This window comes from Heterocephalus glaber, unplaced genomic scaffold (genome assembly GCF_053883595.1).
Source record: "Heterocephalus glaber isolate CG9 unplaced genomic scaffold, H.glaber_assembly_v1.0 deba00001497, whole genome shotgun sequence".
Taxonomy (NCBI): Eukaryota; Metazoa; Chordata; class Mammalia; order Rodentia; family Bathyergidae; genus Heterocephalus; species Heterocephalus glaber.
Genome location: NW_028258320.1, coordinates 51,433,987 through 51,502,117, shown reverse-complemented (window position 1 = coordinate 51,502,117; position 68,131 = coordinate 51,433,987). Strand labels below are relative to the sequence as shown.

Genomic DNA, 68,131 nt, shown 5'->3' with positions numbered 1-68,131 from the left:
GCTCATATGGCCAAGAATCTTGGCCCTGGATGGGCATTGTGAACACATGCACATGCATGCATATGCACACATATACACACACACACCACATGCATACACATGTATGCTCATAATCCACACACACACACACACACACACACACACACACGGTTAGCTGTACCATTTCCTGTCTACCTGGGTTGACATCAGAACTCAACACAGCTCCAGCCCCGGGACTCCAGCCCAGCATGATCGCTACCATCCACTCCTGGGAGCTGGGAGTCTGTTTGCCACTGGAAAGGGGCTGAGCTCACCCAGGGTAGGGAGGGACCTGCCACCTTCAGCCCTCCTCTAGGCCCTGTTCCTGGCTTCCTTGGGTCCCTGGCCAGCTGGACACACAGGCCCTGCCCAGTTCAGATCTGCCTTCTTATCCCTGTCCAGGCCTGTGGGGCCCTGATTCCAGTCCCCCCATTTGCTGAGGAAGAAACAGGCCCAGAGAAGCAGGGAGTGAACCTCTATCACAAGGACAAGGGCTGGCCACAGTCAGCACCAGTGTCCACCAGCTCCAGATGAGGGCCTTCTCAGTAGACCCCTACCTACTTCCTGGCCACTGGAGATGCTGCCCAGCCTGGTTGGGCTGGAGGTTCTGGTGGTTGTGGGACCCCTCTCGGGGCTGAGGGTGCTGTTTCCCCGGGGAGCCCTCAACTGTGCTGCTCATGGAACTCACCACTCCTGAGCCTCCATGGAGTTGAGAAGTGGGGTGGTGTAAGGGTTGACCTTGTCCTGGCCACCGGTGGGCCAGGGCAGCTGAGGACCTCAAGAGAGTTCTCCTGACCTTCTGCTCCAGGCTGGCCCCAGCTCCAGGGTCACAAAGAAGAGAAATGAGCAAGGCTGTTGCTCCCTGTCTAGGGTCAGAGAGAACCAGGGTTGACTTGAGACATGTGGGGCTATACTGTGTGCAGATGTGCGCCTATCTGAGGGGTGTCTTTAAGTGGGGGGCTCAGACTTGGGTGTGGGACAACAGTCCCAGAGGTGGTGGACCTCAGGCTGGGTGGGGGTGAGGATGAAGGGTGTACCAGGGCCCCTGCTACCCACCCCCTAAGCCTGAGCCCCAGGTGAGGGGGACAGTAGAATGGTGTCAAAACATATCTAAGCTCAGAACATAGTGGAGAGGATTTGGCTGAGGCAAGGGATGGTTGGAAGAGCTGTCCAGGGGGCAAGCGGTAAGGGAGGATCAGTAGTTTGGGGGCAGGGCTCTGGGGGGGGCAGAGCATGGGGAGTCTGGCCTGAGCTGGCCCTTGGCATGGGAGGCAGGAGGCACAGGTGGCCACAGCCTATTCTCAGGGTGCTCCTCTAGTTGCCCACAGAGGGCAAGGGTGACTGGATGCCTGCGTTGGCTGCACTTGGGCTATAGGGTACCCACCCAAAGCCAGGGTTCTGAGAGCAGATGGGACATCCAGGCCAGCACTGTGGGAACCAGGGTGCAAAGCCTGGCTGTCCTCCCCCTGCCCGCCATCCTTGACCCTTCAGTCTCCCCTCTGCTGGGCTGGCTAGAGAGATAGACTGGGGGTAAAGGGTGGGAGTGGGAAAAACCCTCTGAGAAAGAGGGGCACCCTGCCAGGGCACTCTAGATTTAGCCCCTATCTCCTGGCCATGTGGCTCTGTTTTTCATGGTGAGGGTGTTATTAAAGCCTGAGGTGGAAAGCTGGATGTGATGGCGCACACCTATAATCCCAGCACTCAGGAGGCTGAGGCAGGAGGATTGCTACAAGCTCAAGGCCAGTCTGAACTACATAGGGAGACCCTGTCTCGGAAAACAAAAAACAAAACAAAACAAAACAAAAAAGGCGTGAGGTGAAGACTCAAGGCTGTGAGGTGAGGTTGCCATCCACTTGACCTGGCCACATTGGTGGTTCTTCTTCTTCTTCTTCTTTTTTTTTTCTTGAGACAGGGTCTTGCTATGTAGTTCAGGCTGGCCTTGAGCTCACTATGTAGTCCAGGCTGGCCTCAAACTCACGGCAATCCTCCTGCTTCTTCCTCCCAAATGCTGGGATTACAGGCATGCACCACCATGCCCAGCAACATTGATGGTTCTTTGACTGAATTTCCATCTTTTCTTTTTTAAACACATGTGTTCTTTTCAGAGTTTATGAACACGGATTTCAGAAACACATGGGAACAGCAATAGCAGATATCTCTCTCTCTCTCCTCTCTCTCCTCTCTCTCTCTCTCTCTCAGATGTGCTTTAATGAAACTTTCTTTTCATTTTTTCCTAATTATAAAATGATACATTGCTAAGGAGAATCATGAAAACTGTACTGAAAAGAAGTAGCTTTGTCCCAAAGGCAATCACTGTTCATTTTCTGCCCAGCCTTGGTAGCGGGCATCATTTCCCTGATTTTCTTTTTTTTTTGGTAGTGGGGATTGAACTCGGGTCCTTGCACTTGAGAGGCAGGTGCTGGAACCACTGAGCTAAATCCCCGGCCCAGTAAATTACATGATAATCTTTTTTTTTTTTTTTTTGGTACTGGGGATCGAACTTGGGACCTTGCGCTTGCGAGGCAGGCAGGCAGTGGCCTGATTTTCTATATACATGATGCACTTCCACGTTTCCATAGCAGCACCACTGCTTTCCCAGGGGTGGGTTGTCCTGGTGGGTGAAAAGTCTGCAGGTCACTGCTCAGCTTCACAAAGAGAGCTGATGCCCCAGGCAAGCAAGCAGGCGTTGCTGGAAGGCCAGGACCAGGAGCAGCCCCAGTACTCAGAATTGGGGGTACATTCACTTACTCTGAAAGTGCATGCCCACTGTTCAAGGAGTCTTCCCTACTTGCCCCTCTCAGATTTCTGCCCATCCTGCTGGTTCACTATCACTGTCAGGCTAGACCTAAATCAGTCCTGTTCAAGTGAAATTATCATTTATTGTTGTTGTTATTATTATTATTATTAGTAGTAGTAGTAGTAATAGTAGTGATAGTATTACTGGGGATTGAACCCAGAGCCTTCACACTGAGCTATACCCCCTCCTCTTTATTATTTTTAGTTTTTGAGACAGGGCCTAAGTTGCCCAGAATGAGCTTGAACTTGTGTTCCTTCTGCCTCAGCCTCCAGAGTGCTAGGATTAAAAGCATGTGCTACCATTCCCAGCTGTGAGTTTTTAATGTTCTAAATGATTTTTCTTTTTTATTGCAGTACTAGGGATGGAACCAGGCCTCACACTTAGTAAGTTACACCCTGGTCTCTTTCTTTTTTTTTAAACAGAGTATTGCTAAGGTGCCCAGGCTGGGCTTGAACTTGATTCTCTCCTGCCTCAGACTCCCTAGCAGCTGAGATTACAAATATATGCCACCATGCCTGGCTTCTAAGGGAATTTTTCAAGTAAATTTCAAGACAGCAGTTTTAGCAACAAATGTGTCATCATCAGTTCACATTTCCACAACTTCTGTATATCTTGGGGTGTTTAAGATTGTTACAAAGTGTTTAACCAGGGCCAGGGATTTAGCTCAGTGGTTTTGCCGCCAGCTGCGCAAGCTCAAGGGCCGGAGTTCGATCCCCGGTACCAAAAAAACACAAAACAACAACAACAAAGTGTTTAACCCATGCAGTGCCATACACCCAGCTTTGTTTTTTGATTTGGAGTTTTACTGGGGGGTGGGCAGAGTTTGAGACAGGGTCTTGCTATGCAGTTCAGGCTGGCCTTGAACTATGTAGCTCAGACTGGCCTTGAACACACAGCGATTCTCCTGCCTCACCCTCCCAGTGCTGGGCATATGCCCAGTTATTAAAGAGAACCCTTTCCTGACTCCCAGCTGAGAATGTCCACTGTCTGGATGCCAGCATGTCCTGACTGCACCCTCAAGACAGACTTGACTCTGGGGTCCCCCATCACACTTTCTGGAGTTCTAGTATGTGTCCCAGCTGTAGTGTCAAGAGCATTCCCTTCATCCACACCTGCTTGCCCACCCTTCCCTCTGGCTTCCATTCTCCCACCACCTGGTGTCATGGGTGGCCCTGGCACAGGGGCTTTGCAACTGCTGCTTCTCTGTCAGTCATTGGTCATTGTCTTCTGTCTTCACTCAGAAGTCATTCGGGTGAAGTCCTCCTCCCTGGCCAAACACCATATCCATCTTGGTTGTCACTCTCCCTCCCTGAGGGCATGAGCCATATGAGGAGACTGGCACCACAGTGGGCTGAAAGTAGCCCTTCAATGCTTGTCTTGAGTCCTTGAGAGCATGAGGACTGGCCCATCACTGCTCTGCTTAAAAGGACTTTTCCGTCATTGCAAAGCATCAGTAGCCTATGTAGTCCTCTGAGAATCGGGTCACCAGCCTCAGCGAGGTGTCTACAAAGCAGGCCAAGGGCTACTAAGGGGTGAAGTAGGGACCAACACTCATTTTCCCTTGTGCCTACCCACACTGGAGAGGCTCTGAGTTCCAGGTGCCTTCCCCAGGGTCCTTGCAAATTTCTGGCTGATGTCAGCATTTGCATGAGCCTCCTCAGTCCTTTCTACTGAGAAGGGGAGGAAATAAAAAGCAGCAAAATGAGGAAAACAAGGCATGCTCACTGGTAAAACCTAGAGCTGCTCTGTTTGCCAACTAGTGTCAACAAACTCAACAGAATGAAGGTAGATGACCATACTGGCCACATGGGGTCGCCCTGTGCCCGTGGGCACGCTGCTCAACACAGGCTGGAAGGGCAGCTGGCCACCTCAGGGAGTATTGTGTTGGGGCTGGACCCACAGGAGTCACCCACACCTTGTGTGCACCAGCATTGCCCCATTTTTCAAATAAGGAAGCGACTCAGGTTTCTGCAGATATGCCTGAGGCGCAAGGAGTTCCTATGCAGTTCAGTTCACACCTTTGTGCATCTCAAAATTCCTCCTGAAAAGGATTTTGAGTGATTAGGATACATTTAGCAAGGACAGAAAATCTACCTTTTAGGTGGGGAGCAAAGCACCTTTCCTTTTTGTTTTTAATCTAAGGCGATCCTTCCTTGCTGGCCTGGGCCTGGGGTCAGGGTCTGGAGTTCATCCAGAGCCTGTTGGAATAGTTTGTCTCAAGAAAGGCCTTGATATGCTGGAAATAGCATGTTGGTCAATGATGAACAAGGACCTGGGGCCTATGGCTTGGGAACTTACCTCCCTACTGGTACTGCCTTCCTTTCCAGGATTTCTTCCGTTATGACTCCTTTTTGGCAGAAACTTAATTCATTCTAGATTTTCCATATTATTTACATCACAGAGCAGGAATAACTCAATAAATTAGAAAAATGAAAAAGCAAAGCAGCAGGAAATGGAAACATCAGGACAGATGGACCATCAGGGTGCAGGGGTTGAACAGGCAAGAGGCAGACTGAGGTGTCACTCCTCCTCAGCCACATTGCTGCCCCACTGAACCCTGTTCAGTCCTGTGCCTCCACCCAGCATGTTGCTCTGCCCTACTTTGTACCAGCCTGGCTCCTAATTATATATGTTCTGAATTAATGTGAGGAACTTCTACCGAGTGAGAAATGACACCTGCTGGGTCCTGCTGGTTGAAGCCTGGGTTCTTCCTCACCCCAATATTACTGGGGTTTCTCTGAATTACAGCTGAAACCGGATACAGTATTTGCATAAGCAGCCACAGAGATGTGGTAAAGCTAGCACTTCACTCTTCACTTCCTGGGGGGTTTGGAGACCAGGCCAAGTACCAGACTCCTAGCAACCTCCTTGAATCTGATCTCTGCCAAGGAAGCAGGTGCCTCTGCTCTAGGTGTGGGAGATGGTGGGTCTTCAGCCACCCTTTGAAGGCCCCTTAATCTGGGCCCAGATGCCCTGGAACATCAAATATTCTTGAGGTCCCTGAAGCACTGGCCTCAAGAGCCCAAGATCAGGTAGTCTTGGCCTGGTTTTAGGGGAAGAGGCATGTGCCCTGGTGCGGGGGTGGGGGTGGGAGGGACTACAGTGAGGAATGGGCTCTGCTGAGGCCCACCCTCCCCAAAGAAGGATCCAGGAACCTCTGAAACCATGCCAGGCCTTACAGTGAGCTTGCTGTGAATGTTTAAGGAAATGGGGTGGTGATAACTCATGGTTCACTTGTCCTCAGATCTGAAAAGTCCCAGGAGGACCCAAGCTATGCAGCCACACCAACCACTTGCTCCCATATGGGCAGCCCCAGCCATCCTGCCATCCTCCAGATGGCCCCTCCCCCACCAGCCTCACAGACTGTGGGTGTCTTCTAGCCAGAGCCAGTGCTTTAGGTAGCAGGTGCTCAAAGAGAGGCAGGCAACCTGCCTTCCCTATGTGGCTCCAATCCCTCAATCCTGGAGTCCTATGTGGAAGCCCCCCAGACACAGAGTTGCTGCTTCTCCAGAGGAAACACAGGATACCACCTCAGAAAGGGAAGTCAAGTGATGTCATGGCCACCCAGGGACAAGAACAGAGGAACCCTACACCTGTGAGCCCGAGTTGAGTTCTCAGTCCTGGAGTCTATGCTGGCTGAAGGCAAGGCTTGGCAGTAGGGAGAAGCAGTCCCCCAGCACACAGCCAGAGTCAGGGAGGGGCTCACTGTGTACAGTCTGACACCTTGTGAGGGGTTGAATATAAGCAGATGCTGCTGTGGGGCTGGCTGTGATGTCCTGGTTCCTCCTCTGGCATGGCCAAGTGGCTTCCCTCAGGTCACTGCAGGGGAAGGTGTCCTGGCTCCATGTGCCCCGTGGATTCCAGCCCCTGAATCAGGGCCCTGCATAGCAGAATATAGCCCCACCTTGGCTGCTCCACACTTCCTAGGGCAGTGATGGCTGACCTTTTAAAGATTTCAATGATACAAAGAGCCCTCTGCAGCACACATGCCATAGGTTTGCCACCACTGCCCTAGGGCCTTGGTCAGCCCCTGGGACCAGGCTCCAGCTGCAGAGGCACTCCCAGGACTTGGTTTTAGGTGGGCAAGCCAGGGCCTGCATTTAGGGGTGCCTAGGGCATGAACACCTTGCTCCTGGGCATCAGGGACCTACGTTCATTGTTTGACTGTCCTTGGCATGGCACATGCACCAGTAGGAGGTAAGTCATTACCAGAACAGTGTTATCACTGGGCTTTGTTTTTTATTTTCCAAGGTACATTTGTCTCTCTATTTCAAAGCCCAGCAGCTAGCCCAGGCCCAACCCACAGGGCCTAGCAAGCAGAAGCTGGACAAGTGAGAAGTATATCCTTCCTGCACTAAGGGCCATGACCCATCAGCCTACCTGGCCCTGCCTCTGCCTCTACTATCCCTTGAGACCACCACACAGCCACCTCCACTGGCCAGTACACATGCATCCACACCCATGTACAATATCATGTGCACAGTCACCTATCTGCAGTCACCCATACACAGTGTCACACAGCATCACACATGTATAGCCATGTAGTATCACACACACATACACACAGTGCCACATGTAAACACAAACACATACGTGCACAAAACAGCCTCTTCCTTCTAAGCCTACTTCTTATAGGGTGCCAGTTCTTCTGCCTCTATAAGGAGCCAACCAGCTCTCATGTGCATGAATTTATGTATGACACATACATGAGTTTGTGCATGCACGTGAATATGTGTGGGCATGCCTGGAGTACCTGAAGCAGAACAGCTGGCCTTTTGCTATCACTGCCCTAGGGAGCAGGGAGGGGGCCAGAACATCCATAGCTCCCAGGGTCACCCTGGGGAGGGCAACCAAGGCTAGATCTGAATCTTTGTAGGCCTGTGCTGATTTGGCTTTCTTGCCCAGGCCCTTCCCAAGAGATTTCCTGACTGACAGCTTCAAGTCTGACAGTGTAGAGGCCCCCAATTTGAAGGGATCTCTCCAGTGTTTTAGGAAAAGATTCCCGTTCCTGACACTGGCTCCAGGTGCACAGAGCTGTCCCTCTGCCTGGCCCACCTTGCCTGGGACTCAGGAAGGCTCCAAACAAGGCTCCAGGCACCAGGCTGCCCCAGCCAGCTGACCAGAGGGGACAGAGCCAGTTATTGGGAAGCCATCTTCCTGACTACTATGGTGACTCATGATCAGGGTGGGTGACAGCGACTGCGAAACATGCCTTCTCACTTGTGCCTTCTGACTCAGGGAGGAAGTGGGCTACTTAAGACTCTGGAGGCAGCTCTGAAATCCTGATGAAAGCCTGTGGCTTCTGATGCTAGCTGAGATGCTGCAAGGGCTCAGCCCAGGAGCGCAGAGGAAAGCTGAACCCATGCGGAAGGGCAGTTGTGATGATGCAGGTTGTGGGGGGCTTCAGTTCATCCTACCAGGCTCTGCCCCAGTGGCATTTGTGGATGTATGAGCAACGTGACTGGGTTCAGAAGCCAGCAGGATGCAACCCTGCAAGCCCCCTCAGGGTTGGGAGCTTCTTGGACACATCAACGCTCTTGAGCCTTGGCGGGCGGGGGGTCATCTTGGAGGCAAGAAGGCAGCAGCCAGGGTCTGGGCCCAAGGAGAAATCCAGCCTACAGTAGCCAGCCAGGCCAGGTCTCAGCTACACCTAATTTTGCCCCAAAATCTCCAGGGCAAATCTGGAGGCACTTTCCTGGGTCCTCCTCTGTCCTCATGTCCTTTCAGTAGAATGGCTCAGCAAGCACAGGCAGACACAACTTGCCTGGGCCCCTGTCAGGGGAATTTTCTTCAGACTCCAGGGTGGTTGTTATTCCAGAGCCACATGGCTGACCACAGTGGTCCCCACCCACTCTGGGTAGTGTGACCCCAAGCCCCAGATACTGCACACAGTGAGGCTTCATGTGCTCACAAATGAAGCAATGAGGAGCCATCACAGGGCTGGAGGGAACATTCGATCTCTGTCTATACCAGTGATGCTCAGCAAAAACCCCTGGGACAAGTAGCCCCAGTAGTCCCAGAGCCCACATCTGTGCCCACTCTGAACCTCTGGACAGGGTAGTGCAGGACTGTGTGGAAGAAGCCCTGGCTGGCAGAGGCTCCAGGTGGATTCAGGGCAGGGTCACTCCCTAGGTCCAGGTCTCATCAGCTCCTCAATCCGCTGGTCCTTCAGTTGTACCAGGTGCTCCAACCTCACCACCTTCATCTGCAAAATCTTAAAAAAAAACCACACAGGCTTGAAGAATATCAGCAATACCCAAAGAAGCGCCATTATCTGCCAGAACCGAGCCACACATAGTTTCAGCCCCTGAGGATGTGAGTCTAGCCAGCCCTCCTGGAAGGTCACAGTGCTGGAGGCAGGACCAAAGACTGTCTCATGTGGTCACTAGAAGAGATAGACATTAAGCCCCATGGGAAAGGTCCCATAGAGAGGGACCTGGAATGGGGAAGAGGGGTTGGAGAGGCTGGTTTTCTTCCTCCCAATCCCTTCTTGCTTACTCTGGGAGCCTTCCTGGCATCTCAGCCTGGTACCCTGCACCAGCTGAAAGGACAGGATGTAGAACCAGACAGGATTGAGCCCCTCACTACTGTGAGACCAGTGCCCAAGGCCTGGCAGATGCTCAAGGCATATCTGCTGAATTAACAATCAACTGAATGAATGCATTGCAGTTGGCAAGTCTGTTCAATGTTTGCTTCTGCAAGTCGGCAATTGAAAAAAAAAAAACCTTGAATGAAGAATAAAGGTGCAGAAAGAGCTGCTTGAGAAGCCCTGGCCTCCCCAAGCTGTTCTATCTCAGATACTGTGGCCACAGTAGGGCTTAACTGGGTTGTCTGCGGCCTTCCATGCCTGATTCAAGAATGACCATGTCCCAAGCCTTCCCCCACTGGAAGCACAAACCATATCACACTTCTCAGTAAGGAGTCAGAAGAGCTAGACTAGAAAAGGCTGATCTGCCTCACATGTAGTATGTCCACAAGGTGGTCAGCACTCTGACAAGAGGACAGGCTGAATGTGATGGTGAGGTGGGGAGTCAGGCTCTCAGAAGACCAAGCAAGAAGTTCCTCCTTGAGCCTGCAGGCAGTGTGTCACTGCATCCATAGCCAGCACACATGCCCGTATCCTGACCACATTCCTGCTGTCCCTCACTCAGTGACAAATAAGAAAGGGCAGGGTGGCTGAGGCTGCAGTGTGATGCTCTCTCCCCTGCATGACCAGACCATATGTTCCAGCTTGCTGCCCACCACCATGTAATTCCCCTAGGAATCCTCTTTGCCCTCAAGGTGTGTATCTCACTAACAATTAGGCAAATGGCACTCAATGGTTTCAATCCTTAAACGGCAGGTTGAGCTTTTCCTTTCCAGGTCTTATGAAATAGCTATGATTCACTTGGAACATGGGGGCCAGACCCACAGGTGGGACAGCAAGGGGCCATGGATGACCTGTGGAGCCAAGCAGCTTCATTTCTTCTTACAGCTTCCTCTTTGCTGACATGTGGCAAATCCAAAGCCACACAATGATATCACTTTCCTGTATTCTCAAGAAGACAACTCATCAACATTTGAATACCACCTCAGCAATTTCTGACAGCCCCTTTGACCCTGAAGTCCATCCAACGTACACTGGCCACTAACTTACACTGTCTTGGGTCCTATGCTGCCAAGGCAGGGGAGAAGCAAGAGGTCATAAGGGGCTTCCTGCATGCAAGAACCCTCAGTGCCCCTGGTGAAAGAGCAGAGTGGAGGTGTCTGTCAGTAGAACCAGGTGTAGCTCACAAAAGCCAGGTGTATAACACAGGACCAGGTGATCCCCATGTATGAGTGCTCCCAAAGACCTCCAGGCTGAGTGGTGCTTCCCAGGACCCAGGACTGTGGCTGAGCAACCTCCCCACAATGCCTGATGAGATGGGGAGGAGGAGGCTCAGGCTGGAGTAAGGGGCAGGCAGGAAGCTCTCCAGCCAGTAACCCCACCCCATTCACTTCCCAGGTGCTTGCCCAGCAAGAGAGTACCTTCTGTTCCTGGACCCAGGCCCCAGCCCACACTGCTACCCAGCATTCATGGTTGTGCTCATGCCTTGTCTGTAGCCCTGGCATGTGGACCTAAGATTGATCAGCCAGTTAGGCAGTGGGTATGTGGTGGAGGACAACATACTTTTTTTTTTGCTTCTGGATATGATTGAAATATTCCACAGACTATTTTCTAGATAATCAAACTATATGTGGGTCCTGGTCAGGGCCCTGTCTGCTACCTACCACCAAACCCCACACCAAGTTGGAGCCAGCACCATAGGAACTCAGGTGAGGACTGGACTGTGGGTGCTGAAAAAGGGCTGGAGAAAGCAAAAGAAGAGTTTTTCTGTGTCCCCAGTTCTGTAGCTCACAGAATATCCAAGCAGAAAGAGTACCAGGTGGGCCATACCTGGACTATCTGTTGCAGAATGGCTAGCGCCTGCTCCTTGTCTTCCAGCAGCTGCTGGACCCTGGCTAGGTGCTCCCAGGCCCCTTTGGCTGGGTCTCCACTGAAAGACAAACACCAGCCTTTAGTCTACCAGGTGGGGGATGTGACTATGGGTAAGGGGGAGTTGAGAGACAGCCCACCATAGACAAGCACAGCAGTCCATCTTCTTCAAAGCTCTCTGGTTGTGAAGAGTCTTCACACTGGAAGGATCTGGGGAATCTGGCAGGCCTGTGTGACAAATGGACACCATAAGCTCAGACCAGAGCACTAATCTGGTGGCAGCACATGTGGGTTGGGCGTGGGAGTTGGCCTGCATAGGTTGAGTGGATTCAGATGTCACATACACCTGTTTGTTCCCAGGCAGGTATCAGGGCCCCTTAGCACAGCCCTGGATACTCTGAACAGTGTCTCTATGTGGAGACATAAAGATCCAGTGAGACACTGCTATCTGAGTACTGGTACAGCCAGGGAGCCCATCTACCTTCCTCAGAGGCTGGCTAGGCCACTGGGTCTTGTATGCACGAGAGCACATCTGCTCTCCTTTGCAGGTGTGTGAACCCACCAGCATCACATGTCCAGTCATGTTTAGGCCTCACAGATGGCCTAAAGGGGCTCTGACAGGCTGAATTTGTCTATACCATGGGTTTGGATCCTACCAGTATATGTGTGGGTGGGCACCTCCACCAAAGGTTGGTCAGCATCCACACTGGAGAGTCCTGGATCCTGCAGATTTTAAAGGTTGGGAAGTGAGATGTAATGAGAGTAAACATGTCTGCCTGTAGTTCCCTCTCATTGTGTGTGTGTGTGGGGGGAGTGGTCAGCAAGCAAACTGAAGAAGGCAGGGCAGGGCCTAGGTTAATACAATTGGGGCTGCAGACTAAGAAGGAGCAAATCCAAAGAGTTTTCATTGCTTGAGGCAGGCAGGTCAGCCTAGGAAGGGGGAAGAGCCTGAGGAGGCCTGGCCAGCAGTACAGTCAGGGATTCAAGCATGGACATTTATGCAGTCTGGACTACAAGGCTATGGGGAGCAGGGGGTTTATTGCCATTGATTTCTTGTTTTATTTTCTCATAGGCAGATGATTTGACTGTGTACAAAGGGCACTGATGCAGCAGGTTCTCAAGCCATACTAATTTGCACAGACACATACAGCTGTACCAGGTGAGACTGCATGAACAGTGCCGGCCTCCACCTTCTCTCTCAGTGCACAAAGGATGGGCTCAATGGCTCCGGGCACGCTGGCCACCACCTTTCGGATATCTGCCTCTGAGACACAGAAGTGCAGCTTGTGAAAGACTTTCCTGCAAAGGAAGCAGGGATAGACCCTCAGAGCAGTGCCCCTAATGGTGAGGCCCTGGGCCACGTCTTTGGGCCATAGGACAGTGCTCACTTTCCTCAGATTAAGACCATTTCTTGCCCTGTACCCGAGAGGCCTTCTCATTTCAGTGTCCCATCAGAGGATCACAGAAAGATCAGTGCCCCATGCCATCAAGCGCAGGGTCTCAGGGACTCTGCAGCAGTTCTCGTCTGTCAGACAGCTGCCCCTTGCTCTGTGAGAAGTCCTGCTGGTCCATGTCTAAAGCACCTAGTCTAACCTCTTCTAACTACCATCAAGGCCAACACCTGACTGTAGTTGTGCCCTCTCAACCCTGCCTCCACCTTCCTCCACGACCCTTTCCACTCCCAGCCCTCTGAAATTCGAGCCCCACCAGCTTTGCCCAGGCCTCAGTCCTGCAGTGCTTCTAAGCCCACCTAGGCTGGAAGGCCTGTCCTCAGTGTGGCCTCCAGGATCCTTGGGCCCACAGAGGGCTCTGGGGCTCCCCCTGTAACTCCCCAGCATTCAGTTCACTCTCCCCATCTCTACATCACTCTCCTGACTCCTCAGGGCCCTCTCTGGTTCCCCTATGTCTGACATGTCTGCACTACCCTGGCTGGTTGCTCTTCATATCACTTATCAGACCCGACATGGTTTATATTTTGTTATTTGTCTTCTCACCACAGAGACTCACTCCAAAAAGGCAGGAACCTATTTACTGTGAGTCTTCTGTGTTGGAATAAAGCCTGGCTCCCTCTGTTAAATAAGAGGCTCGGGGAGCAGGCCTACACTGACAGAGCCCCAGCCTTGCCTGTTGAGAAGGCTCCAGTTGCTGAGCTTCTGGTCCGTGTTGCTGGCAGGGATGTAGTTGTGCAGGTCCACAAGGCGTGGATGGAAGTGCTTCACAATCTCAGCTACCAGCACTGCAGGAGAGGAGGGTGAGCCTGGCCTGTCCAGCTAAGGCTCTCTGATGCCCGCTGTCGCCCCTGGTCTCTGCGGTGCACGTGAGGGAGGTACCGCTTGGCTCCTGGGATGCATTGCTCCCTCTGCACTTATACCACGGGAGGGGCTAAGTCCTATACTCTCCCCAGTAGTGGGGCTGGACCTAAGAGGGCCCCTTACTCCCTGAGCCCTTGTCGCCCAGCGCCCTGCTGCTTCCCGCTCCACTCACGCAGCCACCCCTCCCAGTGTGCCCTCCCCCGGAGCTGGCCCCACTCGCACCGCCGTCGCTGAAGTCCCGAGCCAGGTGCCGCTTGGGGCGGCTGAGCGGGAACCTGTCCAGCCAGCCGCAGAGGCCGAGCAGCAGTGGCTGTGAGGGAGTAGTGGGCCTGAGCCCAGAGGCGCCCGGCATGGCAGAAGGCTTGGGGCCGTTGCGAGGAGAGGGGCCGGAAGGGGCGGTGCGCGGTACGTGACCATTGGGAGATGGGACTGTAGGGGCGGGGCAAGGATTGCAAAGCGCCGGTCAGGCTGCTTTTTGGGTGTGATTGGCCCTCCTGCTTGTCAGTGGAAGGACCTGTTTAATTAAAGAGGGGAAATGCTTGCTAAAATCCACGAAGAAAGGAAGGTAAAAGTTTGACTGCTATAATAAAAATCTCCTGCTCTTTAAAACGTGGTCCATACTTTAATGATATAATACAAGCTTTATTATTAATGGATTTCATCCCCTGAGGTTTCGAAACCAGATAGCCATCTGCTCTGCCCCTCAAATGACAGTGATTCCTAAAAAGTAGACATTCCTTCTTAAATCGTGGGTTTAGTTGGAGTCAATGCAGATACAATCCACTTATTGACACCCTCCTTACAGGAAACCACGAGAGCTGTCCTGACCTTGGAGGGGTCTCGGGCTGCTAAGCCCGAGAGCAGGTGCAGTGGTGGCTGGGAGGGAAGCTCCGGGCCTTCTGAGCACACGGGGGCAGTAGCTGTCTGGACAGCAGTCTTCATACACACTCCAGGTGACCTCCTATCTCAACCTCGCCACTGCAGACAAAGCAGGCTAAGCATGGCCAACACAGGTGAGAAGGGATTGGTCTTAGCCCAGCTGGACAGCAAGAGCATCTGTCTGATGCAGTCCTGAGGTCAGAGGAGCAGCTCAGTCCAGCCCTGAGTCCTGAGCTGAGAGGCTCTGGTGGTGACCCTGGGATGCTGAGGAGCACTCTCTCCTGCTGGGACTCCTCCAAACTTCCCTGGGCTCACAGATGCACCTGTGGTGCTCTGCCCGATCATCTTCTCTGGACTGGAGGCTTCAGGGGAACCTTTGTACCATCAAGTCCCTTGGAGGAGGAAAAGAGAATTGATGTTAAACATCATCTACTGCAAAGGGCACAACTGAATATTCTCAATTACAATTCTTAAAATTTAGATTCTTAGTTTACCTAATAATAAGATGGCCCTATTCCTATAATGATTATGGCTGTGATGGTCACAATATTAATAGCTAGCACTATATAGATTTTATTATTTATCTAGTAGGGAAAAAAGGTAAAATTGATAGTTAGTGGAAGGAGCAATCATTGAAAAGTCCTATGACAGATTGTAAAGGAGACATTAAAATAAACCTATGACTGATAAGTTTTCCTTGTTTTTCATCAGATACCCACCTAAGTTTATCAGCCAATAATCTAAAGAAATCATCTCACACACACTCCAGGGCAGTGCTACAGGCATCCCAATGGGGTAGCCCCTGTATAGGTAGATAGACCCCACCCAGCGTGTAGGAGAGGGGCTCACCTGAGTCCTTCCGGGTGTGATTACTTCAGCCCAAGGCTTGACTGGTGGCATCGGGGGTACAGAGGTTGGCTTGATAGCCTGGGAGGGAGCATATGTGGCTAAAGTAGAGCACTACTTAGGTGGGCCAGGCCCTGTCCAGGGCTTTGACTCCCCAAGGCTCTTTGCACTGCTCCAGCCCGACTGCAGGCTTCTGCCTTCACTGAGCTCTCTACAGAAAAACCCTCCAGGACTGCCCCAACTTGATGGACAAACCAGATATGGTGGTGCACACCTGTGATCCCAGCACTCAGGAGGCTGAGGCAGGAGGATCACTGTGAGTTCGAGGCCAGCCTGAACTATATAATAAGACCCTGTTTCAAAAAACAAACAAAAAACCATTATCTTGAATTTTTTTTTATAATACAAATTGAACCCATCACCGTCATACTGAGCTACATCCTCACCCCTTTTAAAATTTTTGAGAAAGGGTCAAACTAAGTCACTAAATTGCCTAGGCTGGGCTTGAAATTAGATCCTTTGCCTCAGGCTCCCAGAATGCTGGGATTATAGGTGAAAGATGCTTAACATGCCAGAATGTGGGTCTTTCTTAGAAATTCAAAAGCCAAGACTCAACTAAATATGGATTTTTTTTTCACTTCATCTTTCCCAGGCTGGGCTCCCAGGCTGCATGTGATCCCTGGGTGGACTGAGCATTGGGGGGGGGGGGGGGGCGCGGTTCCAGCAACTCAGGGATGCATTTCACTCCCACAGTCAAGCCAGTCTGGCTGCAGACTCTGCCCAAATATTCCTTCTGGCCTGGTTTGTTTGAGTCCTTGGCTAGAAATCTGTCTACCCAGCCTCTATTCTGCCTGTCAAGGCCCCTTGTAGGGCTGTTTTTGCAACTCTTATATAGGTTTTAAATTAGTTCAAAATAAAACATTAAAAAGGGAAAGAGAAAAATAGAATATCACTATTAACCAAACAACACGCAGTAACAATTGTTTGAGGCCAAAATCAGTGGATGTTAATGCAAGCAGGTTAAATTTTTAAAGAGAGCTAGGACCTCAAGAGTCTCCATGTACTCCCCTAAAGTGTTCACTAGCCAAAAAGACACCACCACAAGCAAGCTGTGTGTCACATCCCTATGACAAGACATGAGGTACCACAACCTCAAGGCCACATCCTTGGAGGAACACTTCCCACACTATTCCTGCCAAAAATCCATTGCTTCCATCCACTCATGGTGAGAAGCAAACTTGAATTTGTGGGACATTGCACAAAGCTGTGAACCAGCACTTCCCTTCCAAAGTACAAGATGACTGAGAGCCATTCAGGGCCCAGGAGAGGTGGGAAGGCCTGACCTGCTGCAGGTTCGTTAACAGGCAGATGTGGCTGAGGCTGCCATGTGCTAACACACAGGAGTCTGAGTGAGGGGCTGCAGGGACTCTGCTACTTTGGCTTTTCTATAAATCTAAAATTTATTCAATGTTAAAATTAGCATCAATAAGCACCTCTCTGCTTAAAGCAGGGAAAGAGATGGATGTTCACTCTTCAGGTACCATAAAAGCCACTTCGGAGAAACTTCCCCAAGCTACATCACTTTGTGGCCTTCCGCCTCCCCCCGAGTCAATCACCACAGAAGTAGACAAAGGTGGGCCAGGAATTTAGCTCAGTGGTTCCACTGCCTGCCTCGCAAGCACAAGGACCCGAGTTCGATCCCCGGTACCAAAAAAAAAAAAAAAGAAGTAGACAAAGGTCTGCCCAGGAGGACGCCCAGCAACACAGCTGACCTGTAGAGCTTGGGGCTTGGGGCATATGTTAGACTCTAAAGCCAAGGCCTATCCTGCTGCCTGGAGTTTGCCCAGCCATGAGTGGGAGTATGCACGCCTTTCTCTACCAATCCAGCCATGGCCACCCTTTCCCATGGGCTCCCAAAAGAGGGAGAAAATCTGGGGTTGAGATACAGGAATCTGGGAGTGGGGAGCCAAGGGTCTGGGGAGTTCACGCTGAGGGAAGGACCCCAATACTGAAAAGGAAGAGAGAGAGGCCTGGGAATTAACCTTGGCTTGCAAGGCTCCAGTGAATCACACTGAGAGACCTTTTCAGACCTCCAAAGACCGATCCCAAAGGGAAGCATCACCATCACGAGACTGGGAGGGGTGGTGGCTGTCCCTGTGTAGGCCTGTAGGCCTGCAGGAGGGGGGTACCCTCAGGGCTGAGTTTCCTTACCTGCTTGGGCTTCAGCTGTGGGAGAGGCTTGGTGGGAGGAGCAGGTCTGAGCTGATGGAGAAGGACAAAGCATCAGGACCCTATAAACCAGCCTTGCTTTACCCCAATTCTGAAGAACCCACTGTGCCTTTACCCTCCCAGAGCCTTGCTGAATCTACAGTTCAGACCAGTGTCCTAGAGAGGTCAAGCCAACCCATCTTCCCTATGAAGTGGCAGCTTCCCTGGCCCCTGGCCCACAGAATTTAGCCTTCAGGCCCCTGATTCCAGAACATCTGGCCATTCCACCAAAGGCTGCTCACCTGGTCTGATGCCTGCTGGGTGTAGACAGGAAGTGGGAGGGGTGGATTAGACATGGTGGCTGGAGGCTGCAGGGGAAAAGGCTCTCAGTCTGGGCCCATGAAACTGGGCTAAGGCTCCCATGGCCCTGCCCCATCCTACCCAAACTCAACCAACCCCAGTGCAGGTCCTAAGGTTTGTGCACCACCCACACCAAAGGGGAAAATGAAACCCTTCTGACTGGGGACTTGGTAAGGCTCAAGCCTAGACACATGACCACTGCTTTCCCTCAGCCATGTGGGCACATATCCCAGAGCTGGGAGGATGGCAAGGGTGTCTTCCTCTCACAGCCACAGGCTGAGAACCCTCAGAGCCTCAAGTCAAATTCATACTCCAAATGCAGGTTCCCAGAAGGCAGCTCTTAACTCTCAGTACCCACCATGGGGTGCCCACAGCAGCTGTCCTAGGACCCAGGCCACTGCAGGGCACATAGGTTAATTTACACAAAAGTGTTTGGGCCACATCCTGGGGAAGGGGAATAGGGGCCCTAAGGACCCTATCATTTTAGCCCCATGAACCTGTCAGGGGACAATGCTTACAGCTGGGGGTGGCCTCTTCGGGGCCATCACTGTTGGCTTGGGAAACTGGCTAGCTTGAGTGGTTGAAATCAGCTCTGGGGGACCTGGAGTCTTGCCCTTGGCTGGAAAACTGTTACCACCCTCATGGAACAATGGGTTGGAGAGCCCCATGGTGGTCTTGGGTGTTGAGCTCCTGAAGAAAAGAGGTGATGGTGTAGTCAGCGTCTGGGCCATGGACTCTGGGGTTCCTGTTTTAGCCTCTGTGACTGGAGACCAGTGGATCCCAGGAAACTCCTGAGCCTCTAGCCCTGGCCCACCAATACCTGGGGAGCCCAAGTCACTTAGTCTCTCTGCCTGAGCTGGATGCATGAAGCAGCGGGTTTTCTTCCTCAAACAGTTGCAGAGACCATTTCTTAACAGCACAGGAAAGTGTGCATCCCATACCCAGAGGTGTCACAACCAATATGTCCTCACCTTATTTGAACATGGTGCCACATCTTGCGGTGGATAATGACACCTGCCACAATGATCACCCCAGCTGCCAGGAGCACCAGGACCACCAACACGCTACTTGGGAGGCTCCCAGATTCTGTGGGACACATGGCCACACATCAGCTGGGGCTGGGTGCTAGCTGAGTGGGGAGATGAGGTTGGCCTTTCAGAGATGAAACTTTCTTGCCTCCCTGGGCCATCCCCTTTGTCCCTAGGGACTCCTACACATGGCCAAAGGCCTGAGGAACCCCCAGAGAAGGACCCAGTACATTACACCAGTGCTCCCTGCTCTTCAGAAATGAGTTGGAAGGCATGATGGAGAGGGGCCTCTGACTCACAGGGTCATGGATATAGCCAAGCCAGACCCTCAAAGCCATAGTGCTGCGGACAGCCACATGGTCGGGGGCCACTGGGGAGGAAGACGGTGTGGGAGTTGGTGATCCTGGGTTCCTGGGCCATAAAGGGACTAGAGGACGTGGGCCAAAGACCACCAATCTCACTCTAGCTGGGCACTCTCCTCAATCATCTGTAGGACGTAGGGACGTGGGCTGCTTCCTGGCCGTCCTTGGGTTGGATGACCAGGGCTGCAAACTATCCCCCGAACACCAGCTCTCATTGGGTGCCAGGCATGGGCTCTCAACTTGGACCTGGACCCATCATGGCTCTGCACACTTAGGCACTGTAGAGGCCCAGGATGGCTAGGGCTACCTACCTTTGTACATATCTACCAGCAGCTTTGCACAGTGAGGAGGGGCCCAGCCTGCAGGGCAGTGACACTCACTCTTGTGGTTGCATACCTGGAGGGATGGGCAGACCTCAGGGACAAGCACCCGGGAGATAATGGGCTACACTAGGCCAGTCCAGCATGTAGAGGGCCCCCTCCCTGCTCATTCTTGAGTGGCAGCCCTGGGCTTTCTCCAGTGACCATATTACCCAGTAATCACAGACGTCATCTCCAGAGGACATCCACCCCAGCCTCTGGCCCAAGGGGGCTCTATAGAGACCCCCACTGACGTGGCATACTAGGCTGGTGTGAGCCTCTGCTTCTACATCCAGAGCTATCATTGCCAGAGGCTTCCATCAGACATAAAAGCGGTAGTGGTAGCCTCAGCTCTGGGGTCACAAGGCAGGGGCACACCATCCCTTGAGGCCATACTTACCCCATGGTTGTGGCACTTGGCAGAGCAGTTCTTGGATCTGTACACCTGGAGGTCCTGGCACTGACCCTTCCAACAAACCTGGAGGGCAGAGGGGATCTCGTAAGACAGCTGGTCTGGACCTTCTATCCCCATCCCACTGCCCTCAAAACCCAATGGCCAAGCTCAGGGTAGGGCAACATCCAGGATAACCATGCCCTTGACCATCTGCTAGCAGGCCTTGGCCGTGAGGGCAGAGCTGGGCTGACTGACCCAGCCCCTCTGGGGGTCCTAAAGGGTGCCTTAGTACAGTGGTATCCAAATTATTAACTGGGAATAGATGTCCTTTTTTTTGTTTTGTTTTTTTGGTACTGGGGATTGAACTCGGGACCTTGCGCTTGCAAGGCAGGCAGTGGAACCACTGAGCTAAATCCCCAGCCCTGGGAATAGACGTCTTGACTTTCCATGTCCACTCTCTGAAGTTTAACTAAAAGTGTACAAAGGACTTCATCTATACACCTCTGGCAGGACACTAGGTTGGGGCACTTCCTGAAGACCTGGCTGCCCAGCTTAGCTTACCTTCCCTTCGTCGCACTTGGTGCCCTCAAGCACCAGCTCGTAGGTAGCAGTGTTGGTGTCCACACGGAGAGCTTGGCAACGGCCCTGGTGGGAGTTAAAGTTGCAGGAGGAACGCTCCCTGGGCTTCTGTCCCCCTTCGCAGTACAGGACACCACATCTATTTGGCCTATAGATAGAAGAGGGCTATGGTCCCAGCTGTACTGGGCATATGTTCAGGGGGCCTGGCCACTGTAGGAGATGGGCTCAGGACCTTCCTTCCCTCCCTCCCATAAGGAGGACATGCTCAAGCCGGGGTCCTGGAGGGCAGAATAGACCACCAGAGAGCCACAGGGTCGTAATCCTGTGGGGAGGGCCCTCTGGACTAGTGCTACCGCTGGGGATAACTTATGTCCTGAATCCAGGGCAGTCTGGTCTTGGACACTCACCTGTGCCTGTCAAAGGAGATACTGCCACTGCAACCTGGTGAGAGGCTGGCTTTGAAGCAGGTATCTGTGGCAGGCCATGCACCTGTGGGCCCAGAGGATATTAGCTAGGCTGAGGCCCATGGCCACCCCCACCAGCTGGCCCCGTGTCTCATCTTATGCTCGCCTCACCCAGTCCCCACAATTCCTTGCACCGATGGGCCATGGTGGGGCAGTTCCCATCAAAGCAGTAGCCCCCTGGGCAGGGTATCCCATTCTCCTGGAAGGCATCCTCAGGGCACATCGGCTGCTGGCCATCACAAAACTCCTCCAGGTCACATCCATCCTTTGCGTGGCGGCATAGCTCACCAGCTGGCTTCACCTGGCCCCACACAGAAAGTCACCATGGGATAGGCCCAGGCAATGCTCTCCATGGCCCATCTCATTGCCTAGGACTCTCCTGGGCAGGCCTGGCTTACCTTGCACTCATGGCAGCAGTCACCATGCGCACACTCAGCCTCTTCAGCCAGCTGGCAGGTAGTGGCATTGCAGCAGCGGTTCTGACAGTCCTGTGGGATAACAGCCTGAGCAGCTGCACTTGGGGCCAGTGCCAGCTCCAGGAGGATGACCCGCTACTAACCACCGGGAGGCCCAGCAGCCCCTCTTTCTCTTCCTTTACAGGTCAAAGGAGAACAGGAGGGACTTATTATGTCCAAGGGCCATTGTGCTATGGTGCATGGTGTGCCTGGCCTGGGAGGTCACCCTAAACTGCAGAGACGGAGGTTATAGCCCCCACACAGATGCAGAAGAGAGAGGGGTGAAGTGGGGCACACCTGGGGGGTACCGCAGTCACACTGTTCCCCACGCTCCACAAACAGGTTCCCGCACACAGGGCCTCCCACGAGCCGGTCTAGGTCAGGGGCATTAGCCAAGCAGTCCACCTCAGGCCTCTCCAAAAATGTCTCCAGGTCATCCCGGCTGCACCTGCTGAACATCCTGGGGAACTTGGAGCTGAGGCAGGGGTATTGTGGTTAGGGACAGTAGGCAGCACTGCCCCTTTCTGCCCGCTATGGCCCACAAAGTCTTACCCGAGGCTGCCTGCCATGATACAGCCACCACCTTCCTGTGGCACAGGGCAGTAGCAGCCCTGGATGGCTTCATCATGGCTCATGCCCAGGTTGTGGCCTAGCTCATGGGCCATGGTGGAGGCCACACCGATGGGGTTCTGAGTGTGGTCCTGTGGGAGGGCTGTGCTCAGTAGGAATGCCCCTCAGCCTGTCTATCCATGCCCACTGTCCTGGCCTCAGCACCCAGAGGCTTGGCGCTGCTTCCTACCAACATCTTAAAACAAAAAATCAGATATCAACACCGTCTCAGAGGAAGCAGCCCATCAGCTGTGTTTCAGGAAGGATGGATGAAGCCCCAGTGCGTCTAGCTCAGGCTCTAAGTCCAGCTGCCCACCCGCTAGCTATGGCAAATCCAGGGGTTTCCTTCACCTGGTTCACAGCCCCTGAATGCCAGGAGCACAGGCCAGACACCTTAGCCAGTCCTACAGTGGTCCCAGCGAAGTCAATGCCCCTAGAAACAAGCACGACATGAACATGTGGACTCAATTCCCCAGCCCCTCCTCATCCCTGTAATTGTTTGCCTGGGCACTCTGCTCTGTAGGGCAGGACAGACAGAGGCTGTGTGACCAGCTGGGGCTCAGCTCTGTCCACTGCAGTGGGTATGGTAGGTGCATCTTCTCACGTGATGAGCTGCACATTGTCGTGGGTGAGCCGTCCCGTTAGGGCCCGTGCCCTCCAAGACAGGAAGTTGTCCAGTGTGACATTGGCGTGGTGGCTTATGTAGAACTTGTCCGTGCTCCAGATCTCTAGGCCCACCAGAACCACACGGAAATTGAGTTCCTGATAAAGCTACAGACAAGGATTCCCTGGGTTAGGCCAGGACATAGAAGATTGGCTAGTGTAGGGTGGGTGGGCAGGGGAGGTCATATCCCATCTGCTGCTCCAGGTCCTGGGCAAGTCCTGAGCTCAGCCCAGAGGTCTAAAGCAGACTCTGTCCTATCCCCTCCCAGGCCACATGGCCATGCCTCTTTTCTAGGTGCCCATGTGCCCTGGCAGCCTCGGTACTGCCTGTCTCCAAATGTACCCCTGCTGCTGAGGGGCCCCGGAAGCCTCTGCAGGGAGGACCCTGGCAACTCTTGAGGGGACCCCTCTGGGTGAACGTAGTCCTACCTTGTCGACATGGTTCACCACTTCTAGCACCCGCCTGTGCACAGCTTCTCTGCTACCCAAGAGCTGGAGCTGGGGACACAATACCCTAAGGTTGGGACCTCGCACCCCAGGCCTGGCCCACCTGACCCACTCTACCCCTGTGCCCTCCACCCACCTCTTTGCTGTCGGTGACCACATATAGCTCCACATAGTGGGTCTTTTGGGGCAGCGGTGAGTTCTGTAAAAGAGACCAGTCAACCTTCCTAGCCATAGCCTGTCCTGGGCCCTGCCCCACCCCCCACAGTGTTGGAAGGAACCATCATTCCAGCACAGATAGGGCCATCTTTGCAGCTGCAGCACTAAGCCAGGCCCACCCACCTGGGTACAGTATGGGTATGGCTTTGGAGCTGCAGTGACACCCAGAATCAACCTATGGAGGGACTGACCACACAGGGGCATGAAGCTGCTCACCCGGAGGTAAGGCCAGAAAGCTGCCAAGGCTCGAGGCCCCAGGATGTTCTCTACATCAGTGTCACTGACGCCACAGGTCCCCGCCTTCTGCTGTAGATGCTCAGCCTGGTATACAGCGTGTTGCCCCTCCTCACCACTCCCATCCAGAGGCTCGATCAGATGGATGGCAGAGCCCACTTGGAAGAAGCCCCTGAGGGGGAGCCAGGTGAGCAGCAAGTTGTACTTGCTCATCATCACTTGCTTATCTGGGAGGATAGGAGCTCCAATCTGGTGCCCACAGGCCCCTCTACATTGCATTCAGTGACCCCCTTGCACCCACCCAGGTGACACACAGGTCCAGGGTACAGGAAGCAGGAGGGCATGTAGGAGTGGGCCTACACCTTGGGTTTGGCACTGGTAACTTCTAACAGGAGCTCTGAGTAAATGCCTTTGCACATTCTGACCCACAAGTAGAAGAAAGGCATTTCTCCAAGTCTAGTTCCAAAGCCCTTTCTTCTCTCTTCAGGTTCACCTTTCTGTAAAGTGGGACATTCTGCCAAGGTCTGTAGCACACACCTGAGACCGCTGCAGGTGCTAAGGCTGGCGGCAGAGCCCTGGTGCCCCTCCACATGGCCCTGGTAGAGGCAGTGGTCCTGCAGAAGAAACATGAACAGTCACTGGCCCTGCTCCTATGTGCCCCGAACCCAAGGGCTGCCCTGGCCTTGGTCCCATACCTGCTCATGCAGCTGCTCTGTGACCTCGGAGCCATTGTCAGCTGAGTAGGTCACTGTGTAGCCAGAGCCCAGCAGGTCCCTGGAAAAGAACTGCTGGAGCTCTCTGGGGTCACTTCACCCAGGCCTCCCACCTGGGGAAGTTGGGCCAGGAGCAGGCTGCCCAAGATATAGGTACTAGAGCCTGCAGGGCTGGCTCAGCCAGGGACCAACCTACGGGGCTAGCCTTGTGCTCACCTGTTCTTCCGCAGGTGCAGAGTGAAAGTGTGCTTTCCAGTCTCAAGGATGTAGCTCACATTCTCTGGGTATAGGCCCTGGATGAGGCATCCTGGGTAAGTAGCTGCCAGCCGCAGGCCAGACTAAGACCTCCCTGGGACTCCTCCCTAGGGGACCCTTGGGGCCCATCAGCCTCAGACTGGCCAAAAGGTGGCTGAGGCCAGACGTGGTTGTTCTGGAGGGGGTAGGAGGTGCCCCTCTTCTGGGTGGGCCAGACAGACAGGGCTCCTTCATCATCCAGGTCTCAATATTTTTCCATCTGTCCACATAAAGGTAACAATGTTCTTGGAGGAAGCAGTATAGGTATGGCAGCCCTTGCAGCCAAGGCAGCAAATGAGGCAGGGAGAAGAATGTAGTGCACAGACCCCTCCAGCACTGTCTGTCCTGCCCCAGCTGGCCATGGAGTCCATCCTCTATAGCTTTGGGACAGATGCTCTCAGAGCCACTTCCCTGTAACTCCATGACCCTGTCCCCATGGTCACGGCCTTAGTCCCCACACACAATATGCTCCAGTAATGTGTGTGTGCCCACTGGGTGGGCTGAGAGCAGGGCAGCAGACAGGTCTGGGGGCCCCAAGGCAGATTCCCTGGACACCAGGGCAAGGGTAGAGCCAAGATGGGACCCCTCCCTAGAAATACACACCCATGTGTACCTCACACTCACGCCACACAGATATGCAGAGTGTAGACACACACCCACCCACTGGGTTTTCAGGAATCTTCCTGGGCAGCCCACAGGATTGTTCTCAATTCTCAAACCAGGGGAATCCCAGCACAGCTCAGAGACCCAGGAAGGTGTGTCATTGCATACGTAACATCCTACAGTGAACCATCCCGCTACTCAAGAGGAATTTGGTTCATCAGCTCTGCCAAGTGAAACTGGGGAGTGGCCTGGTCCAGCACAAACTGCCAGGGATTTTTTTTTTTGGTACCGGAGATCGAACTTGGGACCTTCTGCTCGCAAGGCAGGTGGCAGAACCACTGAGCTAAATTCCTGGCCATAGGGATTTCTTGAGACTGGGTTGGATGGGCTCCTGAGGGAAGTGGGCAGTAAGTCCCAGTGCCCACACTGGAGGCCCCAGGCTCTGCCCAGGGCAGGAGGAAATGAGAAGGTGAGCATAGGAGGGAGGGACCTGCAGTCAAGCCAGGAAGACTCACAGGCCCAAGTGAGCTACAAGCCCCTCAGGGTCCACCTATAAACCCCGAGGCTATGTAGGCAGCCCCCCGGACACCCACCCAGCCATGTCCACAGAAACAGGTTCTGAGGGGCCAGTCTCATGGGTGGACAGTAGAGACTTACCCATTGGGAGGGCAGGGCTCGACGGGCACGGTGTCCAGGCAGGCGCTGGGGCCACACTATCTCATACTGCTGCACATGGGGTAGAGGGTTGCTGAGGGCAACCACTACAGAAGAGAGGAGGTGAGTGGGTACAGGAGGCCACTTGGGCAACTTTCCAAGCCTGGTGTGGGACTCCCTACAGGGATCGCCAGATGGCTCAGGATCTAGCATGGGAAAGATATGACCCCTAGGGCTAAGGGACGGCTCTGTGCCTAAAAAATCTGTGAGGGTGGAAGAGGTGCACCAGACTGAGCTCAGCACATTGGGCAAAGTGCCCAGAGACCCTGTTCCATCCGGCCCCTCTGGAAGTCCACCTGAATGTCCCCTATCCAGAGAGGATGCACACAGGCCTTGGGCTGGGGGTTGGAGGTGGGGATAGCTCTGCCTGCCCAGAGCTTAAGAGTTGACACCTTTTCATCTCTAGTTCCAGGATCACATCTAATTGGGGAACAAAACAGCCACTGCCTGCCCCCTCAGTTCACATCCCAAGAACTGAAAACTTCCTGGTGTCCAGTAACTGACCAGGCCCTCGGGAGTAGGTCCAGTTTCGGAGACCACTTATCCCAGATAACTTTATTCCTTTTAAAGAAGAGTGTGTCTCCCTGACCACTATCTGGTAAATCCCCCGGAGTGAGGGGTAACAGGGAACACTGCCCCAGCCCCTGGTGGACACCACACCACCACAACCCAAAAGGCTCCTAAAAGGCAGCAGCCCACCCGGTTCCGCCTGGCTGGAGACAGGTCCTCAGATGGCTAGGGAACCCCGTCCTCTGGCCCAGCCCAGGTAACTGAACTTCCTTCCTTGCCTATTGGTGAACCCAGGGGGAGGGCCCTGCGGTCTTTTTTTTTGGTACCCGCGATCGAAATCAGGACCTTGTGCTTGCGAGGCAGGCGCACGCTGCGGTCTTTATCCCTGCTGGGTATCAACCGACCTGGGAAGCTCGGGGAAACGCCCTAGGCAACTTCTCTTACAGTTCACCCCCATCCCCGCTTAGTTCAAGGGAGGAACGTGACACAGCCGGCGCCCAGGCTGCTTGGAGCTCCACCCCAGGGGCCCCAGGAGCCAGGTGCACACCACTCACCGTGTGGCCACAACGCGACGAGTAGCCAGAACCTAATGCCTTGCATGGTCTGGTCTCTGGTCGGTGGTCAGAGAAGGCTCTGCTCAGTCTGGGTCCCCGAGGAGGCTCCTGGCGAACTCCATTCTGGCCCCGCCCAGGAGAGAGCGCAGCCAATCAGGCCGAGGGGCAGGGCGTACCTGGGGAGGGCCACTCCGCCCGCCTGCCCACCCCTCCTCCGCAACCCGGGCCTCCAGCAAATCCTGGCCGGACCGCGTCCCCGCCCCCGTGACGACCCAGTATCCCTGTCTCTTCCTGGACCCCATAATTGTGCACCAAATTAATGGGGTTAAGGGTGAGTTTAAATAACCAACTTGGACATATCCCCCCAACTCTGCCTCCTTCTCGTACACATGGGGAGCCCAAGGCCCTGCCGTTCCCAGTCAAGAGTTCTGGAGCCCTTGGTGTTCGGTTGGAGTAAGGTAGCTCTTGCAGGGGAAGTAACTTGTGGGTGGGGACCCTCCGACTTCCTGAGGAACAGAAAGCCACACGTAGTAACGAGAAACGGCTGTATGGGCACAGGACCAGCCCCTATGGGAGGTGACACCAAAACCCTATGCCCTGCTTCTGCAACTTCACTGAGGGGCAAGCCAGAGGAGGAGCCAGACAGGTGGGGTTCTCATCCCAGGGGCTGCCTGAGCTGCTCCTAGAGGCAAGTCTGTAGTCCTGCTGTGGGAGTCCCAATGGGCCAAGCTCCCCATATAAGCCTTGCTTTCTGCCTTTCCTGGCCTGCAGGGTGAGGCTGCTACAGAATCAGAGCCTGCAGAACCCCCGCTGTGGCATGGCTCCCAGCTTCTCCAGGTGGGTCCCTGTCACCTGGGAACCCAGAATTCCTGGGGTTGTGACCAAGCCTGTTCGTCCTTTGTAACAATGTCCCCCACTGTGGCCCAGGCTTGTAGGTGCAAGTGTGGGCAACCCTACAGCCTCCCCAGACCCACTCCCACCAGGGAGGATCGAAGGAGAAGGGGGATGGGCAGCTCAATCTTCTTCCAGGTTTGAGAAGGGAGGGTATGGCAGATCAGGGGCTAGACATGGAGACAGGCAGGACTGGGGCCTTTGGACTATCTGGGGACAGCGCTGAAGGGATACCGGCACACTGTTGCTGCAACGTGAATGACACAAAAGTCAGAAATGGAGCAGGCAGAGCACAGATGTTAAGGTGTCTCAGGGGAAGTGACCAGCTACTCAAGGCATCAGCCTGTGGTGCTCAGTACTCGGGGAGCCCCCAGGCTGTGAATGGGGCTCCTGGGTTGAGCTGGCTTCGGCCTGAGGTCACACATGCCTTTAGCAGTTTGACTTCTCTTCCCTGTCCCTCGGTTGCAATTATTCAACAGCAAAAAGTTCAAGGCAAGACAACACTAATAATCATGTTAGAGTCAAAAACCAAAGATACTGTCAGTATGTATCATTGTTTGATAAGTAAACCAAACTACTCATAACTAAGCTGATGTAGGTGAAGCTAAATGAAAAGGGACTTATACCCAAAAGCCAGCACCAACAGAACCCTCCAGAGACAACCGATGCCTACCCATGGCACAGGACAGTCACAACTCATGTCTACCACCTTGACCCAGCAGGCTGTGGGAGAGCTGGGAGCCAGGATGCCACTGCCTCAAAGCTTTCCCTCCACCACCCTGAACACTTATAAGCTCTGGAGATACAGAAGGAAGGGCCCAGGACATGGGATTTCTGGTCCTTTGCTGGAGGCCAAGGAGCTTCTCAGCTCAGTCTGGCATTTAATGTGGCAACTGGGTTGACAGATGATGTGTTTACTCAGTCAAGTCTGCACAAGCTGCAGATTAGAGCAGCAGTATGTGGCTGGAGAATCAGGCACCCCCAGCAGAGCAACTGCCCTCTGCAAGGCAGCCATAGTACGGGCTGCCCACCCCAAGGGCCCCTTGGGAGCGCTTGTCTGTGTGAGGCCACACTCCCCAGGAGCATGCCTTCAGTTTCCACTCCTTCTGATCTCTCTGGCCCTTCCTACTGGCTAGACCCACCTAAGGCAGGTATTTAGAACTGGATTTTGAGATGGAGACACATAAAATTCACCAGGAAGGGGCAGCTTGGCCAGGGGTATAACCAGATCAGGCCACCCAGGGCCGGCTGTTCTGTCCATTGCTGGATTAGGGCAGATGGCCACTGAGGGGCTACTGAGCACATGTTAGCCAGTCTGCTGGGTAATTTTCATACAGCAAGACCAAGCCCTAATGGAAGAAGGAACCCAGAGTTCAGCCCTGTGTGATGGGGGCAGGATCAGGGCATCTCACCTTGCAACAAGCCTGTCCCTCTGGCCACTCCTCAGTGGGTGCATTTCAGGGAAGTGGGCTAAGAAGAAAATAGTGCACTCAGCTGCCCAGGGTGCTGGAGGCAGCAAGTCTTTACAGCTTGGCATGATGCTGCCCCCTAGTGCCTAGGGCAAAAGGAATGCCCAGACCTTCAGGGTTCTGGGATCTCAGGGAGCCCAGCCCTAGTTCCCAGGCAGTATCTCACCCAGTAAGCATCACCTTGTAATTATCTTGCTTAATGCTCAAATGCCATGTCTGTTGTTGTGTTTTTTAAATCTTGTCTTTGAGGCCCAAAGTATTAAAAACAAAGCAAACAGATAAGTCCAGGAAGGTATCACAATTCTATAAAACAAAACTTAACACCTTAAAAAAAGAAATGCAGCGAGCCAAGACTGTAATTCAGACCTAATATTTAAACAATAACAGCACAAACAACACATGTGTTCCAGGAACATATGATTTAAAAATTCTGAGATCACTGCATCATAGTGCTGACTGGCCCCAGGGTTCACTGTGCAGTGACTGCCACCCTTGGTGCTGGTGCTGGTATAGGGGGCCCCCGTGGGGCAGGCACTTGGGGGGCTGCTTTCTGGCTCCTTTCTGCAGACAGGCGCTCCAGTCGCTCTGTGTAGAAGCCATTGAAGTCAAGCCTGTGGGAGAGGGAAAACAGAGCTGGGGATCCTCTTGGAGAGGGTGAGGCACAGCTTCCATGCTAAGGAAATGCATGGGTGTAGACATGCCTGTCACAGATGGCCATGGTGGCAGCCCCATTTCTCCCATATAGATAAGAATCAGCAATAGAGATAACTCAAGACCTCCTCCAGGCTGCGGGCGAGGGATGTATGCTCCACTGGCCAACACACATATATACATGCACAGGTCTTGGCTTACACAGCCTTCACTGCTTTAAGCAATACAGAGATCAAGCCTTGAAAACACACATGAAAACTAAAAGCTAAGCAGCAGAGCTCCTAACAAGCATTTCAGTAGAATTATATCCAGGAGGGCACAGCCACTGGCACAGCTGCAGACTTCTCAGTCCCCAGACGTTGGGACTCCCATCTTCCCAGCATCATCTGGCAATAGGGGGAAGGGCCCTGAGGGTGCCCCAGACATGAGAAACTTCACAGCAGTTCTGTACTAGGAGAGCTCAGAAGCCTCTATTCAGGAAACCAGGATGTCAGCAGGTGGCATAGAGCACCAGGTGCTCTCAATGTATAAACAAGCACCTTCTCAAGGGCAGTGCAGGGACAGCACCTCTTCCTGGCTAAAGCTGGGACCCCTTTCCTCACCACACCCTAACAATGAGCAAGCTACTGTCTTCCCTGAGGAGCCCCCTGCCAACCCCTCTTCCTTCCACTCTCTTCAGCCAGCACAGGGAACCTGACTGCCAGGGGCTGCAGGCCACAAAGGCCATGGTAAACAGAAGTGTGCAGGCCTGCGCCTTACAGTTGGGAAGGGAGTAAGGCTGGCCATGGAGGTGCCAATGCATACCTGGAGATGACGCTGGCCATGCCATGCTCGCAGTCACTGGTGCTATAGACGCTCAGTCGGGCTAGCAGGTCAAGCAGATGAGCAGAAAAGTTCTTGTCAAAGTTATTGATGGTGGCTTCAAAGCCAGAGGCCATCTGAGGGGTGTCCACAGGCTCTGTCAGGTGCTAGAAACAAAGTTCAGGGCAGTGAGCAGTGTCAGCTCTCTGAGTGGGCATCTGAGCTTCTGTGCTAAGCCCACATCCATTTGCTTCTTTTTCTTTCTCTCCATTTAAATCAAAGAAATGGGTCCTGACACATTTTGTGTGATAAAGGGTAGGAAGTTATGATGTCAAAAAATTCCTGAGAACACAGCACATGGAGAAACACTTCACGTAACTAGTGCCCCTATGCTGGGGAGATAAAGACTTCAATAGTGCCACCCCATGGGTTTTCTCTCTTTAGATCAGATTTTCAAGCTGATGTCATTTTCTCCTGGCTACTTAGCAATGGGAATGAACTGTGTCTCCTACTGTCCCTAGCTTTGGGCCCCTACTACTCCCTGTCCTGTCTTTTCTTTGCCACATCAGCATGAGGCCTCTGTTCTTTGGCCCTTGCGCCAAAAGACATAGATCATTTGCACCTGCTGAGCCACTTGTCTGTTCTTATCAGAGACAGGCACAAATCAGTAATATTGCCCCAGGCTTGGCCCATACAACACTGTTCCACAGATGACGACTGTGGCCACACCAGAGCCCAATGAGCTAAGGTGGGGAGCAGACCAGTGAGAAGTCTTCACACTGTGTTTAGAACCAACTTCAAGAGTTTTCTTTTCATCAAAAGAGTGACAGCAATGAAAGGGTGTTAGAAGGTCTCCCTGAGTGCTGTGATGCTAATGCTGTACCGCGGATAATTAAGTCTTTCAGGATGAACTCCAAGGGCTCCCTCCACCTTCCTGGAGGACTCCTTCTAGGGTTGCTCCTTGGCCTACTTGGCTTCTGTGGGCAGCCCCAGAATGGTGCCTTGCTCCACTGCTAGCCGGACCAGCTGTGTCCAATCTCATGCTGTGTAAATTTCTAGGGGCAGGGTTATAAGCAAGTGCTGTTACTTCTAACCACAAGGCTCTATGAAATGCCAAGTCCCTGCAAGTGCAGCTTACCCCATGAGGCAGGCCTGGACTGACTGCAGACTCAGAGACTCACAAATGTCCCAGCAGAGGGCTGCAGATATGAGGGTGTCAGCTGTGCCCACAGAATTCCCAGGTCTACCTTTCATAGAAATAGTGAATAGATTTCTCTAAAAACAGCTTTTTCATGGTGTTTCCCTATTTGGGAACCTAAAATGGGCTCCTAAGCATCTAGGCAATGGGTTCCACATTACCTGTGCCCTCCATAATCTACTACCATGTACATCTTCTACCTCTTGTGTCTTGACCCTTCCCCAAGATGCTGTCTGCAGAAGGTGCTCCTCAGGCCCCAAACAGCCCCGAGCCCAGCACTCCTCAGGCTGAAATCTCTGCCACCTGACACTCACTTTCTACAACCACTCATCTTTGGGCAACTACTTGTAACAAGTGTCCAAAGAGTACTTCACTGAACTGAATAACTCAAGGTCTGACAAGATAACAAAGACATTTAAAAAGAGGCTAGGAACATAGACAGAACTACGGACAGAGTGAGAATAATCCGGTACCAGTGGCTCCTGAATATACCACCAGAGCAGAGCCTCAAGAAAGCCCCTTTTTCAGAAAGGTATTTATGGGCCAGGAAGACCCAGGAGTTCTATAAAGGCAGGAGGTGTGGGACAGGCCTGGTGTTATGATTTAGATCTAAAATGTGCCCCCAAAAGTCTCATGTGCTCAGAGGTGGGGCTTTTGGAAAGTGACTGGATCCTGGGGTACTATAATCATTAGTGGATTAATCCACTGGGGAGTCCATGCCTGAATGTGATGTTGTCAGGTGGGCCCTGGTAAGGGAATAGTATGGAGGGTGGACTTGGAGGCATGACACAGAGGATGTATTTTATTTTTCCCAAATTCTAACTATTAGTACATGTCTGCAGCAGATAATGACATTCATTGTGGGAGCTGGCACATGTACCTGGCACATCTTACTTCTTTTTATGTACCCTTCTCTCCTCTCCCTCCTCCCTCTCTCCATCTCTTGGTCCCCTTTTCATTTGCAAAACATCTATTTCTCTGTTTCTCCTTATATATGCTTCAATTTGCTCTTATGCTTTCGGTTTCTCATATAAGAGAAATCATGTGATATTTAAGCTTATGTGTCTGATTTATTTCACTTAACATTATGGTCTTAAGTTACATCCATTTCCTACAAATGATTCAAGTTTATCCTTCTACATCGCAGAGCAGTACTCCATTGTGTATAAATACAGTTTCTTTATCCATTCATTTACTGATGAGCATATAGGCCACTCTCTTAGCTAGTACGAGTTATGCTACTATAAACATGGCACGGATCACTGTAACATGATGTACTTCACTCTTGGAAGGGTGTGTATTCTTGTCCACACTCCATCCTTGTCTCTGTTTCCTGGCAGCCATCTTCAGCAGCCTTTTTCCACCAGGCCCTGTCACCATACAGTTTCTGTCTTGGACTGGTCTTAATCCTCTAAAACCATGAGTCAAAATAAACCTCTCCTTTACATTGCAGGTGTTGGGTATTTTGTCCCAGTGCAGGAAAGTGACTAACACACAACACTCATGCCCACATTGCCTATACCTGTTCACATCTACTTACATCTGTCCATACTGCCTACCTGCATGCAGTTGGTGAACATGACGCACACAGACATGAGCTTAGAGAAGACCTTTAGAAGCTCAGGGTTGGTCAGCATGCAGTCTTTCAGGCAGTTGTCCAGGAAGCTCGTGTGGTGGCCAAGGACATCATCTATGTTGGAGGCCTGTGAAGAAAGGGCTGAGTCTCAGCATTGCGCCTGCTCTCCAGACTTCACAGAAGATACTCTGTGGATGTGGCCTTCAGTTTTGCCTTTGTGCACTTCAGTTTTGTTTTGCATTCCTGGGGACTGAACCCAGGGCCTCGCATGTCAGGTAAATACTACAGCCTTAGCCCCCTTTGTACACTGCTTTATTTTTTCCATTTTGGTTTTACTGAGACAGGGTTTTGCTATATAGTTTCGGCTGGCTTTGAACTTATGGCAATCCTCTTGCCTCAGCCTCCCAAGTGCTGGGATTATAGAGTACACTGCTTTTGTATGTTTCTATTTTTTAAATGAACCAATGGTCTCTTGCGGGAAAACTGTTTCACCCTCTGTGGCTCTCCTTTTGCTGTCTCCCTCACATGAATCACTGTGGAAGAACACCACTGTCTGCACACAGGAACAGGACCTCCTCTCTTCAAACAGGAAGGAGGCTGCAAGGCTGTGCACACGTTCATAGCAGCCCTGACACCCAGTCAGCATGTAACTGGGGACTGTGGTATGAAGCCACCTGGCTGGGAAAGAGCCTCTCAAATGCTACAATGCATGAAGCAGAAACTCACAGACTTCAGGTTTTTCTCAAGGATGTGCCAGGTTGGTTCCATCACTTCAAACATCATATAGTACTGAATGTTTTGAACGAAGTTGAGCATTCGCTGCCGCAGAGTGAAGGCACCAGCAAACCTGAGTGCAGGGAACAGTTACAGGAAAGTGAAGAAAGGCTGGCACATCTATGGTGTCCAGTATGTGCGGATGGCTTCTGCCACCAGTACTTCCACTTCTAAGCAAAGACAGCTCTCATGCCCATAGCTCCTATGCATGGTAACAGCTTGGACAAAGGCTTTGAGGACACCTGCTGTCATCTCTGGCTGCAGCATGCTGTCAGATTAGTGTCTTGCCCAGAAGGACTTGGGCCAGCCAGCTCCCACTGGAGAAACACAGAACAGACTCCCTGGTTCACTAACTCACTCAGCTGGTAGACAGCCAATACTGGGAATGACCCCAATGGCATACTCCATAATTTGTGCTTTACTGAGGCAGTTTCTTAAGGAATTTTAGAAATTTTACCACTAATCTGTTCTTTATACACCACCTGGTTTCACAAACCAGTGTGCAAAAGGCCCCTCGGGGAAATGAGTAGTTCCCAGTGCAATGCCACTCTATGCTCAGGAGGAGGGAATAAAGGCTCCTGAAGGGTTTGTGTCCACCACATAGACCCAGGTAGCCAGTGCTGTGCTGTCACAAGGAGAGAGCTGAGGAACAGAGCCAATGTCCCCTGCCAGTGAACAACAGTGCTGTGTTGCCAAATCATGAAATCTGACATATCATGGAACTAAACTACAAATGTGATTTTCAAATTATTTTTTTCAAAGGTCTAAGAAGTAAAACCATTCTTCTTGCGGGGAAGAGGAAGGCCATGACAGGACGCACCATTTTGCAGAGTGCAGTGCGTACTGCTTGGCAGTCTTGTTGCTGATCCAGACGCTGCAAAGCTGTCGCTCCACATGTTTGCAGTAGAACATATGCCTAAAGAGCATCTGGTAGCGGGTGAGTGCCTTCCTGCAAAAAACGTTGTATCAGAGGTCATGAATGGTCATGAACGGTGAACAGCCTATCCTCTTATAGCCTAAACAGTAGGTACCAGCAGCTGGGAGCTGCCTCAGGTCCTAAATAATGAGGCTGCTCTGAGTGGGCAGTTCTAGTTTCTTGTAATCCAGAAACTGTCTCCAAGTGGCCAAATCCTTACCTGTTGATGATCAGTGACAGGGGCCACTTGACAATGTAGTCAAAGGAGAAGGCCTCTAGGCCACTCAACGTGAGCTCAGTGGGATCAGCATGGGTCATTGCCTTCTCCTGCTTAGTCTCAATGGCCAGAACCCGCAAGAGCTGAGTGATGAGGTCATGAGGCATCAGGTCAATCTTAGGGGAAAAATAATAAAACAGAGCATCACATATCTAGAGCACAAGGCTAAAGGCATTCCTGACTCCCACCCACCCCTGTATCATGACTTGGAAAAGCAAGTTTCCTAACAACTGATTCAAAATTTTGAAGGCCATGTTAAAAAGCCAAATAACTACTGATAAATCCTAATTAACAAATTAGGCTGAAGGTTCTAGCTCAGTGGTGAAGCACTTGCCTAGCAGATGTGAGATCCTGGGTTTAATTCAAAGTACAACAAAGGAAAAAAATCTAAACTACTTTCCATTAAAGTTGAAAAGAAAAAATCCAGATAAATTATTTTTTTAAATGTCCCTCTACTGCAGTGGATGGTACAAATAAGAAACCACAGGGAAATTAAATTCTAATTCCTTAAGATAGAAACATTCTTTTCCCATAAGGCACCAGGCCTAGGCTGAAAGACAAAGCATATCTGGTGTGAGATGTGACATTAATATAGACAAACAGCACTGTCCACAATATTAATTTATTCAAATATATATTAAGTGCTAATTGTATGTTAGGGAGAATGTGACAAGATCCCTATAAAGAACAAGAACAAAAATGAAGGGCAAAGAACAAAGGTTGATGTGGGGTTTTTTGGTACCAGGAATCAAACTCAGGACCTTCTGCTTGCCAGGCAGGTGCAGTGCCACTGAGCTAATCACTGAGCTAAATCCCTAGCAACAAAGAATAAAGGAAGAAACACAAACAGCTCATGAATGGATAAAAGCTCTTACCATCTCCTAACACAGAAATGAAAATTCAGCTGACGCTTTTCCTGATCATCAGAGGAACACAGATGTGCACATCAGGTGGGCAGATATGATGCCCCTCGGCCACACTGCCCGGGCCTCAGACAGCTCCAATGAGGTCACCATTAATTAGTTAACGAGGTCACCATTAAGCCCCTATACTCTGATCCAATGGTTCCACTGCTGGGAATTAATTTTTCCCATAACATTACTTTTTTACCTAATAAGAGACCCTAAAATGTATGAAGGAAGGGTGGACTTTAAAGGAGAAATGAACTTCTAGGGAAATGGCAGAGATCAGTACTCAATCTGCTTCTAAGCATCACAATGCATCCATGATACGTGCAGAGCAGCAGTAGAACCCATGCTCTCCGAAGTGTACTTGGACATTCTTCAGGACATGTGAGGCCCCAAAGCAAATCTTGATACATTTTTATAAAACTGAGATCATACAAAGTATATTCGAGCTGGGTGTGGTGGGCATGCCTGTAATCCCAGCACTCGGGAAGCTGAGGCAGGAGGATCACCACGAATTTGAGGCCAGTGTAGACGACACAAGGAGTTCAAGGCCAGCCTGAACTACAAGCAAGACCCTGTCTCAAGCAAAGAATATGCTCCATGCACAACAGGCTCAAGTTGAAAGAAAGTAACAGAAGGAAAAATAGAAAATTTACAGGTCTATGGATGTTAAGTACACTCAAACAATGGGTCCAAAAAAGAAATTGTAAGGGAAGTTAGAAAGTAACTTGAGACATGTCTGGGGTGTAGGCTGGGGGTTCAATCCCCAGCACTGCAAAAAACAAAAACACCCCCAAAACAGAAAAAAAAAAACAAAAACCCTACAAAATCAAAACTAACAGGACAGTGACATCAGAGGGACATTTGCAGTCATGGACACCTCAAAGCAATAATAACCTAACTTTACAATCTAAGAAAGTAAGAAAAAGGGCCAGGGATTTAGCTCAGTGGTTCCGCTGCCTGTCTTGCAAGCACAAGGTCCCAAGTTCAATCCCCAGTACCAAAAAAAAGAAAGAAAAAAACCAAACTAAACCAAAACCCAGCAGAAAAAAGGAATAACAAAGAGCTAATCAAAACAGAGAACAGAAAGAGAAAACCAACAGTAGAGAAAACCAACAAAACCAAGACTAGGTTCTTTGAAAACATCAGTGAAATTGACAAACTTTTAGGTGCATTGAGGAAGACACAGGATTCAAATCACTGAATTCAGAAATTAAAGTGGAGTTCTCAGTACCAGACCATAAGAATCCCCACATTGGACACCCAGCCAAGATGGACAACAGAAACACAAAGGCATGGGGGCTAACTCCTGAAGTAGCAGATCTGAATGGCCTTAACAAAGGGAGACTGGGCCGTGAGCCTACCAGCAGAGAAAACCAGCACCAAAGCCATCATGAAGAATCTCAGCCAACCTTAGGGAAGAACTCACACTACTTCCCAAACTCTTCCAAGAACATAAAGAGAAGAGACACATCCATACCCACACAGTGAGGTCAGCATAACCTGACATGGAGCCAGACAAGGAAACTACAGACAGATATCCCTTGTGAGTACAGGTGTAAAATCTCTCAACATGATGACAGCAAGCCAGTATACTGTCCAGATGAAGGAAGAACACACTGCACAAGCACCTTGTCTAAAACAGAAAGCACTGGGCAGGACTGGGCCCTGCTGTTTCCTCACTTCCAGTGCCCACTGTACCCACCTTGAGGTCATCTTTGAAGGGGTCAGTGTTGGCAGTACTCATGCGCAGGGCCAGCTCCAACAGAGCCTCCAGGCGTGTAGGAGTAATGTCCTCCACTGGTTTCCTGAGTTCCTCCTCAGTGAGGTCCATGAAGTGCACAAAGAAGTCCCCCTGGTCCATCAGGAAGTAGCGCTTGATGGACCTGTGCCAGGGAAGAGGTGCTAAGCCTGCTACTATGCCTGCCAGTACTTAGTACTTCAGCACAATCACACAAAGAAGTGGATGTGAACATCTTTCAGTGGGGCATGGGGCCACTGTGTCAGGCTGTGGCAGAGAAGCTTAGGGGTCTGGTGGCCCCCAGGAAAGTGGGGACTCAGGGACATGGGCACACGTCGCCTCACCACCCACCTCACAACCCTGTGGTGGGGGTGACACAGGTGCTAGGTCCTCAGGTGACTTGCCCGCTTTTACAGAGACAAAAGAGCTGCTAGAAGGAATATTCCAATCTTGGCCTATGTTCTGCAAATTTGACTTCCTGTGCTAAAAGGGGTAAGCAGCATCCAGAGTGGGGGAGTAAGGAACAACCTCAGGTGGGCCACCAGCTCCTTCTCCTCCATCAGGAAGTCCAGCAGCACCTTGCTGGCATAGTTGAATGCTTTCTCAATCTGCTCAACGTAAGCCCGTTCTTTGAGTGTGTAGATAATCTCTTTGGCCACAGGGCAGGTGACATCATGACCACACTCTCTGACCACATTGAGGTATTTTCCTGGAAAGAAAAGGAGGAGGGCAGATTTGCAATGTCACTGCACACACTGAGTCTCCGGCCTGGAATCTCACTATTTCTATCAAACAATGGGTAGTGGGGCTTGACATGCTATGCACATCAGCCCTATACTCAATTCATCCCACACAGAAAGATGCAACTGCCACTGAAGGGACTGAGCCAGCAGCTGCTGTGACCTACAGTGGCTCTTCACATCTAGATTTTCCCAAGGAAGAGCACAGAAATAATTTCAAAAAGGCCTTTTGAGAACCAGGTTGCTAAAGCACCTTTTAGCCCCTTCTGCACTGGCTTAGTCCTCAGGACCAACGCGCCACACCCCTGCATCATTTATCCAGTGACTAAATCAGGCCCTAACTTGTGGGGCAGTGACTATCAACATGGTTTACCTGGCAGGTATGTGTGCCTGATGATTTTTTCTGTAATGATAATAGATTTCTAGAAGTTAAAAACCAAAGATAGAGAAGGCTTCTGTGAGACAGTCTCCCGGTCAGGGAACAGAACAAAGACAAAAGGTGCCAGAAACCACAAGCATCCAGTAGTTCAGCACAGGAAGCCATCTTCCACATGGGCACAGGGCTAGAAGGAGCTGGCCCTGCACCTAAGTACTGCATGTATGGTTACCCGTGCTGAGGATCTTGCCCGCCATCTTCTGCAGGAAGGAAGGGATCTGCTGCTGTACCACAGTGTACCGCTGGTCCCAGTACTTGTCATTGTAGTCCTCCTGTATCTTCTCTTTCCGCAGTTCATGTTCTTCAACCATGAACTCGCTGGAAGTCACAGACAGCTTTTCAGGTCACCATGGAACAAGCACAGCCCTAAGTGACACAAGGAACTGGCCCCATTTTTCTAGAAACATGCCGTTAAGGCAAGCATGACCCACTGTCATTACTTCTGCGTGGTGAATTAAAATGAATATATAAACCTCGTGTAGAAAAGGCATTTAACCTAGGTCAGAGTTAGATAGCAAGTTAATTATCTCTACCTGTCTGTTCAAAGCACAGGCCACAAAATGACTCATCCCTGGGTATGTGGGCCCTCACCAGAAGAACCAGACACCTTCCCATGGAGTTTCAAGAATAACCTAACACCCAGTGAGTTGGAAGCTGCATTTCTTGCTACACTCACCACACCAGGTTCTGTTATTTGGCCAATTAGTAAAGAACTATAGGGGGACTGCAGTTGTGTAGTAGAGCACATGCTTAGCACGCATGAGGCCCAATGTTCCATCCCTAGCATCAAAAATAATCAAAATAAAATACATACTTCTATGTCACACACTTTAAAAATATTTTAACAGATATATTTAAATATAATTCTTTGTGAGCTGGCTTTTTTTTTTTGGTACCGGGGTCGAACTCAGGTTCTTGCACTTGCAAGGCAGGTGACGGAACCACTAAGCTAAATTCCCTGGTCCATTTAAAGGCCTTTCACTGAGGAGGTGCCCTGAGACCTCATCAGACCAAGGACATCCCTACACCAAGGACTCTAGGGCCTCAACTCCAGGGATCATAACAGCCTTCACCCAACACAGTAATGTCTAGAAAGGCAGCCAAGTGATGGGAGGCTCCATTCCCTGGCTCAGGGCGTGCTTCTGTGTGAGGATATGTGCTCAGCGTGTGCCATCTCACTAAGGCCAGCACTCTCTGGGAAAAGGGGCAGCAGGCATTGTCTAGCCACCCTATGGAACCCTACCTATAGGGGTCATGGATGATCCCCCTGTAGATCCACTTCTCCAAGACCTCAAAGTACGGTGCGCTGGCTGCCTTGGTCAGGTATAAGCACAACTCCTGTGCCTGGCTGTCCCCTGTGTAGTTGAAGCTCCTGTCGTGGAGAAGGCTCAGAGTCGACCCGCCCACACACTCGCCTTTATCCACTGAGGTGGCTACAGGGAGAAGAGAGCGGCTCATTGCCAGGACATGTCACCATGCTATCTTCACCAGCAGAGCCTCTTAGCTCACCCCAACCTTTTCACTGGACATGTGTTTCTTCTGGGGTTTACTCAGACTATAAAGTTGTAGCTGCTAATTAAGGCTTATCAACAAAAGCATCCAGGGCCTCCTTCCTTCAAATCACTAAAACAGGAAGCGACAGAGCTTTGCCTCATGACACTGGTACCAGAAAGTAGTCAGCCAAAGGTGAGTGTCCTGTCCCTACATTGAGCTCTGCCACCTGCTGCACTCCATCAGGTGGGCACATACCAAGAGAGGCCAGGATGTCCACAGTGCGCATGGCTGGCTGGATGTAGAACCAGAGCTTCTGTAGTGACAGGAGTCCCTGCCTGTGCAGCTGCTCCAGCTGTGTGACCAGGATCAGGTACTCCTTTACTAAAGTTCTCATGGCAGCTGCCAAGGCATGGTTCACCTGCCCATACTCGAAGGAAGACTTTTCTTCAATGAACCTACAGGAAACATATTAGATATCCTTGAAAAGGCAAAAACTACATTTTGTTTTGTTTTGTTTGTTTGGTTGGTTTTGGTACCAGGGATCAAACCCAGGACCTTGCGCTTGCAAGGCAGGCACCAGAACCACTGAGCTAAATCCCCAGCCCAAAAGCTACATTTTTAACATGTTTAAATATTGCATTGTTTTTCTGGTGTGAGAAACCGAGTGAAATATAAGTGAAGATAAGGACTGAAATGTATAATGGATGTTGGGAAATGTGAAGAAAATGTTCAAATGGGAAGGGGAACAAGGGAGGAGGGAGGGAGAAAGGAAGGAAAGGATAAGAAAAAAAGTGAAAATCGAAGGAAAAAAATGGAAACAAAGCTTTTGTGCACAGGGAGGGGAGGGGGCTTGAGGTGGGGAATGGGATAAAATAAAATTTATTTTTTAACAAAAAGCTACATTTTTAGATAAAAGCTCAAAAGTTCCTAGTCCAATTCTCAGCCAGAAAGGAAATGACTCATTCTAGCTCTTATCCTCAGAGAGGAGCCTATGCTACAAAGAGCGGTGAATCAGGACAGGGGTCAGTGACACACAGGCCTTTCAATATGTATCAGGCCAGAGGCTGTCACAAGCCAGAGAGAGACTGCTTCAGAAGAGGTTGCAACCTGACCTCCCCTCCACAGTGCAAGTTCTGGGTCTGGGCACATGAGGCCAGTCAAGCCAGGCCTACCTGGTCACAGTGGAATAGCTGGCAGCCACAGGGAGTATTCTATTCACCAGCTCTCGGATGGACAGGTCCAAGTTGGGATCCACAAGGAAGGTGCGGTTCTGTCTCCCAGCCAGGGGCTGAGCAGTGATATACCTGCCGTCCACACCAACCAGCACGTAGAGCAGGTCTTCCACCACTGCCGACTCCTGGGAGGCCAAAGGCAGTGCTCCTGCAGGGCAGACACTGCTGGGTTCCCGGGCTCCTCACATCCCTGACCACCTCCAATCTCACTGATTGACCATAACTGAGCTTACACTCATTTCCTTTTATGTAACCCCTTATACATTTATGGATGGAGAAGAGAGCTACTGCCTATGGCTTCAATGGGTCCCACTGCAGAACCACTAGCAGACACCAATCCCTGTGGTGGTAGGACAGGCATGTGGATAGCAGTAGGGCCTTCTGCATGCTGTCCCCAAACCCCAGCAATACTGGGGACCAAACCCTGGGCCTTAAACATGCTAGGCAAGCACTATACCACTGAGCCACATCCCAGCCCTTGAAAAATATATGTTGAGACAGTCTTACTCAGTTGCTCAGGCTGGGTGCGAACTTGCTTTACTTCTTCCTTGACCCTTAGAAATAGCTGGGATTACAGTTGTAAGCCATCTTGCCCAGCCTGCCAAGCCCTTCTTGAGCTGACCAAAAGATACACTTAGACACTCAACAAGATGTAGCCAGGAGTTCAAAGCACTCTGAATAAGTCTAGCATGCAAAATTTATAATCACAACTTGAAAAGTGGGCTGCTCTCAAATTAAAAAGATCTCCTTTATTTTTTTCTCCTCAGTACTGGGAATCGAACTCAGGATCTTGTGCTTGCCAGTGGGCATAGTGCCACTGAGCTATATCCCCAGACCCATACTGTTTTTTGTTTTTGTGTTTCTTTGGTTTTTTTTGAAAGAATCTCACTATGTGGTTCAAGTTTGGTCTTAAATTTACTGTGTAGCCCAGGTTGGCCTTGAATTCATGGTGATCCTCCTGCTTCAGCCTTCTGAGTGCTGGGATTATAGGCATGTGCCACTATGCCCAGCCAAAGATTTACTTAAAAAATATATCACATCAGCTGGGCATGGTGCTGCACACCCAGAATCCCAACATTCTGGGAGGCTGAGGCAGGAGGATCACCATGAGTTCAAGTTTGAACCTAGCACTGGCAACTTAGGGAGACCTTGTCTGAAAAAAACAAAAATGGCTGAGGATGTAGCTCAGTGTGAATGCCCTGGGTCAGTAATGGAGAACCTTTTAGACTTGAGTGCCTAAAACTCATTTATTTATTGAAAAGTGCCAACACTGCAATCAAATCTGAATACTGAGGTTTTACTTTTAAAAAAACAACTGTTATCTGATGCTCGGCTGCTTGGGTAGCTCGAGTGCCCACAGAGATGGAGGAGCAAGTCAGAGGTCAAGAGGGAGAATGCCTATGTCAGGTGACAGGCCAGGACATGACCAGGTAGATACTGATATACTGAGCAAGAGAAGCATGATGGGAACAGGAGGAATGAGTGGCTTCCTTCTGCCACACATCCCAAGCAGTTTCCAAGGGTCAGCCTGTGTACCTCTCACACCAGCTCCAGCCATGTTTTCCAGAGGATGCTGGCCAAAGGCCACATAAGCTCTTGTAGTGAGAGTGACCAGGCCATGAGGTAAGGCTTCAGGTGAATTTGTTCACATGGCAGCTGGGTTGGGGATGGGCCAGATGTGATGCCACCTCCTGGAACACGCAGCATGTGGCTACAGAATGCCGAGAGCATTGAGCACACGTCACTAAGGGTTCCAGGCCACTCAGCCCACAGCTGCACCCACACACTTGCTTCAAGCTGCTTGCCAGTTCTCAGTTTAGCTGATTGTATTCTGCCTCATTTGATGACTCGGTCCTCTTTTGTACAACTCTTTCTCTGAATGAGGAAAAGCCGTTATCTACCTAAAAGAGCCCTAAGACCTTCTTGTTCTGAAAAGCCCAAGTGTCAGGCCCCATCCATCCTTTTTTCCATCAAGGCAACACCCAAGAGGCTCAGACATCCTCTGCTTCCCCCAAGGGTCCTGGTCAGGTCTCTTGTGGGGTCTGGAATCTTCTGTCTTTTTACATTGATAATAACAGGAATGGTCTGCCACACCAGTGTCCAGGCCACAGGATGCACCCTGCCAACTCTCCTGGTAGAAACTTCTCTAGTTCTGTCCATGTGCAGGGAGCTCTGTGACAAGAAATGCCACAGGCCACAACCCTCCCTAGCACAGGGGCCTCACCCTAGGTGCCCCAATGTCTTGGAGCTGTGAAGGTCCCCGCTCTGCCTGCCCTGCTCAGCTGAATTAAAGCTGAGCACACCTGTCTCTCCTAATAATTCTAACAGCTTAGGTCACTACTGAAAACATACGATGCAAAGTACATTGTTTCCTACACTTTCTCATTAACTTATTGCAGAATCATATTTCTTTAGGGACAAGAGAAAAATATTGTACTTCACATTGTAGTCTTGCAGGGTTTTTTGAGGGCAAAGGCAGACCCCTCTATACCAACTCCCCATCTCTTCTTGAATTTGGGCTGTGAGCAAAGAAGAAGCCTGCTGCAAATATGCTGTGAGGTCTCATTTTTCAATCTAAAAAAGGACTTAGGAATTGTTGTATACAGCCTGCCAATGTACACATCCCAGATCCCCAACAGTCTTCCTGGATAATGTTGTTTATGAGATGTGACTTTAAGGCCACTGACGGCATAGTTTTAACACTAGCACTGTCCCAGCAGGATCCATGTAATCACTAATTGCCATTCAGAAAAGTGTCCCTCACCCCCCATCAGACTACCAGGATGCACAGCTTGGGAGAGGCAGCTGCAGTCTGTCCCACTCTGGAGAGAGGCAGGAGAGAGCCAGCTGAAGACCCCAGTGAGTCACTATTTCCTGGTAAATAGGGATGGAATGTTGAAGAGGACAGCCAGTCAGCCTCAATCATTGTAACATGCACAAGGGCAAGCCTGGGTGAGGGGCCAGTGCTGCCCACCGCCCTGCTACTGGGCTTCAGCATGTCACCCATGGCCTTCTTCCCTGTTGAGGCATCACGATGCAAGCAAATGTGATATGAACTTATTGATGTTAGAAATAAAAATGCCACAAACCTATAGGTAAAGCTGTGTCTGTGCTTAAACCTGAACCAATCAGGAAATCTCCAACGAGTGTAGGTCTCTCATACACCCATGCTGGGAAGACAGGGAGGTGCTGGCCCGAATTTTTTTTGTTTTGCTTGTCTCGGAGCATCTTTCTTGTAAGTTCTAGAGACTAGCAAGAGCATTTTTAAAAAGAAAAACAGAAAGAGATATTTTAGTGCAAATAAAACTACAAACTCCATGGAACTTAACTTTGGCATAGAAAAGTCAATCATCTAACATATATGATTCAATTGAGACAAAATGAGATGCAATTCTATCTGCCCATCACAAAGCAAAGGGCTGGGGAATAAAAGATATAGAAAGATCCAGTCTCTGTACTCAAAGTTTCAGTCCATAATGGCTCACAGGTTAGTCAGGAGCACCAGCAACAGGGCAGCTAGGAAAAGCCTGAACTGTTTGTTCCTAGCAGTGATTAAATCTAATACCATTTGTTTCGGGAAGATAGCACTGGCAACTCCTCACCTGCTAGAGAAGGCCCCAGGACAGATCTAGAAAGCAGCACCAGGCAGCCAGCTGCTGGCATGTATGCAGAGCACTGCCTCTACAGGAGCCTGGCAGCCAAGTATGACTGGCTAGCAAGCTGTTGGAAGCACTAACTTGGGTTGTCACTGAGGGGCATGCAGACTTGGGAGGGAGCCCGGTTCCTTATGTGTCACTTGGGATGGTGGTGTGAGGGACAGCTCAGCAGGTGACCTGCACACGACACACCTAACCTGTCTGTGTCTTTGTGAGCACTGCTGCACTCAGCGTGCACATGAAGGATAGGACACATCGCAGGGATGTGGCTCTGAAGAGGGGTCTGAGGGTACAATAGCACAAGAAAACATCTGAGACTCACATCAAAGAGACCAGAGTAGAACATAAGCCAAGAAGCAGCAGCAAGTACAGCAGGAGAAAATTAGCCAGAAAATATACCCTAATAATCTGGAAATATTATCACGTCCAAAACTGTCACAGCTGGGCGTGATGGTGCACACCTGTAATCCCAGCACTTGGGAAGCTGAGGCAGAAGGATCGCCAAAAGTTTGAGGCCAGCCTGGACTACACAGTAAATACATAGCAAGGCCCTACTTCAAAATAAATAAACAAAAAACAAAACATAAAAACAACAACAGCAATAACAAAAGAACTGTCACAGATTCTAAGAAGGAGCTGTGACTTATGCTGGCTCAGATTCATGTAACCACCTGCTGCAGGTGGATCTTACCAGAACCTCACTGGAAATATTTATTTATTTTTAAAATAAATTTTATTTTATCCCATTCCCCCCTCAAGCCCCCTCCTCTCCCTATGAACAAAAGCTTTGTTTCCATTTTTTCCTTCTATTGGAAATATTGATTTTTGTGGTGAAGAATTCCTAAATAAATGGCATGATTCAGCATCAGCCCCTTCAAGATCAGGCTCATTTCTCTATTATTTGGTATTGGGGCTTCACACTGAGCTATATTCCCAGTCCTTTTTTTATTTTAAGAGTCTTGTGAAGTCACCCAGGCTAGGCTTGTACTTAACAGTTCTCCAGCCTCAGCCTCCCAGAGTGCTGGGAATACAGGCATACAACAGCATGCCTGGCTCAGACCCATGTCTAACGAACAGTAGACATGCCTCGAGCATTGCCTCTGTGAACTCTGGCGAACACGGTACCTGCTGCAGTGTGGAGCCTGTGGTCACACTGCCGAGCTGCTTCCTCAGCTCCTCAAGCTCCTGCATGGACATCTTGGATGCTGTGGTAGGAACACTAAAGCAGGTGGTGCTGCTGGCCATAGCAGTGGCTGCAAGTTCAGCTCTTTCTTTCGCATTCTGCTGCAAATACTGCAAAGTCTGAAAACACACAAAACTATATTCACACTGGGTCAGTATGTGTGTACCTGGCTTGGCAAAGCAAAGCCCTCTCCCTTTTCTCCTAACTGAAACACCTACGTGTGGGTAACTTTGCCCTCAAAGATGAGCTTTTCTCTACACTCCACCTATGGATCCTGGGCTACAGCAACCATCACCTCCCCTTAACTGTCCTCATGCTGGTGGTCTACAAGTGCCTGGTGCACCCCTTCAGCAGTGAGCAAGAAGAGGGACCTAGCAGGTTATTTGCTGTCTCCTCCACAATGATATGAGAAATGTGAAACAGGCAGGAGTCAGGCATGATTTTTGTTTTTTTGGGGTTTTTTTGGTATCGGGGATCGAACTGAGGTCCTTGCGCTTGTGCAGCAGGCAGTGAAACCACTGAGCTAAATCCCCGGCCCATGGCATGATTTTCGTAAAGCTAAAATGCTCCACCCCCAGAGTCACTACTACCAATGTCACATTTATGTCCATCTTGGGTATTGTTCATTTTGATTCAAAAAGAAAAAAAAAAGTTCTCAAAGTGTTATTGGCATGAGACAGGGAGGGGCTGGTGAATGAAGGGAGCAAGGTGGGTAGAAGGAATGTGAGTACGTGTGAGGCATGGTCTGCACTCCATCAGGCTTCATGGGGAACAAGCACTGTGCACTACTTTTCCAAGCCATGACCGAATGTTCCCAATGTGCTCATGACAGGTGCACTAACAGGGGGAGCACAGGGCATTTACCTCCTTGTCTTCTGTGAGTTTTGACAACAGGTACACCAGGGGGTCGAGATTCCTTGTATTTTTAGATTTCAGTTCATCGTATTTCTTTAGAAAGTCCTCAGGAGTACGAGAAAATTCTGCAATTTTGACCTTAAAAGCACAAATGTGAGTGATTTAATGACAACAGTTAATCAAGCACTAGAAAAAACATAAAAACCAAAAAACCTTCAAGAAAAACACGAAAACCAAAATGGAGTTAAATTAGCTGAACTAAATAATCACACATGTCTGAAGTATAACTAAAAAAACTCATCTAAATGTTGTGTCAATGTTCTGTATTTCCTCTCATTTCACACCTTGACTCTAGTCCCTCTAGAATTTATTGTTATGTACCAGCTCATGGCTGTTTTCTTCAGTGATTTATAATTGGCCCTGACAATACACTAAATACAAGTGTGTGAGCCAGGTGTGGTGGCACACGCCTGTAATCACAGCAATCGGGGAGGCTGAGGCAGGAGGGTCACAAGTTCAAGCCCAGCCTGGGTAAATTAGTGAGACTTTATCCCAAAAAAGGGTGGGGTGTGCCTCAATGTGAAGCCCCTGGGTTCAATGCCCAGTATCATAAAAGAGAAAAGCATGTATTCCTAAATTCTATTCCATTCAGTTTTTCTAACTGTCTTAGTGTCATCATTATGCTGTTTAAGTGAATGAAGCTTTACAATATGTGTCTTAGAAATAAATTTCAAATTCAAATCCATGTTTTACTGAAGATTTAGAAGATGTACTTGGCCCATGGGAAACAGCTGAAAAGTGCCTTAGTCACTGGCAATGTTGTGGCTGCCAGATCCCTGCCCCCCAATACCCACCAGACACAACCCTGAACCAGGGATAGGCTCCTACCCGGTGTCCTTCATCAGAGACAGTCACCCACCTTGGCACTGTGGGCAGAGACAGTTGTTGTGACGTATGGGGTCCGGTTCTTCTGCAGCAGGTCAATGTAGACTTCAGCTCCATCCCCTCCATGGATTCGCAGCAAGCTGAGCAGCTCATTGACATCATGGTGAATCCGAAATTCACTCATGGTTTTAGCCCTGAGACATCAATATCACAAGGTGTTCTTGTAAAAGATCTCTAGACATTCAACTTAAAACCTTATACAAAAATTTAAAAATTCAAATTTGACCAATTTCTGGACTCATTATCAGGCCTAGCCTAGCCCCCACCTTCCTGTAGCTGTCTGCTCCCTTACCACCTCTCCCTCACAGATGTACTGCTATGTGCCAGCCATCCTTAAGGCATTCACCCATGGCATACCTCTTCAGCAACCCAGAATCCTGGCTATCATCAGTCATTCCCACCCTACTCCACAGCTTAGAAAGCATTCCAGATAGGTTATATGAGTGGTCCCCACAGGCTCTCCTCTCCTTTGCTGTGTGACTTCATCCACAGATGGTCCTAGGACAAGAGGAAGCTGTTCTGCTGTTTCAGTGGACTGTGGGAAGAGCTTTGTGGTTCTAGCTGGGCAGACACAATGGTCTTGCTACTGGAAGGCCCAGGACCTACACAGGGAGCTTACATGGGCTGTGGCCATTGCCCCTATCCCTACACAGATATTAAAATAAGCTCCAACCTGAGGCTATGCCCAGTTCTCAGACCCTGAACTATTCAGCAGCAGTTCTAACCACACCTCCAGTTTTGCATCCTTACTGCACTCAGGAACCTGGGATGGCTTCTTCTCTGGCTCAGGCCTGACAACAAAGATGTTTGGGGCAAGATTTCTGAACATTCACTATGCGCCTGAGCTGGATGGCTCCATCACAGCTGTCTGCCCTGTCAGTTGCTGTGTACTAGAGTCTGTCATTAAACACAAAAATCTCTGAGACCAAAACCTTACCTGATGTCCCCAGGAGACAGCAAAATAGCACAGGGGATTCTTAACTAATATCCTAGTGGGCAGCAGCCGACTGCACAGGGACTTCCACTCTCCCACTGACATCTGGGTTAGTCAGCCATTATCAGGAGTGCTGATGAAAGCCATTATTACAAATATACATGGGCATTAGCCATAGATTCAAAAACAGGCCTAAGCAAATTTTATGGACTTCACATAAACTTTTAATGAGATGTGATCAAAATATGTGGCAAATATTTACATTAAAAATTATTACAGTAAAAGATGTATTGCTACCAATCCCCCAATCCCCCTCAAAGTACTCTTCCTTACTTTGAACACACTTATCCCATTGCTCCTGCCACTTTCTGAGGTTACGCGAGGTTAAGAATCACTGTGCTGACATATCCAGTGTTAACACAAGCCGTAGGTTAAACAGTGTCAAGGACAGGAGACTCACCACACACTCCTGGAGTATGTGAAATCACTAGGGAATATCAACTTGGAACTCGACCTTAAGCACTACACTTTTACCCTGTACGATGGACAATAATTTCTTGGCATATAAACATCCACACTGGTCAAGGTAGGTGCTTTCAGGAATGAAAGCAGAAGGATAAGCCTGAACTGGTGCTCAAGTTCCCAGCACACTCCAATTAAGAGACGCTCATCACAGCCAAGTAAGAAATTCAAGACCACCTGAGCATGCGCTGTGGCGTACCAGGCATTCTGACCCTCAGAGCCACACGTGGGCTGTGGTCCCCCAGCAAGGAGCTTGTCCTCTATAAGCTTCCACTGAAGAGGGGGAGTAATACTGTATATCTACACAGAGTTTCTGTGGAGATTAAATAAAATTTTTTTTTCCTTTTTCTTTTTTAGATAGGGTCTTGCTATGTAGTTCAGGTTGGTCTTGAATTCGCTATGTAGCCCAGGCTGGCCTTGAGCTAGCAGTGATCCCCCTGACTCATCTTCCTGAATGGTGAGATTATAGGCATGCACCACCATGCTCAACTCAAAAATCATTCTTATAAAGTACTGAAGGAATCAAGTAGTAAACACCTGTGCTACTGTCAGCAGGAAAGCCAGAACAAGCATTGTTGCTGTTACTACAAAAGGCCAACCATCTGGAAACATTTATTTTGTTATCTGGGAAATGGTTAGTTTTACAAAAGGAAAACTGGGCCTGAATCAAGAGATTTAAACTGACAGTTACCTTCTTATGAGTCATAAGGAGCCCTTAAATGAAGCACTGTAAGCTACTTGCAAAGCAGAAAAACAAATTGAAACTTCTCCACACACTTCTTGAATCCAAGGGCAATCAGCTTTACCCACATTCTATAAGGCTTTCAGAGGCCTGCAGATTGTTCTGTAATGGCTGGCCTATTTTGGTCATGTTAGATGGCCAGGTAAGTTCTCACAATCGCAAAGCACCCTACACCATATATAAGAATAGAGAGCTATTCCCGAGGAAAGATCATCTAAGTGGATACTTATTTTAAAACTGTCTTCAGGAAACTTTTGAGGTGCAAACAAACGCTCAAATACTCCCACAAGTATTAATCCTGTTCTGCCCGAGTTGGAAGGCAATTCCTACAAGAAGACAGCTCTCAAGGAGTATCTCTCCTAGAACCTCTGGAAATACCCTGGGACAACTCTTGGTTTTCACAATAACTGAAAGGGTGTGCAAGGGCCGGTATGCTGTCGACACAACTGTCCTCTCACAGCCAAGATACCAGTGTCCTCACTGGAGAGCACAGCTGTGAACAAGTTTGATCAACTGCTATAGCTTACTGTGAGGACCTTTGTTGTTGTTGTTGTTTCGGTTTTTTTGTACCGGGGATCTAACTCAGAACCTTTTGCTTTTGAGGCAGGCAGCGGCACCACTGAGCTAAAATCCCAAGTCCAGTAAGGACCTTTTTGATGCTCCTAAGTCCCTATCTCTTATCAGTCACCACAGATGTCCACGACTGAAGAGAACTTATCTGGTGCGTAGGTTACATTCCAACAGGAACAAATTAGCTGCACACCCCCAGTGAACAGTGGTTAAAACAAGGAGGGAAGTGAAGAAGGCCCTTAAAGGCTCCAAGCGAATTGTATAAATTGTCCTGAAAAAACGTTATTTTACAACTTGTGAAATGTCAGGAACTCATGTGCTACAGAGATTACTGAAGCTCTTCTAGGCCTAAAATTGACTGGGGACATAGTCACAAACCTTCATTTTTACCTTTTTTTTTTTGGTACTGGGGATTGAACTCAGGTCCTTGCGCTTGCAAGGCAAGTGGCGGAACCACTGAGCTAAATCCCCAGCCCAAACCTTCATTTTTAAGGGTGAAATGACAAGAAAGTTTTAATTTATCCACTAAGGGAAACAGTGACTCCTCTTCCTTCAGTTTGCACACATGTACATGCAAGCCCCGCTCAATCCAGGCGCCCATGTTCCCCTGCAGATCGCAAGCACTAGGCCCTCCCGGTGTGCCCTCAGTCGCCATTTGACTAGGTAAAGGTTTCCTCCGGCATTTGTTTCTCCTGCGCGGCAGCGGGCTTCGGAGTGGCAGGAACAGCTCCTGACCGTTTCAGCCCTGAACACCAAGCACTTGCTGCGGCCAGGTTTAGGAGACTAGAAATAGAAAGGCAGATTGCAATCACAGGCTGGCCTGGGGCTCTGGGCTGTAAGGAGAGAAGGGTCCCACACACCGGAACTTCCCAAAGACCACTGGCTCCGGGTGGGCGACTATAAGAGGCACTGGAAAAGGCCAGAGGCGGCCGGATCCAGCGGGTGCAAGCGCTGGGGGCGAGCCAGGAGCTAGCTTCGGGCCAAGTGGCTGCAGAACAGGCGGGAGCGGAGGGCGGGAAAAGATGCTCGCGGACCCGCCAGACTCTTCACCGCCCCCGGGCTCCGGCCCCAAACCCTAGGACCCGCCCCGCCCCCGCCGCTCCGACCAGGACTCTGCAATGCGCAACTCGCGCTAGATTCCGGCCTCCAGGGCCCCGCAGAGACTCACCGCGACCGGCCGCGCCCCGTCCGTGCGGCGACTGGGAAGCGCGTGACGTCACGTCCGGCCCCGCCCCGCGGACGGTGGCTGACAGGCTGCGCCGCCGGTGCCCAGGGCGATGCTGCTCCCCACGGCACTTCGGGCCCGCGTGGCTGGGGCGCCTGGGGCAGCCGAGCCGCTGCCGGTGGAGCGGAACCCCGAGGCCCGAGCGGCGCCCTTCCGCTTCGTACCGCGTCTGGTGCGTTTCCCGAGGGAACATGAGTTCTTCGAGGTGCGTGGGTGAAGGCGGACGAAGGCCGCGGTCTGAGGGGCGCCCGAGTGCGAGGTGGGGGCGGGGCCTGAGCCTGTGGGCGCGCTTGGCGGCGGCGGTGCGGGCCGGACAGTGTGGATGCGCTTAGCGCGGAGGGCGGGATATAATGCTGTGGTGCGCCGGGGACGGAGCGGAAGCTGGGGGTTCTTGACTCCAGGCTGGGGAGACCAAGATTCTAGGCCCGAGCGCTGCCCATGGCGCTTGTCTTCTATAGGATGGGGACGTGCAGCGGCACCTGTACCTGCAGGATGTGCTTACACAGGTGGCCGAGGCGCCAGAGAAATCCAGGTAAGCACCTCAACCCGCGCCTCTTCCCTGGTGCCGCCCCCTGGCCTCTCCCGGCGCAGCTACTTGCAGCAGAAGGCTCAGATCCCTTGGAGGCAAACCTCCAGGTCCAGGCACTTGCTATTGCCCTGCCTCCTGCCTACAACAGAATACAATCTTGTTTTGGCTGCCTTCTCAACGAATTATGTTTGTAGAAATTTAATTCTTAAAAAAGTAGGGATCAGGCCGGCCGTGGTCGCACACAACTGTGATCCCTGCACTCGGGGAGGGTGAAGTGGGAGGATCGTCACGAGTTCCAGGCCAGCCTCGACTACATAGTGAGACCCTGTCCCCCCCAGAAAGTAGGGTCTAGGACCGTAAGGAAACTCCCAGGGTTGAACCGGGCTTCTTAACGGGCATCTGGGAAGAAAGTCCTGCTCGAATTGACTCTGGTGAGACAGGTCTCCTTTCCCAGGGTGCCTGAGTTCACCTGTCAGGTGGCTGGCTGCTGCCAAGTGTTTGCTGCTCTGGAGGACTACCAGCACCATTACCATATGATGCACGGGAATGCCTGCTCACTGTGTAGCCGGGCCTTCCCCTCTGAGCATTTGCTGGATACCCACATTCTGGAGTGGCATGATTCACTCTTCCAGATCCTGGCAGAAAGACAAGACATGGTATGTGGCAGGAATAGCCCTGGCACGTGCATGGTGGGGGCTAGGACCAGGGTAGTGATATGCTGTCCTTTTTAGTACCAGTGCTTGGTTGAAGGCTGCCCTGAGAAATTCAAGACCACGCAGGATCGGAAGGATCACATGGTGAGGCTCCATCTCTACCCTGCAGATTTCCGGTTTGATAAGCCCAAGACTAACAGAGGGTACGTGGGGGACTGTGCTGTTACCGCCCTCTGTCTTAGAAAGTCATCAGCATAAGCTCAACCCTGTAGTCAACCCAAATGTGATACCTATCTACAGGTAGCTGAAATTCTGATGATAGGGGTTAGTATCCAAATGGGTTACACAAATACGGGTCTCCTCCCACAGAAGGGAGACTAGAGGGGAGTTCCTGGCTAGGAGGTAGAGATAGGGGGTGTAGCCGTTCAGGCATTTCCTTTCTCTGCTCATACTTGGGCAGTACCTCCTTTGCACCCCACCTCCACCCCCTCAGCTCATCACAGAGGCTGGAGGGGCAGCCCTCTGAAGCTGGAAGCAGGGCCATTTGAGATTCATCCCAGGCTGTTAGCCCATAGAGTCCTGTGGGTTTCCATTTTTCCCCTGCCCCTAGGTTTAGAAACTTGACAAATAACCATGCTTAACACATGAGGGTACACCATGGAAAAACCACAAGGAATAATTTATAGTGTTTTCTTTCTTTTTTTTTTTTTAAATGATTCTTTTCAGGGAAACCTTTATAACCATATAAACACCGCATTGATTGGAGTCATTTCAGACTTGTTGTTTTCCCAAGTAGCATTTTGCTGTTTAAAGTAAAATAATTGACGAACCTACTGCAATGTGGGAGGCTGCATAGAAACCTAAGTTTTCAGTAATTTTCTCCCTATGAGATTATTTTAAAGAGAAAAACCCTGCAATGCTGATCGCCACATTGATAATAGACTGACTTATAGTCTCTGGTTAATTTTAGAAAATATTTCCATCATGCAAGATGTTTGGCATTATTGCTTGGCATTTCTACATAGTATCATAAAAATACTATTTTCAAAAAACAAAGTGTAATCATTATAATTAAATTTCTAAAATTTAGGATTTATGCAAACAATAATCTTGTCATAGCATTTTTTTTTTTCTAGTGGCCTGAAAATAGCACTATAAAATTAAAGACCATGCCAGATCATAAGAAAAGTCCTTTTCTTGGAAATTTATTTCTGGGTGAATCCAGGGCTACAGGAGCTGTGTAGAGCTGCTGCTTACTACTCTGTCCTCACAGCCCAGCCACGCCAGAGACTGTTGCAGACCTGTCCACCAGAACCCTGGCGGATGATGGGGATGCTATGGAAGTCTGCTGTGAACCCACGTCACTGACCCCAGCACGAGTGGGTGAGAGGCGGACCTACAATCACAGGTTAGTTTAGACACCTTACTAAAACAATGTGTGTTCTGACCCTTGGCTCGCAGCCTTTTTAAAAGAAAGTAAAATGGGGTTAGAATATTAATGTCTGTGGAATTGAAAGCCTGAAGGTTCCAGTTTCCTTGGCATTCTGTACTGTGGACTCTGAAGCCCAGAAATGGAAGTGTTACCTCTTTTGCCATTATCTAGGCTGGACAAAAAGAACCTTCACTGGAACTTGCCTCAGTTGCAGACTGTCTTTCTAATATTGGCTTAAAATGGACTGCAACCTCAAGTTTGGGGAAAGTAGCCAAAGAATATGAACTGGCAGGAAAATATGCATGTATAGCCTTCAGCTGCCTTCTCATGGCTGCTAGGAGCTTAGGTTTTTTTGGTTTTATTTTGGTACCAGGGAATCGAACTCAGGACCTTGTGCTTGTGAGGCAGGCACCAGGACCACTGAGCTAAATCCCCGGCCCTAGGAGCTTAGGTTTTAATGGACAGTGGGTAACAGGAAGTTTGTATAGCAGGAGCTTTGCAGGAGCAGGCTTTCCGGGCTGAGCTCCCCCAAGAGAGTGCACACTGGTACCTGAGAGAATCTCCCATAGGAAGCAGGTCTGAGATAGTAGGGCCAGAAGGCCAACGCTTCTTCCTGAATGATCTACAGAGCAAAAGAGAAAGAGAACATTCCAGAATAAGAAGTAAACACATTAAAGCCTTCTATTATAGTTGGGTTGCTTGTTGGCAAATGAAATACCTTTTCTGAAACACCATTTAGTATGAACCTTTTTTTCATTCCAGAATACCTTCTACCATCTGTTTCGGCCAGGGTGCATTGAGAGGGTTTAAAAGCACCAAGAAAAGAAATAAACACCACTGATGGGGAGAAAGAACCAAACATCTGAGCAGACCAGGACAGAGAAACATAACCTCCTGCAGGAGATGGTATCTGTCAAGGCCTTCCTGTCACTTTTGGTGCTGTTGCCCTTGGACTGGGGCTTTGTGGCCCTCCATGTCTTGGTCCTCCACGAGCAACTCAGACTCAGCAGCTATTATCAGAGACAGTAAGGGAGCTGCAGAAATGACTGGGAAGCACTGCAGGGAGTAAGATGGAGAGATTACCTACCTCCCTCTGCAAGGACTACCCTAAGAATGACCTTTTTAAAAACATAAAAAAAATTCTTCACTGATGGTCTTTAGTCTTGTTTCTGTGTTGTTGAACTTGATGGGGACATGAGCAGTTATCAGCCAGAAGCATTTTGTTTTCATTGTTTGATTCTTACAGAAATTATAAAGTCTCAGAGCCTCTTAGAGGCAGTGAGTGGGTCAGGTATGACTGTCACTAGTCCTTAACCTTTGTGACTTTGAGAGACACCCAGATCATCCTGTGTCACACCAGCCAGTGAACTTCCTTGGGACATGGTTCCAGGAAGGGATGTAGAAGGAAGTCTCCTGAGAGGATAATGGATAAATGCTACAGGAAGGACAGGGACAGTGACAGCAGGCAGAAGCCTGCGTAGCAATTGTGTGGATATCAGAAAAGCATGTGACTTGAGATTGCATAATAGGCAAAAGCAAATCAGGAAATCAGGCAGGCATGTGGAGCATGGAGATACATAGAAGTGTGTACTGGAGAAAGTGAGCATGTTTTAATAAAGTCAGGGCCTTGGGCCAGGCCTGGTAGAGGCTCTGTCCTTACCATCATGCAGCTGCACCCTTCTGTGCTAAGACGTTGGCTAGCCAGTCTCTCCCTGCCTCATCTCACAGCTTATTCTTTTTGGGCTTTCAATGTGGTTGAATCTGGAAGATGGCCACATAGTGACCACAAAACATAGTCACTAGTGCTTCGGGTACTGAAAACTCAAGCACAAAGTGCTCAAGGAAAAACCCTGAAACCTTAAGTACGGGTCCTGGTGTATGGACAAAGAGACCTACAGTGTACACTGTTTTGGTGTGGGAAATGAGCATCTAGTCGGGTGGGTATGGCCTCTTGGGAAACCAGAAATGCATTAAAAAAGTACAAACAAGAAATACCATTCTGTCTCCCATGTTTCTTTAGGAGGCTTCATAGGGGAAGAGAGTTCATTCCTCGGACTCCTGCTTGTTCTTCTTGTACAACCAAAATAATGCACCCCTGATACCAGCTCCTAGCATGACCATTATGATGGTTGAGTGTGTCAACTTGAGAAGTTTGGTTGAGAAGCCTCGCTAAATCAGCTCAGCAGTTCCATGCCCTAGGGCATGAGGGATCCACCCCAGGGCGGCAAGTTGCCTGGATGTTATAAGGGGAAAATGAAGGATGCAGCTGCTTCTGTCCCTTTGGAGGAGCTTCCGTCTTCGCCTTGAGCCTTGGATGCCATCTCCTGCCTTGCAGCGCAGACTCTTCAGCTTCCGGTGTGGATCCTCAATAAGGACAAGCATGAGACATTGCCTTGGGCTCTAGGCCACTGGCTGGACTCATAGAGGACATTGTCTTGGACTTCAGGCCTTCAGCTGGACTCACGTGGGACATTGCTATGGGATCCAGGCCCTTGGCTGGATTCTTTGGATCTCTAGTGTGCAGTTAGATCTCTGCATTTGACTTTTTGGGTTAATAATATAAAATAATCCTATAAATCATGTGTCCTGTATTAAATCTATTTCCTTGCAAACCCTGACTACAGCAAAATTGGTACCAGGAGTGAGGCCATCCCTGTGATGTTGCCTGGCTATGTGGTTTAAGCTTAAAAGCTTCGGGAATCAAACTGGAAAGGTTTTGAGAGACAGACCAAAGGGGCAACCCTGGTACCTCTAAACTATATGGGAGACTCTGGTCAGAGCCTGGAAAATCAAGAGTACTGTGGAAATGCTGCCAGTGAGGATGAGGCTCAGGAGGCTTCTCTAGAGTACCACATTGACTGCTGGATCCTAGCAGTGTATGTTGTGCTTTGGCAGGAAGTTGGTCTGCATTTTGTCTAGAGACATTGCCTGGGAGGTGTTTAAGTGTTGTTAAATCTTGTATGTAAATGGAAACCCAAAGAGTTTTAAAATTTGAAGCCATAATATGGAAATGAGTGTAATAAGAATTATATATATGTAATTATTATATTAGTGTAAATCTGAAGAGATCAAGATATGTTAACTTTTCACAGATCTATCACTGGAGACTGGTTCAAGGAAAAGTGCCTGGTTATCAAATTGATCAGGGGTAGGTTGTGCTGAATTAATTAATGGTAAATTTGGAATGGCCAGCTGAACTGAATCAGCATGGTTTGGGTGTGGAAGACCTACTTGATTGTTGCCAACAGCATAAAAAGAGCTGGAGGGGAAGATCGTTGGCTGTTGATTTTCTTGGAGAAGCTTTCTGCGGGTGATTTTCCTGATGCGAACTTGGCTAAAGGATCTGAGTGGAAGCCGAAGAGTCTGCACTGCAAGACGAGATGACTAAGTCTATGCTGCAAGGCAGATGATGTCCAAGGCCCAAGGTGAAGATGGAAGCTCCTCCCAAGGAACAGAAGCAGCTGTATCCTTCCTCATTTCCCCTTTATAAAATCCAGGCAGGGAGCATGCCCCCCCCCCGCCCGGGGGTGGACCTCTTATGCCCTAGGGCGTAGAATTGCTGAGCTGATTTAGCTAAGTTTTCCTTAACTAAACTTCTCAAATTGACACAATCACTCAACCATCCAACTACATTAGCTCTTTTTATAGCAGCATGTTTTGCCAGACTTCTCTTGTCAGCAGTATTGATACCCAGAAGCACTGTGTTGTAGTCTTTGGGAATTATTCATTCTGGGATATGGTGCCAGTAAGCTTTTCCATTGCTGAGACACAATATTCAACACCCACAATTTAAAGGAGGAAAGGTTTATTTTGGCTTATGGTTTCATTGGGTTCAGTCCATATTCAGCAGGTTGCAAAGCAGAAATAGTGAAGGGGCATGGCAGAGTCAACTGCTCACCTATGGCAGCCAGGAAACAGAGGAGCTGGGGACAAGAATACACCCAGGTCACATCCCCACTGACACACCTACAACCAGGCCCCACCTCCTACCAGCACATTCAGCTGTAAACTCATTGATGGATTAATCCTTTGGTGAGTATAGAGCCCCCATGATCCAATCACCTTTCAAAAGCCCCCCTCTGGGCATATGAGGCTTTTGAGGAACATTTTAGATCTAAATTATAACAATCCAATCCTATCTTCTTACCTACCTAAAAAACTATTTGTCGTCTGTTTTTCGCCTAACAAAGAATGCAAAACTTAAGTGAAGAATGTTACTGAAGCTGGTGTGATGGTGAAGACCTATAGTCCCAGCACTCGGGAAGCTGAGGTAGGAGGATAACAAGTTTGAAGTCACCCTAAGCTAGATAGTGAAACCTTGTCTTAAAAAAAAAAAGAAAAAAAGAGAAAGTACTACTGATGAAAAAGGAATTCTCCATCATAATTATTTGCCGTGGGCTGTCTTGTTCTCTGGGAAAGGCTCACATCTCTGGTGTAGAATATGATATGAGCTCTAGGTGGCAAGTGGCAGAAGCACTTCTTAAGGAAATTCAACTTGCAGACTCCTGCAGTGGTCACTGCTGCTCTTCAGGCTCCATGATGCCAATCAAGAACAAGAAGAAAGATGCCAGAAAGTCAATCAAGAAAGATAATAACCCCGTGAACAAACCTGGGAGCAAACCCAAAAAGAAGTCCAAATGCAAGGTTCAGGACAAGCTCAACAACCTGGTCTTGTTTGATAAAGCTATTTATGACACACTATAAGAAAGTTACTAGGTATAAACTTATAATCCTTTAGGATCTCCTTAGTAAAGGATTTATCAAGCTGGTTTTAAAGCACAGAGCTCAAGGTACTTATACCAGAAATACCAAGGGTGATACCCCACCTGCTGGTGAAGATACACGAACAGGTCCAACAACCTGTTCATTTGGAAAAATAAAATTGTTATTAAAAAATAAAATAAAGTGCTGGGTGTGCGTTTAATTTTCTTTTGTTTTTGTCTATGAAGGCAATGGGATATTTTAGCTATAAAACACACGAGGGTCAGCCTGTGGCTACAAATGCCCAAGAAGCATTTTTTTTTTCCTGTATTTAGCACCATGGCAATTTTTCTTCTAGTATCAAAGCCAAAGATGGCAACAAGAATTTTGTCCACTAAAGTTAAAAATAAAAACATAATTTTTTTCATAAATGGTCTTTCTGGTCACTTTTAGATAACCCTTAGCAAAGTCAACATCTGAATGCGAGAAACATACCTCCCCACACAACAAACACTTCAGTCATAGGAAGAAAAATAGAAATAAATATGGGACCATTTCTTATACTTTCACTTGACAGAAGCCCCATGGCTAAAAATATTTCTGTCCCAAGGCTGTGGGAGTGGGCACCGCATGCCTTGGCAGTGAGGTGCAGGTGGGGATCCCCTAGGAGGAATAATTTAGCAAAGGCTAACAAAATTACTTCTGCATGCCCCTTTCATCCAGCAGTCCTCTTCCAGAGACCTCTGGAATACATCTTGCCAAAAAATTCAGAAGATTTGCTCATAAAAAGGTTTATTGGAGTACATTTTTTAATAGCTAAACACTGAAAACAATCCAAGTGTCTGAAGTCCTAAATAACCTGATCAACGTTAAAAACTGAAATTTTGGCATGGAAAGAAGACATGTTTAAGATAGACAAAGTTAATAAAATCTCTGTGGTCCTGAATCTGGACAGGAAGGATTGCCATGAATTCATATGATATGTTGCATATTTGTTAAATTAGAGGCTCTGTTGAAGAATCATTTTTCAGAAATCAATGATGTTATTAAGGAACACTAGGGTTTGTATTAGGAGGTAACTCATAGTCCCACTGGGCAAAGGTAGGACAGCTTGAGCATTAATAAGATCAATAATTATAATTGTTTGAAACACTTCAAATTACTTAAATCCATGAACACACAATGATTCTTTAAAAATAAACATTTTAGATCAGGGATTTAGCTCAGTGGTGCTGCGACTGCCTTGTAAGTGCAAGGTCCTGAGTATGATCCCTGGTACAAAAAAAGAAAAAAATTTAGTGGCTACACTGGGGAGGATGTCAGGAATTGACTCATCATTCTGAAAACTGGTAAAGTGAAGAAAATTAGAGAATTTTCCCTACCCTTCCTACAAGCACTGTAGTTCAGCAATTAAATTGTTGATGTCAGCAGCTGCTAATAACAAAAAAAGAGCAAACTAGACATCGGATTTTTCTTGATCGAAGTTCATACAACCTACCAAGTAGACTTGCACTAAGGCTGAATCTGATTGTCTTTGTTTAGTCCTTCCAAAGCAGAGCCTGAGATAAGGGCTTGCATGAGAGTGGTTCATTTCTAGGGAAAGACTGTGGAGAGTGAAGGGAAAAAGGGAAATTTGCCCAAGGGGTATTATTGAGGTGGCCACCATTGGGAGCAGCCAAGGCCACCCCTTCAAGGGACTTTACAGGATGTATCTCAGTTATACCAAGAGATAAGTTATTTATCAATTGTGATGTGGTATAAGTCCCCCACACTTCCAGTTTTGTGTGAAAGGGTGGTCAAAATGGTCAGGCCCCTACATGCTGTAAGAGAAGCTGTGGGCAGGAAGTGGGAGAGATTCTGAGCAGTTGATTGGAGACACTGTCAAGTTGTACTGTGAGCCTACCAGGGTACATACAGCTCAGAGGTACAGCAAGCTGGTCTCCCTTCCAGGTGGACAGCAATTAACTGACACCCAGGAATTCAGGCAGCAAAACCAAAGTGTGGAAAACTCCAGGTAAAACAACCCAATTGCTCCAACAAGGAAGAGGGAAAAAGCCCACTGAGAGCTGACATGTGTCAACTTACTGTGATGTGCACCTTATGGGATCCAGATGCAAATAAACAAATTGGAAGGAAAATTAGCAAACCAAGTCTACCTGAGAATCAGCTTCCAGGTGACAGTGTGAGATGATTAACTACCCCATTCCCTAGTGGAAGTGGAAACAATATTTTAAGACAATAATAGCAAACTTAAGGGGAAAAGGCAAATAAACATCTATTCAAGAAAATCTGTGAAAATTCAGTAAGAGAGGCAAGAGAGTGACATTGGAATGGCAGGCTCAGGGGCACACTCCATCAGACCTTGTAGCCAAGAGGACAGGCTTCTTCCTGCCCCAGTAGAGGGCTTTCTCCCTGCAGGGGCAGCACTTCACTGTCCTCATCCTCCCCCAGGGCCCTATTGCTGAAGCTGAGTGCACAGGGTGGGTATGACTGAGACCAGAGACTCCCTTCTGCCAGTACTCAGTCAAGGTGAGGTCCGAGGTGCTGGCTCCCTCTCAGAAGAGGCAAGAGAGAGGATCAGGCTATGGGTCCCTTCTCCATGGAGCTCCTGGAACACAGTGTAATTCAGAGGGAAACTTTCCATGTCCTCACTCCAGATCCTGAGCACTGATTCAGAGATTTTGCTTAGGGGTGAGAAACACCACAGGAAAATAGATTGTCACAGGAACCAGTTTCATTTGCAACAAAATGTGAAGTTTGAGCCCAAGGGTGCTTTGAAGAATAAGGCAAGAGTGGTGACTAGAGGTTGGCAAGACCTTGAGATACAGACTAAACTGGAGCCAGCTACTTTATAGGAAAGAACCATACCAGTAATCCGTAATACCAGCTACTAGGGAGATCGGGTAGGAGGATGACAGGTTTGAAGCTAGTGTGGGCAACTTTGTGAGACCTTATCTCAAAATAAAAAAGGGCTGGAGATACAGCTTAGTGGTGCTGTTGCAGAAATCTTGGAAAGAAATGCACAGAGACACAAAATTTGGATAAAATAATAAAATTTCATCTCATGAGCGGGCGGGAAAGCCAGAAACCAGTCTGGTCAGTATCCCCCCCCCCCCCCTTTTTTCAGCATTTCCCTTTTTATATCCTTTTTAGCCATTATCTCATCCCTAGTGGTCTTTGATATGTAAATACAATTCCAGTTCCTATTTACGAGTCACAGACACAAGATAGCCATATACATTGTAAATTCACCCTGTCAGGGTAACTTTGTTAGGTTAATGAAGTCACAAGTTAGAGTCAGATGATCCTCACCTTAAACAAGGAGTTACGGGAAAAGCAAATCTTAAAAGAACACATTACTTATTTCGCTTCTACAACTACCTTAATATTCAATCTATTAAGTTATCAGTGCAGCACTTGCCTGAGGCAAGTGGCTTCAACCCCAGTACTGCAGGCAGTAAAAAAGGGAAAGGATATGAAAGAACAACTATAGACCACCAAATTAGAGAATTAATTGAAATGGACAAATTCCCAAAAAATTACCAAAACTTACCCAAGAAGAAAACAAACCATCTGAACAGACCTACAGCACACAAAAAAGGGGCTAAATTAGACATAAGACAAACTATCCAGGAAATAAAGTTCAGGACCAAATAGTTCCACTACTGAATTCTACCAAGTACTTGAACAATTAATATCAATTTTCAAAAACTCTTCAAAAAATAGAAGAGAAAATATTTCCTCATTTTATAAGAACAGCATTATGATACCACAGCCATACAAAGATATCAGAAGCAAAGCAAAGCATAGTCCAATATCTTATGAATATGGACACAAAAATCCTCAACAAAACACTAACAAACCAAATGTAGCAACATAGGAAAAGAATAATATATTAACCCAGCAACAAGTAAAAAGAAGTATTATCCCATAGTTAAGTGAAATTTATTTCAGGAAGTAAGGCTGGTTTAATATTAAAATATCAATTAATGTAATATAACTATAGAATAAAAAACAAAAATTATACAATCATCTCAATCAATGCAGAAAAATTATCTAACAAAACGAGCACCTTTTCATGATAAAAATGCTCAACAAAGTGTGGATAAATGGGAGCTTCCTTGACCTGACAATGGGCATCTACAAAAAGTCCACAGCTAACATAATACTTAAAGATGAAAGACTTTTTTGTTTGTTTGTTTCTTTGCTTGTTCCCCGCCGCCCCCCCCCCCAGATCAGGAACAAGGCCAGGATATCTGTTCTTGCCATTTCTGTTCAACATTGTCCTAGAGGTTCTAGCCACGGCAGTGTGGAGTGAAAAAGTAACAGCATCTGGTTGGGAAAGGAAGTAAAATTATTTCTATTCTAGATGGCATAATCTTATATATAGAAAATTCTAAGAAATCCACTGAAATAAGGATTAGAACTAATAAATGAATTCAGCAAGCTTTTTTTTTTGGTACCGGGAATCAAACTCGGGTCCTTCAGTGTTTGAAGCAGGCAGCAGAACCACTGAGCTAAATCCCCAGCCCTCAGCAAGCTTTTAAGACACAAAAATCAACATGCAAAATCAGTGTATTTCTATACACTTACAATGAACAATCCAAAAATAGAATTAAGAATTCTATTTGCAATACAATCAAAATGAATAAAACACTTAGGAATAAATTTAACAAAAGAAGTACAAAACTTATACCTTGAAAGCTATAAAACATATTTCAAAGAAGTTGAAGAGTTAAATAAACTATAAAAGACTTAAAAGAAAACATAGGAGTAAATATTTGTGACCTTCAATCTGACAAAGGATTCTTAGACATGATACCAGAGTATGAGCAAAAAAGAGAGAAAAACCAGGTAAATTGGACTTCATCAAAATTAAAATATTTTGTGCTTCAAAGGGTACCATCAAGGAAGTGAAAAGAGAACCCATAGAATGGAAGAAAATATTTACAAGTCATATATCTGATGAGGGTTTAATATCCAGAATATATAAAGAAACTACAAATGAACACAAAAAACAAGTGACACAATTTAAAAATGGGCAAAGAACTTTAATAGATATTTCTCCAAAGAATAGCCAATAAGCACATGAAATGATACTCAGCATCATTTGTCCTCGGGAAAGTACAAATTAAAATTATAATAAGATTTATGCCCACTAGAATCAAAACACCAGATAATTTTTGACAAGGATGTAAAAACTCTCATGCCCTGCTAGTGGGAATGTAATACAGTGCAGCTGATTTGAGAAACAATACTGCAGTACCTCAAATACAGTTACCACATGATCCAGCAACCCCACTCCTAGGTATATCCTCAAAAGCAATGAAGACATATGCCCACACAAAAACTTGTACCCAAATGTTCATAGCAGCATTATTCACAATGCCCAAAACGTGGAAATAACTTAAATGTCCATTAACTGATGAATGAATAAACAAATGTTTTTCATCCATAAAATGGAAGATGAACATTGAAAACATTAAGTGAATGAAACCATGCACACACAGACACACACACACACACACACACACACACACACACATCTTACTATATGATTCCATTTCCACAAAATGTCCAGAACAAGGAAATCTACAAAACCTACACACAGAAAGTAGATTCTTGTTTTGTTTTGTTTTTGGTATGGGGGATCAAACTCGGGGCCTTGCGCTTGTGAGGCAGGAGGCGGAACCACTGAGCTAAATCCCTGGCCCTAATAGATTCTTGATAGCTTGGGGCAGGCTTCTTCCTGAGGTGATGAAATGTCCTAAAATTAACTGTAGTGATGGTTGTACATGTCTGTGAACACACTAAAAAGCTCTGAATTATAGACTTTAAATGGGTGAATTCTATGGAAACCTCAGTGCTTCTGGGTTTCTGATAAAATGAAAGATAACTGCTAATGTTATAGTATGGTTATGCCTTTTCAAATCATCTTTTTTAAAAGACACATCTTGAAGCATTTGTGAAGGGAATACTATGACCTCTAGGATTTGCTGTCCAGAAAAGCAGTTGTTTTGGGTTCAGATGAAACTGGATCATCTCTGAGCTGACAGTTGCTGAGGTTGGGAGCAGAGGCATGGAAGTTTACAATCCATGCCTCCACCTTGTGTGTGTGTGTGTGTGTGTGTGTGCGCACGCACGCGCGTGTATGAATAATCACACTGGAATTTTCCATAACAGAAGAGAAAAAGTGCTGAGGCAGGCTGAGGTGTGGATAGTACCAGTGGCAAGATCCAGACTTGAATGAAAAGTTCATATTCAACCAAATCTTGTCACCAGGCTGCATCTAAGGGACAGATGGCACACACTGTTTACTCTTGCAGAACTTTTGACAGAGTTGTGACTTAAGTCCACAGACATGAAGGAAGGAGCTGTCATTGTCTCTGCAGAAACAGAGTGACCCCTCCTGAGAGTGGCCTGTGGAGACCAAAGGTCATCAGTCCTCTCCACAGCATTAGGAAGCAGGCCAGTGCTCACTGCAAACTGCACCCGTCATAGCCTGAAGGACAAGTGTGTCACTGGCCATGCTGTTGAGGAGTTCAAGAGCACCCTTTCAGCTGAGGTGGCTCTTTGCATTCAGGGCTGTTCCAGGCCACCATCCAGGTGGACACTGTCTCCTCACCACAACTCCTGACTGCTGCAGTCCTCCCTCTTTCACCAAAGAGGAAGATGTTACTGTTGTTTCTGCAGATTGCTGCTGAACTTAATGTTTTTATGTTTTTTGGTACCCAAGTTTTAACAATTCTTTTTTTTTTCTTTTCCCCTGTACCTGGGATCAAACTTCGGACCTTGGACTTGTGAGGGAGGCACGTTGCCACTGAGCTAAATCCCTGGCCCAAACCCAAGGAAATGGTTTTTTTTCTTGTTGTTGTTGTTTTGGTACTGGGGATTGAACTCAGGACCTTGAGCTTGTGAGGCAAGCACATTGTCACTGAGCTAAATCTCCAGCCCCTGTACTTAAGTTTTAAACAGTGATATTGTCAATTCATCATTTATTATCTTTTTTTTTAATTGTTTGAGACAGGATCTCACTATGCAGTTCAAACTGGCTTTGAACTCACTAGGTAGCCCAGGCCAGCTTTGAACTCATGGTGATCCTCCTGCCTCAGCCTCCCGAGTGCTGGGATTACAGGTTTGCACCACCACATCCAGCTGTCTTTTTATTTTTTGCCTCATACCTGAATATAGATTTATTCTTTTTTTTTTCTTTTTTTGGTACTGGGGATCGAACTCAGGACCTTGTGTTTGCGAGGCAGGCAGCGGAACAACTGAGCTAAATCCACAGCCCAGAAAATGGATTTATTCTAGGAAGTCACAATTTACTTAACACTGGAAAATCTACTGTAATTTCCCCCAACAGATCAAAGAGGAAAATTATTTAATTATCTCAGTATATGTAGAAAAGAATTTGATAAAACCCAACATTAGCCAGGGATTGAGCTCAGTGGCACCATACCTGCCTGGTAAGCACAAGGTCCTGAGTTCCATCCTCAGTACCAAGAAAAAAACCAGCAAACAAAAACACATTAATTTATGATAAACTTTTTACTAACCAGCTGCAGAAAAGATCCTTAAAAAATTGGAAAAGGTGTCCAGAAAAACCCACTGCAAATACCTTGCTTTTGCTGAAAGTGTCTAATTTAAAAACCAAAATGAGACAAAGATGAACCTTCTCCAAGGTGCTTCTGTTTGTGTTCAGGCCAGAGGCTCTAGCAGCCTACTGAGAAAAGAAGTAGGAGGTGCACCATGCTGTGTAGCTGCAGCTCATCCAACACTGTCCCAAAGGGCTTCTGAATAAGCTAGGACTGTAGTTCTGTCTTCCTGCAGGGTCCCAGGACTGCCTCCAGAGCAACCTTCACCCTCTGTGTGCAAAAACCAGTGCACATTGAAGGTAGAGATGGTTCCTCATTCTGACAAATTTTCAAAGTACAACCTAGAAAAAATAACACTTCATGAATGTTTAAAGGAGTAATGTAGCTGTTTGGTGTGGCTTTTAAAACACAA

General features: G+C 48.9%; 5 protein-coding genes across 14 annotated transcripts in view; 1 reads left to right on the top strand and 4 right to left on the bottom strand.

The window, feature by feature from the left end:
• Positions 1-8,575: 8,575 nt before the first annotated feature.
• On the bottom strand, positions 8,576-13,987 carry LOC101697044 (sperm flagella and cilia-associated protein 1-like). The gene is made up of 7 exons (XM_013069954.3): positions 13,805-13,987; positions 13,395-13,506; positions 12,419-12,569; positions 11,927-11,993; positions 11,411-11,498; positions 11,232-11,331; positions 8,576-9,029 (listed from the first exon to the last, which is right to left on the bottom strand). Exons 1-7 carry the CDS (start codon positions 13,932-13,934, stop codon positions 8,937-8,939), a joined length of 741 nt encoding a protein of 246 aa, XP_012925408.1. The 5' UTR covers positions 13,935-13,987; the 3' UTR covers positions 8,576-8,936.
• Positions 13,988-14,184: 197 nt separating this feature from the next.
• Adam8 (ADAM metallopeptidase domain 8) lies at positions 14,185-29,521 on the bottom strand. 6 transcript variants are annotated; one of them, XM_004838692.4, is made up of 25 exons: positions 29,377-29,521; positions 27,074-27,196; positions 25,953-26,056; positions 24,615-24,691; positions 24,381-24,459; positions 24,223-24,299; positions 23,668-23,857; positions 23,372-23,434; positions 23,218-23,286; positions 22,730-22,896; positions 22,477-22,558; positions 22,069-22,217; positions 21,814-21,991; positions 21,460-21,549; positions 21,173-21,362; positions 21,005-21,086; positions 20,580-20,745; positions 20,025-20,102; positions 19,577-19,661; positions 18,847-18,961; positions 18,394-18,565; positions 17,818-17,883; positions 17,519-17,569; positions 15,311-15,388; positions 14,185-14,853 (listed from the first exon to the last, which is right to left on the bottom strand). In XM_004838692.4, exons 2-25 carry the CDS (start codon positions 27,117-27,119, stop codon positions 14,803-14,805), a joined length of 2,505 nt encoding a protein of 834 aa, XP_004838749.2. In that variant the 5' UTR covers positions 27,120-27,196; positions 29,377-29,521; the 3' UTR covers positions 14,185-14,802. The 6 variants fall into 6 exon arrangements, 5 of the variants coding, with proteins under 5 accessions (XP_004838749.2, XP_004838748.2, XP_087041255.1 ...); XM_004838691.3 differs by lacking the exon at positions 29,377-29,521 and adding an exon at positions 27,461-27,527; XM_087185129.1 differs by lacking the exon at positions 29,377-29,521 and having other exon boundaries at positions 27,074-27,253.
• Positions 29,522-29,787: 266 nt separating this feature from the next.
• Positions 29,788-52,884, bottom strand: Tubgcp2 (tubulin gamma complex component 2). Of its 4 annotated transcripts, XM_021253209.2 has the most exons (19): positions 52,753-52,802; positions 50,964-52,367; positions 49,754-49,883; positions 48,791-48,950; positions 47,881-48,009; positions 46,959-47,135; positions 45,267-45,426; positions 42,118-42,325; positions 41,201-41,400; positions 40,695-40,884; positions 39,624-39,769; positions 38,804-38,984; positions 38,240-38,420; positions 35,570-35,742; positions 35,254-35,382; positions 34,386-34,506; positions 33,643-33,786; positions 30,889-31,052; positions 29,788-30,044 (listed from the first exon to the last, which is right to left on the bottom strand). In XM_021253209.2, the coding sequence occupies exons 4-19, from the start codon at positions 48,938-48,940 to the stop codon at positions 29,903-29,905; spliced, it is 2,595 nt and encodes an 864-aa protein (XP_021108868.1). In that variant the 5' UTR covers positions 48,941-48,950; positions 49,754-49,883; positions 50,964-52,367; positions 52,753-52,802; the 3' UTR covers positions 29,788-29,902. The 4 variants fall into 4 exon arrangements, with proteins under 4 accessions (XP_021108868.1, XP_087041254.1, XP_004838745.1 ...); XM_087185128.1 differs by lacking the exon at positions 50,964-52,367 and having other exon boundaries at positions 52,753-52,776; XM_004838688.4 differs by lacking the exons at positions 49,754-49,883; positions 50,964-52,367 and having other exon boundaries at positions 52,753-52,884.
• Znf511 (zinc finger protein 511) lies at positions 52,859-57,631 on the top strand. Of its 2 annotated transcripts, XR_204931.4 has the most exons (7): positions 52,859-53,014; positions 53,268-53,341; positions 53,793-53,994; positions 54,070-54,194; positions 55,265-55,399; positions 56,186-56,329; positions 57,444-57,631. XR_204931.4 is itself a non-coding variant. In XM_004838689.3 (6 exons), the coding sequence occupies exons 1-6, from the start codon at positions 52,862-52,864 to the stop codon at positions 56,262-56,264; spliced, it is 768 nt and encodes a 255-aa protein (XP_004838746.1). In that variant the 5' UTR covers positions 52,859-52,861; the 3' UTR covers positions 56,265-56,575. The 2 variants fall into 2 exon arrangements, 1 of the variants encoding a protein (XP_004838746.1); XM_004838689.3 differs by lacking the exon at positions 57,444-57,631 and having other exon boundaries at positions 56,186-56,575.
• A 7,541-nt stretch (positions 57,632-65,172) lies between these two features.
• The window catches only part of LOC101696683 (homeobox protein MSX-3), an 8,176-nt gene continuing 5,217 nt past the window's right edge, over positions 65,173-68,131 (bottom strand). The window contains exon 3 of the transcript XR_015440414.1: positions 65,173-68,060. The gene's annotated coding sequence lies outside the window, so the exon portion shown is untranslated. The remainder of the gene's footprint in view (positions 68,061-68,131) is intronic.

What these genes read in the sequence shown, in the direction of transcription:
- Adam8 (XM_004838692.4), bottom strand. Translation starts at nt 27,119, where the DNA reads ATGCAAGGCATTAGGTTCTGGCTACTCGTCGCGTTGTGGCCACACG. An exon ending in GACAATGTGCAGCTCATCAC is followed by an intron (nt 22,559 to 22,729) that starts GTGAGAAGATGC and finishes GCTTGTTTCTAG; the next exon opens with GGGCATTGACTTCGCTGGGA. An exon ending in ACTGCTGCCATGAGTGCAAG is followed by an intron (nt 21,363 to 21,459) that starts GTAAGCCAGGCC and finishes GTGTGGGGCCAG; the next exon opens with GTGAAGCCAGCTGGTGAGCT.
- LOC101697044 (XM_013069954.3), bottom strand. Translation starts at nt 13,934, where the DNA reads ATGCCGGGCGCCTCTGGGCTCAGGCCCACTACTCCCTCACAGCCACTG. An exon ending in AACTGGAGCCTTCTCAACAG is followed by an intron (nt 12,570 to 13,394) that starts GCAAGGCTGGGG and finishes CTTCCTTTGCAG; the next exon opens with GAAAGTCTTTCACAAGCTGC. An exon ending in GCCCACCCACACATATACTG is followed by an intron (nt 11,499 to 11,926) that starts GTAGGATCCAAA and finishes TTTGTCACACAG; the next exon opens with GCCTGCCAGATTCCCCAGAT.
- Znf511 (XM_004838689.3), top strand. Translation starts at nt 52,862, where the DNA reads ATGCTGCTCCCCACGGCACTTCGGGCCCGCGTGGCTGGGGCGCCTGGG. An exon ending in AAGCCCAAGACTAACAGAGG is followed by an intron (nt 54,195 to 55,264) that starts GTACGTGGGGGA and finishes CTGTCCTCACAG; the next exon opens with CCCAGCCACGCCAGAGACTG. An exon ending in AGGCGGACCTACAATCACAG is followed by an intron (nt 55,400 to 56,185) that starts GTTAGTTTAGAC and finishes TTTTCATTCCAG; the next exon opens with AATACCTTCTACCATCTGTT.
- Tubgcp2 (XM_004838688.4), bottom strand. Translation starts at nt 48,940, where the DNA reads ATGAGTGAATTTCGGATTCACCATGATGTCAATGAGCTGCTCAGCTTG. An exon ending in AGCTATTCCACTGTGACCAG is followed by an intron (nt 41,401 to 42,117) that starts GTAGGCCTGGCT and finishes TGTTTCCTGTAG; the next exon opens with GTTCATTGAAGAAAAGTCTT. An exon ending in TGTTCACCAACTGCATGCAG is followed by an intron (nt 31,053 to 33,642) that starts GTAGGCAGTATG and finishes CTTTGTTTCTAG; the next exon opens with CACCTGACAGAGCCTGTGGA.